The sequence below is a fragment of the Panicum virgatum genome, chromosome 3K (genome assembly GCF_016808335.1).
Source record: "Panicum virgatum strain AP13 chromosome 3K, P.virgatum_v5, whole genome shotgun sequence".
NCBI classification, from domain to species: Eukaryota; Viridiplantae; Streptophyta; class Magnoliopsida; order Poales; family Poaceae; genus Panicum; species Panicum virgatum.
Window position 1 is genome coordinate 27,012,699 of NC_053138.1, and position 70,467 is coordinate 27,083,165.

At 50.0% G+C, this 70,467-nt stretch overlaps 2 protein-coding genes, 2 long non-coding RNA genes and 2 pseudogenes across 8 annotated transcripts; 4 read left to right on the forward strand and 2 right to left on the reverse strand.

Annotated features, from left to right (window-relative positions):
• Nucleotides 1-13,758: 13,758 nt before the first annotated feature.
• LOC120698728 lies at nucleotides 13,759-16,640 on the forward strand (annotated as a pseudogene).
• A 5,647-nt stretch (nucleotides 16,641-22,287) lies between these two features.
• LOC120698729 lies at nucleotides 22,288-27,101 on the forward strand. Of its 5 annotated transcripts, none has more exons than XR_005684998.1 (5): nucleotides 22,288-23,603; nucleotides 23,891-23,943; nucleotides 24,450-24,564; nucleotides 24,652-25,098; nucleotides 26,769-27,101. It is a non-coding gene; the product is annotated as an uncharacterized LOC120698729 (long non-coding RNA). The 5 variants fall into 5 exon arrangements; XR_005684997.1 differs by having other exon boundaries at nucleotides 22,288-22,587; nucleotides 23,490-23,603; nucleotides 24,450-25,098; XR_005685000.1 differs by having other exon boundaries at nucleotides 22,288-23,607; nucleotides 24,450-25,098.
• Nucleotides 25,575-27,436, reverse strand: LOC120698730. Its single transcript, XR_005685001.1, has 2 exons — nucleotides 27,017-27,436; nucleotides 25,575-26,924 (listed from the first exon to the last, which is right to left on the reverse strand). It is a non-coding gene; the product is annotated as an uncharacterized LOC120698730 (long non-coding RNA).
• Nucleotides 27,437-29,485: 2,049 nt separating this feature from the next.
• Nucleotides 29,486-36,347, forward strand: LOC120698731 (LEC14B protein-like). Its single transcript, XM_039982443.1, has 10 exons — nucleotides 29,486-29,782; nucleotides 30,505-30,920; nucleotides 31,076-31,195; nucleotides 31,890-31,967; nucleotides 32,665-32,841; nucleotides 33,126-33,203; nucleotides 34,297-34,469; nucleotides 35,242-35,397; nucleotides 35,535-35,595; nucleotides 35,835-36,347. Exons 2-10 carry the CDS (start codon nucleotides 30,537-30,539, stop codon nucleotides 35,991-35,993), a joined length of 1,386 nt encoding a protein of 461 aa, XP_039838377.1. The 5' UTR covers nucleotides 29,486-29,782; nucleotides 30,505-30,536; the 3' UTR covers nucleotides 35,994-36,347.
• Nucleotides 36,348-46,707: 10,360 nt separating this feature from the next.
• On the forward strand, nucleotides 46,708-47,325 carry LOC120700786 (circumsporozoite protein-like). The gene has a single exon (XM_039985011.1). The coding sequence runs from the start codon at nucleotides 46,708-46,710 to the stop codon at nucleotides 47,323-47,325; it is 618 nt and encodes a 205-aa protein (XP_039840945.1).
• Nucleotides 47,326-51,473: 4,148 nt separating this feature from the next.
• On the reverse strand, nucleotides 51,474-60,190 carry LOC120701365 (annotated as a pseudogene).
• Between the last annotated feature and the right edge of the window lie 10,277 nt (nucleotides 60,191-70,467).

A 70,467-nucleotide genomic window follows, 5' to 3' on the forward strand; every position in this document is an offset into this window, starting at 1 on the left:
GCCATCTGAAAACAAAGATAGGGTGAAGATCTTGCACGATTATTTGAGGTACACAAAAGGGGTAGATGATTTTTATTTATGGCATCATGGTGGGGTACAACTTCGTGGGTACATGATTATTATTAAAGGTTCTAGCTTGGAGACAACTCCTATCATGGAGACTCTTCCTCGATCCTAAGAGGGCGCTTCTTCAGTGGGAGATACTGATCCATCATGTCATCCTCGGTCTGAGTTCCTTTATCCCAGTGGGTTTCTTCAGGTTCTTTTTCTTCAGTTTGAGTTCCAACATCCCAATGGGTTTCCATGGGTTCTTCTTCTTCGTCTTCCTCTATCCATCCACCTATTCCCCAATGAGCCTCGTACCTCTGCATCCGAGCTTGGAGAGCGGCTAGCGAATCCTCGGCGCATGTGGCTCTTGCCCGCTGTTCTTCCAGTTCTTCCTCTTTTTCATCCATTTGGACTTGGAGGGCGGCTAGGGAATACTCGGCATGTACGGTCCTCGACCGTTGTTCATCCAGCTCCTGGGTTGCCTTTTCTGCTCTGTGGACTTGCTGCTTCAGTTGTGCTGCTTGCTCGCGATAGAGCTCATCCAGGCCGGTGAGATAGATGGATAGGTGAGAGACCGTGTCTTCCAGGTCTTCTTCTTCTCTTCCAAGTCCTCTCATCCTGGCAATCCATGTGCGTCTTCTTCCTTCAGTCGGCGGGAAAAATCCCATAGGAGTCCGCTGGAGGTGATGTCTGTAGATCATTCGGAGCCGTCGCAGGGCCTTACGGGCGGCTTTCCGATAGGTATCCGGGAAACGGAATCCAGTGGTGGAGATGAACCAAGGGTCCACATCAAGATAGCGGGTGCTCCTTGCTATGAAGATCATCAGGTCACACCGAAGAGTGCCCTTGGAGTCGTACTCTCGGTAAAGAAACTCTGGCAGATCCACAACTCCAATGCGTTCCAGGCTGAGTATCAACAACTTAGGAAGGCCGGGCTCTGCGAAACAGATTCCGCCGATCCATCCATCGTCAGCCATCTGGAACAGGGCCAGAACCAAAGGTAAGTGTTTGTGTGAGGAAAGGATTAAGGATAGAAAAGTCCTGAGGTGATTGGTCCTGAAAACGGGTTTCGCTCCTAGGGTCACGTCCTACGGCCAACCTACGGCTCTGATACCACCTGAAGCGTCCCCTTATAAGAGAAGACTTAAATGTGATACAAAACACCAGTCCCAGGAGGCTGATGCCACATTTATTACATCAGATGGTTCAAAACCGTACAAACCTTGGAGGACACTCGATACAGATGATAATAATAATTAATCAGGCTACGACATAACACCAGACCGCGAACCACATAGGGTCTACTACGGGCTCAGAGTACTGCGACAGCGGAGGCATCTCAACAGGGCCGGTTCCACAGGCAAGGTTGGGTGTAGAACGATAACCCTACTCGGCGTCGTCTGGTACGAAGTCCGGGTCTTCTTCTGTAAAAAGTAAGAGTGGGGTGAGTACAAACGTACTCAGCAAGTCCAACCACACCCACGGAGAGGGTTATAACAGAATAATATGCATAGGTAAATCAAGGATAAGGTTACGGTTTAATTTGCAGAAAAACGACATTTTATGCAGGGGTTTATTTTACGAAAAACCTTTTAGAAATCAGTTTTTGCAGTAACACAGAGTTCAGGTTTTAAAACTGCTACCGGACTCCCCGTCCGTCGTAGCACACGGCACAACTGCCGGAACCAATTCCAAAACAACTCACACCAGCCCATCCCAAAGAAACACTAGTTATGTGACCACACCATAACTCGCCCAATACCATGGGCACGGACTATTCGAATAGATTCTTAACTCTGCAGAGGTGTGCAACTTTACCCACAAGTAGGATACCACAACTCGAACACCGTCGTGTCGGTGTAGATCCCAACATAGCCATTACCCACCATAGCTAAGCCTGACTAGCCATTACGGGATGCACCAAGGGGTCATTGACCATTCACTTAGGTATAACCGGGCATAAGCCACTCGGGGCTTATCCCTTTTCCTTAGTTACCCGTTGCTCTCAGCTCTCCTGATGGCTACCACACCAACTAGTGGGATTTATGCTACGCCGTTGCCCATTCAACGGTCGAGTGGTTTGCACGATAGTGGAGTTAGGTGAGATGACACACCAACTCGGTCCTTAGACACGACAAGATGGATATCTCCCTTCTTTGCCCTGCCACACAGGCATAAGCACACCAGTCGGCAATTCACACAGAAATGCCGTCCATCCCGTCCATACTCATCTTTCGAAAATCCACGTTTTATCCCTTCCCACACGCACACATTTTCTTTATCAAATAAATTATGTTATGAGTAAAGTCCTAAGCGTTCTAATATCGATTAACGTCCAAGCAAAATCAGACATTAATCTAGGTGGTCAAGGAATGGTCATCACAAATCAAGGGGTGGCTATCCAACCGTGTTTGCATGCAAGTAAAACGTATGCAACTTTTTAAAACAGGCCATTGGGTTGCGTTTATAGAAAACTAGGACAGAAACATGCATCAAAGGATGGGATTGAACTTGCCGTCTTCGTAGCCTTCGGGGAGGTCTTGTCCTTCGGGCTCGGGGTCGCGGAACGGGTCCTCGTTCACCTGCTCACAGCACTGCTCGTCAACGGGTTATCCTTCGTTCACTCCGTGGTCTACAGCGCACACAACAGGCACACAATCAAAACACAGAAAATAAAGATTTGTCGTCGAGCTCGAAACGGGAACACATGAAATATAGAGCATAGAGTATTATTTTTGAATGGTTTCTGAATGGTATGGCCAAAATTGAGTTAAGAGAGGCGTGGTAAAATTTTAGGTTAATCCGGGGTCATTTGGCGCATGAAATGATAGGTCTAAAAAGTGTTTAGGGTCTAAGCAGGGGTCCATGGACCCAATTGTAAATAAAATTAAGTAGGCAGGGGCTTGGTTTATATTTTAGAAATTATCTGGGTTATTCAAAAAGAGTTAGGGGCTTATTTATAAATATTTTCATGAGGCGGGGGTCTTATCTCATAAAATAAAGGACAGGGTTTCATTTGCAAAAAGTGGAGGGCTTCTTTTCTGAATCAAGGGAAAGGGAGGGGGTTTTGGGCTAAAAAGCCCTTTCTTCCTCCTCTCTCCACGGGAAAACAGGGGAGGAGGAGGTGCTCGCCGGCGGCGGCCGATTCGGCCGCTCTGGGCCATGGCGGCGGCCGGGGTAAGGGGGAAAAGGAGCAGGGAGGCGGGGCGGCTTGATTCCCCCACCTGGCTCGTCTTGGGTTGGAGCGAGGAGGCGGGTCTTCAGGGGCGGGCGGCGGCGGCCACCGGGGTCCGGCGGGGCGACGCTGCAGCAAGGGAGAGGGGGCCGTAGGGGTCAGTGAGGTCGGGGCGGGGGGTGCGGAGTTCGGAGGCGCCCCCTTGGCCCTTTAAATAGGCGGCTAAGGCGGCGAGGTAGAAGCAGGGCAGCGGCGGCGTCAACGGAGGCACTGTGCAAGAGTCGCCGGTGTCGTACGTGCACAGGCGACGGCGCGCGCGGCGAGGCGGGATGGGACGCTTCGGCAGGCGGCGACCGCGCGCAGGCGACGCTGTTCCGGGGTCGCCGGCGCCGTGCGGCGTCAACGGCTGTCGGCCGGTGCGCGCGGGCGGGTAGGGCGAGCGGGACCGGCGACGTGGCGTGTGCGGGCGTGCTGGTCGCGGCTCGGCCGCGTGCGCGTGGTGTGGGCGCGCGCACGGGCTGGGCAGGCGGGCGCACGGCCGAGCGGAGCAGAGGGGTGCTCAGGCGACGGCGTGGTACGGCCGCGCGGCTGGCGTCGCAGCGTGCTCGGCTCAGCGCGCCGTGGCGTGGCTAGCGTGCGCACGCACGCGTGCGTGCGGCGCGTGCACACGGCGGCGGCGAGCTGCTGTTGTTGCTGTGCGGGTGGGCGAGGGGGAACCCGGGGCGCGCGCGGAGGGGAGGGAGGACCGAGCGGGCGGCGCTCGGGAGCGGGGCAGAGCAGAGAGGGAGGAGGGGCCGAGCGCGCGGGGCAGGAGAAGAGAGAGAGAGAGGGAAGGAGAGAAAAAGAAAATGGGAAAAAGAAAAAAGAAAAAGGAGGGGAGAGAAATAAAGAGAGAAAAAGGGAGAGAGGGACGGGCGCGTCGGCGCCGATCGCGGCCGCGGTCGGCCACGCGTGGCGTCCGGGCGCGCGCGAGCGCGATGCGCGGGTCGGGGGGGAAAACAGGGATGGGACAGCGAGAGATTTGGATGTCGGCTCGATTCCTCGGGGGTATCAGGAAATCAGGCGGGAGATGATTCAAGAAGGGGATTGAGCTCAACGACGAAACAAAATTTTTAGCGCATGATTTATTTTAGTAAATTTTCGGGATGTTACAGGTCCGGACCCCCTTGCTGCTGGGAGAGGGGTCTGGACTCCTAGGGACCTGCTCTGTAGAGGGGGTGCTTGTTTCCTGGGGTGGTCCGGAGTCCTGTGTAGCCGTTTAGCCGGTTCCGTACCCAAAGCCTACACGCTCCACCACCTTATAACGTGTGCTCTAGTACCCGGAGCTGGGTAATTAGGGGCCCGGACCTCGTTCTAGCTCAAGGATTGGCTTCCTAAGTCCTACGCGGCAGGTCCGGCTCCATATCTCAAAGGATCGAGTACGACAGAATGGCCTCACCAACTGCTAGGGAGGGATCCAGAACATCGGAGCCAGGTCCGGTAAAGTCGTGTTTGCTTCCTGGAGTGGTCCGGGGTCCGTAGCCTAAGTCTACACACTCCACCACTCTGTAACAAGAATTAAGCTGCCTGGACCTGCGTATCCGGAGCCCCGGACCTCGTACTAGCTTGGGGGCCGGTCCAGAATAAGTCCCGCGGGCTTGCTACTAAGCTTTGACTTTGAGTGGTATATAGGTTAGGCCTTGACTGGTGGTAGCTAGTCTCAAACCATTGAGTCTACCTACCATGGGGTCCCGGCATCTGCTTCAAGGCTTCATGTAGATCGAGGTCCAGTCGCAATGGTAGACAGACTCAAAACAACTGAGCCTGTCTCCCAGGGGGTCCGGAGCGTTCGCTTTGAGCCAGACACCAATGATCGATTCTGCATGCATCAAACAGCTAATTTGGAGTATCATTACTACCATCCCTGCGAGTTTGATTTTCCTCTCTGTAGTTTTTTCTGCTATACAGGGAATAAGTCGCTCGTTTGACTTGCAATCTATGCTACACCTATGCCCAAGGACACTTGCTCAACCTCATACGGGGGTCCGGAGCGTCTTCTCGGCTCGGATGACAGATAGGTTCTAACAACTGAACCTATCTACCAGGGCGCCGGGGTGCTGCATACCGCAAACCAGAGCAACTGACAAACAGCTAAGTTGAAATTTTCTTCTATTAAAATTTCAACAAGTACAAAGTTTTTACATAACACAAAAAACAAAAGTTTGCCTGCTGTGATGGTCCAGCTCAGGATTCTGCAGGCTCCCGCTTGAAATAAGCAGCTACGAAGTCGACGATATCCCGCACGCTTTCCCGAGCGGAGGCCTCCGTTTCCGCCACTGGACCATCGACGACGGGGGCTAGCGAGATGGCAGGGTCGTGGCTCCGGAGGCAGGTCAAAATGTACTCTGCCACCATCCGGCACAGCTCGCGGCCCTCGGCTTCAAGGTGGCCAGCAAGTATCGGCTCCAGGCGCCGGAGTCTATCTGAAGCAGAGTTCAGCACTGGGAGGGCGTCAGCAATTGAAGAAAAGTTCATTGGTACTGCGATGGGAGTGATTTGCTGACGCACCACAGGAGCAGAGAGTTCGACGATCGTGTTCGTGTGGCTTGAGAGTGATAGTCACATGGTGAAGGAGTTCGAGTAGCCGCTCGGGCTTGCAGCGGTCTGCGGTTTTTGGCGTGGCACAGCATTGGCGACGACGGTGTAGTTCGCGGCGGCTTCTTTCGCTTCCTCTCCCAGTTTGTGGTGGTGTAGTGTTTTGTTGGTTGCGTTATTTGCGTGTGTTGTTTGTGTGGTGGTGTTGTTCGCTTCGAAGCATTATTTACAAATGATTCTTCTTCTTATATGATATGGCAGTGCTTCTGTCTTTTATTTCAAAAAAAAAATATTTGACTGCACTATCCACATGGGTTTTACGCTGACTCTATGTAAAGAAAGGTAAAGGACCTAAGCACCTTCAGCCATTAGATCCAAAATACTACTGAAACATGCTTCCTCGTCAGCCATTTGACGGCCCTGTTTAGTTCGTGAAAATGTTTGGATTTTGATACTATAGCATTTTCGTTGTTATTTGATAATTAATTTTCAATCATTGACTAATTAGGCTTAAAAGATTCATCTTTTACTAATCAGTTAGACTATATAATTAGTTATTTTTTTCAACTGCATTTAATGCTCCATGTATGTGTCTAAATATTCGATGTGACGAGTACGGTAGAAAATTTGTTGAGAACTAAACAGGACCGAAGAAAACTTTCTACAAATGTTAGCATTCTAGTGGTGTTAGAATCTAGCTCTTTTAGAATCCGACTTTTAAATTATCTAGATTAAATTTTAAGACAATTTTCCTCTCTAACTGCGTGTGGCCGCGCGGCCCGCCGAGCCGCCGCATCCACTATTCTTTTTCTCGCTGCCGGCCGCCGGCCGTGCCGGCGAGCTTAAACGGCGTCCTCTGATTAATTAATTAAGCAGCATGATGCAGAACTTCGTTCACCTAATGGAAAAATGGGTTTTTCATCCAACCAAGGATCAGTACCACCTAATGAAAAAAAGCCTGATTAATGTAACTTCAGGCTTGATTGATTAATTAATGGCTTGATTTCTATCAGCACCAGCTGTTGCTAATCTAAGTCCCAACAGTTCCAACCAATGCTGTTTTCTTCTGATAGAAATGTGTGTGTCCCCACACCAATATGATGCATTTGTTGGAGGGGCAAAAGAATATTGCCTACTTATCCCGGATAGAAGAACTCCTGGAAGGCATATATGAACGTCTCAGTGTATATATATATATATATATATATATATATATATATATATATATATATGGCGAAAGGACCTGTAGCCTAATAGTTACAGCAAGAGGCTCGGCACCGTCTCAAGTCCTAAATTCGACTCCTCGTGAGAGCGAATGTTCTAGGTTTTAACGGGTGTTGTGTGCTTTTAGTGGTAGGCGTCGTTCCCGTCGACAACGAGACGTCTGTGATGACTTCGTCAATTTTGAGGATTTGCCGGCCGTCTCACTCTTCGAAGATGCTCGTTGAGATAGAGTTTGCGTAGGTGTGTTTATAAGTGTGAGTGCGCGCATGTTAAATATAGTTATAGATGCGGTGTATTTCCTTATTAAAATAATCACTATGTCTTGGTTGGTCATTACTCAAGGGCACAAAACTATTGCAATAATTGCGGTACATGCACATGCCCGGGGTGACACTCACCTAGCACCTGTATACAATTCACCTTCAAATGGAAGACTATGGCCCTTGCATGCATCTGACCTTTTCTTTTTTCTTTCTTTCCGGCGACAGAGTTGGACGATCGAGGAAAAAAACTTGGACCAGAAACAGTTGATCGTTTTAAAGATCGAGTGGGTGCCAATGTGATTGCTTATCATTTGGATTGACAACATTTGTATGGTCCCCAGATTGGTCCATGACTATGGTTTCTTTTCATGATCAGGCCGGGCCGGGCCAATCAGGACTACCCCAACCCACACATTAGGGCCAATGAAGTCCAACCAGGTAAGGTCAGGTAAAAAAGAGAAAAAAACGTAAGGTCAGGTCAGGCTAGCTAATTGTGTGCTGCACCAGGGCAAATGTTAGGAGTTGTTTGGACTACTGGCAGTCAAATCATCGCAAAAAGTCCAATAACTATTTTTTTGTTCTGGAATAAAATTTTTTTGTTCCCGAACATATTTTTTGTTTTGCTAGAAAAATTAAAAAATTGTTTCGAAACAAAATAAATTTCACTATGAGCTAGTTTTTTGGGCTAGTTTAGACCCAACAACATAAAATTTGTAGTAGGTGATAGGTGTGCTGGGTCACCCGGTGACCCCGGCAGCGCCCCTGCACCAGGCCGCACATGAAGAAAGCTGTTTGACACGGATGGGTCCTGTTGTGAGGGAGAAAAAAAATCTGTATATAACAAGCTGCGTCTTCTGAGCCATAAATTGACGTAACCTACAAATGAGCTTGAAAGGGTGCCATAGCATGATCGAGCACGATCATTCCTGAATTATAATGTGGCACTAACATTAAGAGTACCCTCTAGCAGGGATACCCACTCCTCCTACAGCAAGTCAGGACTCGCGTAGTCGTCCGTAACTACGCCATAAAGGGCGGAACAACCGGGCCCCTTGAGTCAGGCTCTTACCTCACCGGGTCAACTGCCCCGGACCCGCTCCCCGCTCAGGGACGGGTCCGGTGACGCCACGTGTCCCTGAGGAGGGGAAGCTCCGCGCCAGCGGCCGAGGGCCCGGACCCCCATAGGGGTCCGCGACCTCACCGCGTCCGTCCGGACCTCCCAAGCGCGTAGAACCAACATACCGCCGGGGCGGGGTCCGGAGGCGCCACGTGTCCCGCAGGCGCAGGCGTGGGCGCTGGAAGACTCGGCCACACACCGCATTCAATGCGGGTGGTTGAGGCGTGCTCTGTCGCTGCGGCACGCGGGGCAGCCTTTGTCAGGCCTCACTGTAGACCGTATAATACCGAGGTACACAGTGCAGCCGCATGCGCCGCATCCGCGCAGAGCCCGTCTGCCACATTAAATGGATACGACGGCACGACACCTTTTCATCATACCGCATACGCCGCAAGCTACACGGCCCGTTCGGCTATGCTGCAGGCAACGCCGCAAGCTACACCCTGACGCCGTTTCGACAAGACAGGGCATGGCTATGCCGGACGAAAGATCACGCCGTCAGGGTGTAGCCGGCCCGAACCACTCTACAGTGGACGTAGGATATTACGCTCCGGCGGCCCGAACCACTCTAAACCTGCTGTGTTCATCGCGTTCTTCCACCGAGATTGGGCTAATCCTATCTAACCCCCGAGTACTCACCCTCTAGGATTAGCCGGGTGCACTACGCCACCCGACTGTGAATTTGCACACCACAACAAACATCAACTATCGGCATCTTCTTCTTCTTCTTGCACTGAAAGGAACATCATGCGTGCTACTTCTTTTCCAAGGAATACAATGATGTATTTGGACAGGGAGATCTCCAGTGTGATATGCACATCGTAAGCGGTCCTTGTAGATCCTAACTTCACCGTAACATTAATTATTGCATATCGCTTGTGTCAAAAAAAAATTATGCATATCGCTTGGGCAGCCCTATTTTCTTTTTGGCCGGGTGGAGCTGGCGTGGTGGCCCAAAAATTAGCCCATGACCAGCCCAGATAAATTAGACTAAAGCATTGCCCATGAGCAGGTCTAAACCGTACCTACAAACTTGCTTAAACTGGAAAGATTTTGAACTAAATATCTAGTGATGCGATCTATCTCCTCCATATAGCACCCCACTTGTCAGGCCAAAAATTTGACGAAAGAAGGTGTAGACTCACAAAATTGGTAGAACGAAAATATTTCCACCCAAAAACTAAATTTTTTTTCATCAAAGCCTTCTACATACCCACTCCTTGTACCAACGCGTAATACTTTCCTTTTATACCCGCAGCTTTTGATCACGAGCGTTTGTTTTTTTGGCAAAAATTTGGGTGCCTTGATGTTGTTTCCTAAGGCATTCCAAATTTCCAATTAATATGGCCATCATCTCCTAAATAGCCGGCCGACCGTGTCTTGCGTCCTCATAGCTTGCTAGGTATCTTCTAGCGCCCCGAAGGAGGATGGAGTACACGGAGGCGGGGCGGCAGCCGGCTGCCGTGGAGATGTCCGCCGGGAGGGAACGGTGCCGGTCCAGTTTTTCGGAGGTGTTTATAGAAATAGAGTTTGTGTACGTGTGTTCATAGGAGTGAGTGTGTGTTGTGAGCGTCTGCGTTGTACTATACTAAAAAAATATAGCAAATATCTCCGGTTAAGTTTTAATAAGTTGAAAATATTTTTTTGCAATATAGTACAAATGTTGACGCTGACGTGCACACACTCACATATATGAATACACGTACGCAATCTTACCCGACTCTATGAACACGTATGAGAGAGAATAAGTCGATTGATGAAGTCACCACGAGTATTTTGGATATACTCCGTATTATCTACCATTAAAAGAATAGCGGCTGCGCAGCACAACACACGGTAATCCGGAGGGCCGGGGTTAGTTTTGGCTCCGGAAAGGAAAATACAGGCCGCCGCCTCTCGTGCTGCGTGCGAAACATGGGGCGGTGGGACCGAATAATGACCTTATCCGGTTTGGGTAAACTCGGTTCGGAGGCGGATGGAAACTTTTTTTTTAATACTCCCTCCGGTCATCAATAGATGACGTTCCGACAAGATTTTTTAGTTTAATTTAGTTCAAAGTTCTAGTTTGAAACGACATATATTTGAATATAGAGGGAGTATATCCTCATTTGGCTTTCGTAATTGAGAACATATCTAATGCAAACCACAATTTCGTGAAAACCTGTGTAAACAACGGCAAAAAAGTCGTCTAAATTCAACAAAAAAATCACACATGTAAATGATATGATGATACACAGTCTTGTAAAATATCTTGTCCAAACTCAACTTCGTTTGTGAGATATAAAAATAACAAATTTCTAACAAATCATCTGGACAACTTCCTGGCTTGAAATTTGTTCTTTTTATATCTCACACACGTAGTCGAGTTTGGACAAGATGTTTTACAAGATTATGTATCATCATATCATCTGGATGTATGATTTTTTTTGAATTTAGACGACTTTTTTATCGTGGTTTACACGAGTTTTCATGAAATTATGGTTTGCACTAGATATGTTCCCCTCGTAATTACACGTAAATAGTAATGTGATCCACGAAGCATCTAGAGGGAAGGGTGGCCGTGCCCAATTCCCGATTAGCGGCTGCCCCCGCTCATTGATCACACGGTAACGTGTGGAGCATCTGACGATGTCATCGGGCGGTAAAAAATATCGAATCGTGCCAATTGTGTCGATCAGATGTTAAATCTAGAATTGGGGTTTGAGGCGGCGATCCACCATAGTCCGGAATGGTTTAGCGGGAAGCCGGTGCTGACGAGCTCGCCCCGATTGATGATGGTGTGTAGTGGCCGCAACGTTAGCTTAGGGGTGGAGGATCACAGATGCCACTATGCCAGGGACGACCACCCTGGTGGTTGTGTGCTAGTGCGACGTTACAAGGAAGAGGTTTTTTTTTTGGGAACAAGAAAGGAAGAGGTTGCGGTGACGGGAAAAGGGATCGAGAAAGGGTAGGGTGAGGATTGGATGGAGCACAACAATGGCACGTTTTCATGTCGATCTTTTTAGGGGGCTTTGACTTTCACGTCAATTTTGAACTTTTATGAAGATGAACTCACATATGCAAGCAGATGCCACTGCTATGGGCCTATTTGAAAAGTTTTTTTTACGGGTTTTAGGTTCATATGTTTTGAATAAATTGAAATACTATAAAAAACTAGATCTGCAGGGTATAAGATAGCTCCGGACATTGTGCTTAAGAAGAAGAACTTCTCACACAGGTCGAGACAACCTCCAAACTCCTGCCCCGCCCATACACAGCGGCACTGCAGCTCATGTGAGACTAACCAGACTTAGACTTTCGCGTGGAGCGGGTGAGAGAACTTTTTTCCACGCACACATAACTGCGCACCTCTAGCTGAAAGTCCGCCCCGCGAGGGTTCGAACCCTGGCTGACAGGGTGCAAGCGCACAACTTCGACCATACGTTCGCTCGAAATACTAGTGTGAAGCCGTTTTACATATAGATGTCCATGTAGCCCGTAGCCCGTTAGCCCGCCCGAAGCACGGCCAATTTGGCCCGGCCCGGTCCAAACCGTGCCCGGGCTGGCCCGGCCCGCTCCCCGTGCCCGGGCTTGGGCCGTCACCCCAGCCCGTGGGCTGGCACGGCCCGGCACGGAATTAGCAGGCCGGCCCGGTAGCGGCCCGCTAACTCCCAAGGCCTACCGAAGTATTAAACATACAGCCCAGCCCACAGCCAGTCAACCCTAGCGCCCCCATCCCCCGACACCGTCCGACTCCTCTATCCCCCGACTCGACTCCCTGCCGCCTCCTCGCGCAGTGCTCCTCCCCTCCGCGGCTCCGGCGCTCCGCCCTCGCGCAGCAGGCCCCGCCCCACCCGACTCCTCGACTCCGTCGTCCGCCCCGCCACCTCCTCTGCTCGGCTGACTCCGCCCCGCCGCCTCCTCCGCTCCGCCGACTCCTCGACTCCGCCGCCTCCTCGGCTCCAGCCCACCGGCCGGCGGCGGCGGGCTTCCTCGGCTCCGACCCGCTGGCCGGCGGCGGCGGGCTTCCTCAACTCCTCGACGCCGCCCCTTGCGCAACCCTAGCCGGCTCGGCTAGCCCCTAGATCTAGCGCCGCTTCGTGGGCTGCCGTCGCCGTGGCCGCGCCTCTCCGCGGCCACCGCCGTCGCCTCGCCGGTCCCGCGCCTCCTCTCCGCCGCCGTCGCCGCCTCGCCGTTCCCGCGCCTCGCCGGTCCACCGCGCCGCCTCCCGCGGCCGAGCACCGGCGCCCCCATCGTGGGCCGCGGGGGGCCCGAGCCCGAGAAGCAGGTCGGGCTTTGCGGGCTGGCCCGGCACGAAACAGGCCCACGGGCCCGTGCCTGGGCCGTCAGCGGAGTCCGTGGGCTGACCCGGCACGGCCTGCTAATGAATAGGGCCGGGCCTGGCACGGCCCGGAGATGACCGGGCCAGGGCGGGCCCGGGCGCGGGCCGGGCCGGGCGGCCCGAATGGACATCTATAGTTTTACATGCCTAGGTAAAAATTAATTAGAAAGATGAAGCCACTGCCGTGTTCCGCTTCACCGGTGAAGCTGTTTGGGAAGAGTCCTCGTTATCAGCCCTTAAGCCTCATAATTTGCTGAATTTGACCAAGAGATTACCCGTACCAACTAACGCAGGCTGCAGGCAGTTCCCACAACAAAAAGATCGCGTCCCGGAGCCAAAGACGGTACTACCACCGTCTCAAAATAAATATATCTAAAGAGTTTAAAATTTGTCTCATAAAAATATTAATTTTAACCCATCTAGCACAAAAGACAAGACAGTTTTCGAAATACTACTCATCACAAAAGATAAAAAATATTTTAATAATTTTATTTACACATAATATTAATTTGCGTACTTAGTTTTAAAATTATATTTATTTTAGTACGGAGGGAGTACACTGCGAGAAAGATGAAGGCCGCGTTTAGTTCGTGAAAAGTTGGGTGAAAAGTCACCGTAGCACGTTTCGTTGTTATTTGACAAATAATGTCCAATCATGAATTAATTAGACTTAAAAGATTCATCTCGTGCGAATCAGTTAGACTATGTAATTAGTTATTTTTTTAACTATATTTAATGCTTCATGTATGTGTCGAAAGATTTGATGTGACCGGTACTGTAGGAAAAATTTTGGGAACTAAACGGGGCCGAAAGGAAGCGGAAAAGAATACAAGATGGCAGCAAGCGGCAAGCGCGACGAGACGGCTCTGCCCTGCTGTGCTCTGTCTTTGCGCGGAGAGGGACGCGCGCGCCACCGGGAGATCGAAACGTGTCCGCCGCAACCCCCACACGCGCTGTACTGCCTCCTGTCCTCTCTCTCCCTCGTGGCGGCTCCGCCCACGCGGCCACGCGCGCGCACGCAGACTTCAGCCCTGCCCCTACCCCCCTACTCTACCGCTGCTGCGGCCGGTGGTGTGGTCTACTGTACTGGAGCACCCCTCCAGCCCTCCTTCCCTCTCTCTCTATGGGCTCATGATGGCGGTGGGATGGGGGGAGAGAGTATCCACCAGCCACTGGTGCGAGCCACTGTCCCCTCCTCGTCTCTCTCTCCTGTCCTGCGCTATGGATAAGAGGGAGGGGAGAGAGAAAGAGGGACGGTACAGTACTGCTGCGCCGGGCGTGGTCCAGAGGCTGGCCTCTGCCTGTGCCGCCGGTGTGGGCCCAACCTCCCAGGGGCCCACGAGCCGAGCCGACTCGAGAGAGAGCTCGTCGTCGGCTCGGCTCGGCTCGGCTCATCAGCGAATGGATTTGAGGTGGCTGTGGATTTTTTTTTGTGAGGTATCTCAAATGGGCTAGGTTTTTTTTTGAGGGGTTGGAAATGGGCTAGGTGACCCAAACAAACAGTGGACCATTGCAACCATGAATTCGATCAGGCCCATCAATTTATTTGCTAAAGGATTCCTTTGCGAAAACACCGGTCCAGCCGCGCACCGGCCCACCGCCTCGAATCAAGACAAAACAATCCCGGAGCCAACCTCGCCGCCGCCGCCTCCTCGCCGACGGCCGACCCGTGCCGCCCCCTCGGCATGTGCGCCCCGCTCCCGCCACCGCCGCCCGCCCGCCCCGCGCGGTACGACTTCCTCAGCTCCAAGCCGCCGCCCAACTATGTATGTTGCCTGTTTGGGCCGCGGCGCCACCGGCTTCACCACCCGCTCCGGCATCGGGCCGGCCCGCGCGGCGCCCTACCTGACCGACCGCTCCGCCGCCGCCGCCGCCGTCCCAGCAGCCGGCCGCGGCCGCGGGAAGGAGCACGGCGAGGACGACGGCGGCGACGAGGAGAAGGGGTACGACGAGAACCGAGGGCAACTGCGCCGGGCTCTTCTCCAACTCCGACTAAGACGTGGCTACAATGACAGCGTGGCTGTGAGTGTGAGGGAGTGTCCCGAGAACGAGGATGTTTGGCTAGTCCAGATGAGGCAAAGGCTGTCATTGCGCGGGGTCTGATGTCAAATTCCAAATGCTGTGAAGCTTTGGTTTGCAGGCAGCAAAATTAGAGACTAGTGAAGAGCAGGGTGTGTTGAGGAAAGGGTTGGAGCATATTCCTGATTCACTTCGGCTGTGGAAGGCTGTAGTTGAGCTTCCAAATGAGGGGTGTTTCTTCACAGGGCTGTATAGTGTTGCCCGCGGCATGTTGAGCTTTGGATTGCCCTTGCGAGGCTGGAGACCTATGAACAAGCAAGGTAGGAACTTAAAAAGGCGAGGGAGAAGCTTCCGGAGGAGCCTGCTATTTGGATTACAGCTGCGAAGCTCAAGGAGGCTAATGGGAACACACACTCAGTTAGCGGGGTCATTGAGAGAGAGCTATCAGATCTCTACAGAGAGAAGGAATGGATATTGATAGGGACTAGGGAGGCGTGGCTTAAGTAAGAAGAAGCTTCGGAGCATGCTGGATTTGTGTTGACTTGTCAGGCTATTGTGAAGAACACCATTGGCATTGGTGTTGATGATGAGGATCGGAAGCGTACCTGGGTTGCTCATGCTGAGGAATGCAAGAAGCACGGTTTGATTGAAATAGCGTGTGCCATCTATCACATGCGCTTACTGTATTCCTTACTAAGAAGAGTATCTGGATCAAAGCAGCTCAGCTTGAGAAGAGCCACGGAACTAGGGAGTCACTTTGTGCGCTCCTCAAGAAGGCTATTAACTACAATCCACGAGCTGAAGTGTTGTGTCTCATGGCTGCAAAGGAGAAATGGCTGGCTGGGAATGTTCCTGATGGTCGGGCCATTCGTCAGGAAGCTTATGCTGCTATACCCAATTCAGAAGAGATCTGGCTGGCAGCATTCAAGCTTGAGTTTGAGAACAATGAGACAGATAGAGCAAGAATGCTTTTGGCCAAGGCCAGGGAAAGAGGAGGCATCGAGAGGGTTTGGATGAAATCTGCAATTGTTGAGGGGGAACTGGGAAATGTTATTGAGGAAAGGAGGCTGCTAGAGGAAGGTCTGAAGCTTTTCCCTTCATTCTTCAAATTGTGGTTAATGCTTGGACAGATGGAGGATAGGACTGGTCATGAAGCGAAGGCCAAGGAAGTTTATGAGAATGGCCTGAAGCACTGCCCAAGTTGCATCCCTCTTTGGCACTCTCTCTATCCAGCCTTAAGGAGAAGATTAGTGGCTTGAGTAAATCGCTTGCTGTCCTCACAACAGCAAGAAAGAAGAACCCAGCTACACCTGGACTCTGGCTTGCAGCAATTCAAGCTGAATTGAGGCATGGGAACAAAAAGGAAGCTGATGCTCTACTTGCCAAAGCATTACAAGAATGTCCAACAAGTGGTATTCTTTGGACTGCATCTATTGAGATGGTGCCATGCCCCCAACGTGAAGGAAAAAGTTTGGATGCTATTAAGTGATGTGATCATGATCCACATGTCCTTGCAACTGTGGCCAAAATTTTCTGGCATTACAGGAAGGTTGATAATGAAGGGAATAAGTCTCTGTACTTGTGGTCTTTGTGGGGCTGTGTGGGGCTGCAGCATGTGGGGCTGCAGCATCTCATTTTTCTGCAGCATGCACTAGCACCATTGCTGCCCTAGAGGACAGCATCTTGGACTGCTTTAGTATCTAGATAGGACAGCAGTTAGTCCTTTCATTTGGCATCTTAGACTAGGAGTAGTCCTTTCATTTGGCATCTTAGACTAGGAGTAGAATATGCCTCAGTGTTGGCTGCCCTGCAGCTGTGTATAAATGTGTTGCCTCCCCTCTCGTTGGATGGCATGACATTGTGAGTGTGAATGAAGAAAAACCCAGAAAACTTCCCCAACTTGAGTGTCATTCTCTCAGCTCAATGAGAGTGAAAATTGAGCTGCTAACATCGAAAATTGAGCTGCTAACATCTGGTATCCGAGCCGTACTTTCCTGTAGGTTAGACATTTCCTGCACTTCTCCCTCCCAAGCAGCAGCTAGCACAGCAGCACCTAGCGCAGCAGCAGCGGCAGTTAGCGCAGCAGCACCTGCTGCACCCTCTACTCCACCTTCCTCACCCGAGCAGACGAGCGGCAGCTCGTCTGAGGCTGCGTCTTCTCCACGCAGCAGCCCCCTGGAGGCGCGCCATGTCCGACGCACCGTCTCAGCGCTCGGTCGCCTCGAGCGCACGGCGTCAGCGAGATGCCGAGCTCGCCGCGGCAGAGGAGCGCAGGCGAGCGACGGCACAAGCCGCTGCAGCAGCGGCGAGGGCGGCCAGGCTGGCTGCAGCGGAGCTGGCGGCGGCCAGGGCGGAGGTGGAAGCAGAGGCGGCGGAGGATGCAGCGCGTGCGGCGGAGGTCGAGGTTGAGACCTTGCGCGGCAGCCTCAGCGGCTCCATCGCCGGCGACGCCACCGCCGACGAGGACCTTGAGGAGTTGGAGAGGGAGAGAGCGCGGGAGCGGACCGCGCGGTGGGCAGCAGTCCACCCCGGCGGCGGCGGCCTGGACGGCGGCGCGCCCGGCGGCGGTCCAGGGGCCCGCGCGCCCGGCGGCGGCCTAGATGGCGGCGCGCCCGGCGGCGCGCCCGGCGGCGGCCCAGGGGGCGGCGCGCCCGGCGACGGCCCAGGGGGCCGCGCGCCCGGCGGCGGAGGCGGCGCCCCTGGCGGCGGCCGCGCCCTTGGCGGCGGCGCGCAGGGCGGTGGCGGAGCTCCTGGCTGGGGTGCGCGCGGCGGCGCCCCTGGCTACCACGGCCTCCAGGCGGTGGTCAGGGACGTCGGTCCCGGTGGTGGGTGGCCCACCCTCACCAAGACCAACTACGTCGAGTGGGCCGCAGTCATGGAGGTGAAGCTCCAGGTGCGGCATATGTGGGAGGCAGTCCAGTACGGCGACGTCGACTACGATGAGGATCGACAGGCGCTGGATGCTCTCATCGCAGCAGCCCCGCCCGAGATGCAGTTCACGCTTTCCAAGAAGCGAACTGCCAAGGAGGCCTGGGACTCCATCGCTGCGGCACGTATCGGCAGCGACCGCGCCCGCAAGACCACTCTCCAGGCACTTCGCAAGGAGTGGGAGAACCTGGCCTTCAAGCCAGGTGAGGATGTTGATGACTTCGCCCTCCGTCTCAACACTCTACTGCAGAAGGTGGTGCAGTTCGGCGACGACACCTACGACGAGGAGAGAGCCGTCGAGAAGCTCTTCCGCTGCGTCCCCGAGAGGTACAGGCAGATCGCTCGCTCGATCGAGTCTCTGCTAGACCTCTCCACCATGACGATCGAGGAGGCGATAGGTCGCCTCAAGGTCGTCGACAGCGACGAGCCACAGCCTCCCTCGGGAGGCATCTTCATCGGTGGGAAGCTCCATCTCACTCAGGAGCAGTGGGAGGCTCGGCGCGGTGACAGGAGGAGGGGGGAGCCCTCTTCCTCGACTGGTGGCCGCAAGCGCGGCAAGCCGCGAAAGGGGCGCGGAGGTGCCCAAGCCGGGGCACGAGGGCGCGCCGAGGGTGGCGCCCGCGGAGATGCTCAGGGCGGCGCCGCTGACAGGCCCAAGGCGGCACGAGACGACGCCTGTCACAACTGTGGCAGGCCCGGCCACTGGGCCAGGGACTGCCCGCAGCGGAGGCGTGGGGGCCAAGCCCACGTCGCGGAGGCCCAGCCGGATGACGAGCCGGCTCTGTTCCTACTCCACGGGGACATGGAGCCGCAGCCGGCGGCACCGCCTGTCACCGCTCTACTCCACCTCGACGAGCCGCGTGCCCGAGTTCTCCTCGGCAACGGCTCCGACGACGACAGGGTCGATGGCTGGTACCTCGACTCCGGCGCCACGCACCACATGACCGGGCGGCGGGAGTTCTTCTCCGACCTGGACGTCGATGTAGGTGGCTCCGTCAGGTTCGGGGACTCCTCCGCCGTGGAGATCAAGGGCGTGGGCTCCGTGATCTTCACCGCCAAGTCCGGAGAGCACCGGATGCTCACCGGAGTCTACTACATCCCGGCGCTGCGGAACTCCATCATCAGCCTTGGGCAGCTCGATGAGAGCGGCTCCCGCGTGGTGATCGACAGCGGGGTCCTCCGCATCTGGGACCACCGTCGCCAGCTTCTCGCCAGGGTGGTTCGAGGGAAGAACCGCCTCTACATCCTCCATGTCGGGGTGGCCCAGCCTCTTTGTCTTGCAGCTCGCAGGGACGACGAGGCATGGCAGTGGCACGAGCGCTTTGGGCACCTCCACTTTGAGGCCCTGAAGCGGCTCGGCGCCAAGGAGATGGTGCGAGGCCTCCCGTGCCTCGACCACGTGGAGCAGCTCTGCGACGTCTGCGTGCTGACGAAGCAGAGGCGGCACTCCTTCCCCCAGCAGGCGAGCTTCCGAGCCAAGGAGCGGCTCGAGCTCGTACACGGGGACTTGTGTGGCCCGGTGACACCGGTCACACCAGGAGGACGGCGCTACTTCCTGCTGCTCGTCGATGACCTCTCCCGCTTCATGTGGGTGATGATCCTCGGCAGCAAGGGAGAGGCTGCGGACGCCATCAGGCGTGCTCAGGCTGCTGCGGAGGCGGAGAGCGGCCGCAAGTTGCGCGTGCTGCGCACCGACAACGGCGGCGAGTTCACGGCGGCCGAGTTCGCGGCGTACTGCGCGGATGAGGGCATCCAGCGCCACTACTCCGCGCCGTACAGCCCGCAGCAGAACGGCGTCGTCGAGCGGCGCAACCAGACGGTTGTGGGGATGGCCCGGGCCCTCCTCAAGCAGAGGGGGATGCCGACTGTCTTCTGGGGAGAGGCGGTGGTGACGGCCGTCTACATCCTCAACCGCTCGCCCACCAAGGCACTCGACGGCATGACACCGTATGAGGCTTGGCATGGGCGCAAGCCGGCGGTCTCCCACCTGCGGGTCTTCGGCTGCCTCGCGTTCGCCAAGGAGCTTGGCCACATCGGCAAGCTCGACGACAGGAGCACTCCGGGAGTGTTCATCGGCTACGCGGCGGGTTCGAAGGCCTACCGCATTCTCGACCCGGAGACACAGCGTGTGCGCACGGCGCGCGACGTTGTGTTCGACGAAGGGCGAGGATGGGCGTGGGACAAGGCGGTGGACGACGGCTCGGCTCCGACGTACGACGACTTCACCGTCGAGTACGTCCACTTCGAGGGAGCTGGGGGAGTAGGCAGCTCTTCTTCGCCGAGCGTGCCTACCCCGATCCCCGAGCCTCCACCGACTCCGGCGCCCGCCACACCGGCGGCACCACGCCCTTCAGCTACGACTCCGGCTGCGCCGAGTTCCTCAGCTGTACCACCACAGCCGGCGACGCCGCACACTCCAGCACCGACAGCCACTCCTCCGGGCACGCCTACTCCAGCACCTGCTCACAGCCCGGTGGAGTTCGCTACTCCGCTCTCTCACGACGAGGAGCGCATCGACGCGTACCACGACGGTGAGCCGCTGCGGTACCGTACGATGGAGGACCTTCTCGGCGATCAGCCGGTGCCGGGACTGGTGCCTCACGACCTGGAGGCGCAGTTGCACCTCGCGTGCGACGATGGCGAGCCTCGGTCTTTTGCAGAGGCCGAGGGACACGCGGCATGGCGTGCCGCGATGCAGTCGGAGATGGACGCGGTTGAGAAGAACCGCACTTGGGAGCTTGCTGATCTCCCTCGCGGTCACCGCGCGATCACCCTTAAGTGGGTGTTCAAGCTGAAGAGGGATGAGGCCGGCACCGTCGTCAAGCACAAGGCTCGCCTGGTGGCACGAGGTTTCGTGCAGCAGGAGGGAGTCGACTTCGACGATGCCTTCGCTCCCGTGGCACGGATGGAGTCCGTGCGACTCCTCCTTGCGCTAGCTGCCCAGGAGGGCTGGCGTGTCCATCACATGGACGTCAAGTCGGCGTTTCTCAACGGCGACTTGAAGGAGGAGGTCTACGTGCACCAGCCGCCGGGGTTTGCGATCCCCGGCAAGGAGGGTAAGGTGCTACGTCTGCGCAAGGCCCTCTATGGCTTGCGGCAGGCCCCGAGGGCGTGGAACGCCAAGCTGGACTCCACGCTCAAGGGGATGGGCTTCGAGCAAAGCCCGCACGAGGCGGCCATCTACCGGCGGGGCAATGGCGGAAATGCCCTGCTGGTGGGTGTCTACGTCGACGACTTGGTGATCACCGGCACCAAGGATGCGGAGGTGGTGGCGTTCAAGGAGGAGATGAAGGCCACCTTCCAGATGAGCGACCTGGGGCCTCTCTCCTTCTACCTGGGGATCGAGGTGCACCAGGACGACTCCGGGATCACACTTCGACAGACCGCCTACGCCAAGCGCGTCGTCGAGCTCGCTGGGCTCACCGACTGCAACCCAGCTCTCACTCCGATGGAGGAGAGGCTGAAGCTGAGCCGTGACAGCACGGCGGAGGAGGTGGACGCTACTCAGTACCGGCGTCTTGTGGGGAGCCTCCGCTACCTCGCCCACACACGGCCGGACTTGGCGTTCTCCGTCGGCTACGTCAGTCGGTTCATGCAGCGACCGACGACGGAGCACCAGCAGGCCGTGAAGAGGATCATCCGCTATGTTGCGGGGACTCTCGACCACGGTCTCCACTACCCGAGGTGCCCTGGGGCGGCACACTTCGTTGGGTACAGCGACAGCGACCACGCCGGCGACATCGACACCAGCAAGAGTACGAGCGGGATCCTCTTCTTCCTCGGCGAGTGCCTCGTTAGCTGGCAGTCGGTCAAGCAGCAGGTGGTGGCCTTGTCCAGCTGCGAGGCCGAGTACATAGCGGCTTCCACCGCGTCGACTCAGGCGCTCTGGCTCGCTCGACTACTTGGTGATCTACTCGGCAGAGACACTGGAGCAGTGGAGCTCATGGTGGACAGCAAGTCCGCTCTGGCCTTGGCGAAGAACCCCGTTTTCCACGAACGGAGCAAGCACATCCGGGTCAGGTATCACTTCATCCGAGGCTGCTTGGAGGAAGGAACCATCAAGACGAGCTACATCAACACCAAGGATCAGCTTGCGGATCTGCTCACCAAGCCCCTTGGGAGGATCAAGTTCCTTGAGCTCTGCTCCAAGACCGGGATGGTCCAATCTTCCCACAAGACGATGCACAAGACTTAGGGGGAGAATGAAGGGAATAAGTCTCTGTACTTGTGGTCTTTGTGGGGCTGTGTGGGGCTGCAGCATGTGGGGCTGCAGCATCTCATTTTTCTGCAGCATGCACTAGCACCATTGCTGCCCTAGAGGACAGCATCTTGGACTGCTTTAGCATCTAGATAGGACAGCAGTTAGTCCTTTCATTTGGCATCTTAGACTAGGAGTAGTCCTTTCATTTGGCATCTTAGACTAGGAGTAGAATATGCCTCAGTGTTGGCTGCCCTGCAGCTGTGTATAAATGTGTTGCCTCCCCTCCCGTTGGATGGCATGGCATTGTGAGTGTGAATGAAGAAAACCCAGAAAACTTCCCCAACTTGAGTGTCATCCTCTCAGCTCAATGAGAGTGAAAATTGAGCTGCTAACATCGAAAATTGATCTGCTAACAGATAAAGCTAGGAATTGGTTCAGCACAGCTGTTACTCTTGCTCCTGATATTGGGGATTTTGGGGCATTGTTCTACAAATGTGAACTTCAGCATGGAAATGCAGACACTCAAAAGGATGTTCTGAAAAGATGCGTTTCAACAGAAACAAAACATGGTGAAAAATGGCAAGCAATAACCAAGGCTGTTGAAAACTCATATAAGCTTGTTGAGGCTCTTTTGAAGAAAGCTGTTGTGGTGCTTGATGCAGAAGAACGCGCGAATGCCACAGGTGCCTAGGCTCCTAGATCATTTATTTTTATAAGGTATTTGGCGAATTTGTTTTGTACTACTGTTATATTATCTTTTAGTATTTCAGTTGAGTTAATATTTTTTTTGCGGGTATCAGTTGAATTAATATGATTATCACTACCTGAGAGTTGCAAGTTGAATTATTATTTTTATTTGCATAATCAAGTACCTATATCATGCTCCGAATCTAGTTCCTTTGTATGCCAACTCTGAGGTGTTATCAGAACTCTCTTTAACTACAGTAGGCAGAACCTAGTGTTGCTTCTTTGCTTGCAACCAGCCTGCTGCAAAGTTTCTGCTGTAGTGATGCCGTTTTAGTCTACCATTTTTATGGATTACTGTTGCATTCCTGTTTGTCATGACACTAAGGTTGTACCTGTAGCAACTATAGACAACCTATGCAAATCAGGAAGGGTTATGGAAGTCCAGAATCTCTTGATAGTTCATGCAGGTGCAAGTGCAAAGCCTTACATTTTTTTTGTTGTATGACCCTAAAATAAATGGGTATTGCTTATCTGGTAAACTGGACGAAGCAATGAAACACCTCAATGTTTATTCTCTTTCATGGCTTGAAAACTGGTGTTAATAGTGTACTTGATTGCATGGACTCTATTGGCTTGCAAGTATCAACCAATGTTGTTACCTATAATACTTTGAGCAATGGTTATTGCAAACATGGTAGGATAGAGGATGCATTAACTCTGTTCAGAGAAATGTTGAGCAAGGGAAACTGATGCTATATTGCTATCACAGAAGGCGTAAGGACTTTACCTGAAGATGGTAGAAACTAAAAAGTATATAATGCATAGTCTTAACTGAAATGTGCTATCATCATGTACCTGAAGATGATTGAAAGTGCTATTGATCTGAAGAGCCTATATTGTGCTTTTTTATCTGGCCTGTCATATGTATGCAGTGTTTCAAAGGCTACAAGGCGATGTATGCAGTGTTTCAAAGGATACAAGGTGACCCAAAGCGAGCTGGGTCCGCCCGGATGCCTAGGCGTCCTAGGTGACGCCTTTGAAACACTGTATGTATGTGGTGGCGCCTCTCTTTGTAAATTTAGTGTTCCTGATGGTGCATGCTTGATCCTTGTGAAGTGTAGAGGATTTTCTTTTACAATGAATCACATTTATATCTGTCTCTGTAGCCTTTTTTTTTGTTAAAGAAATATAGTATTGTACTTTCCTCTTTCTGCCCTGGAGGACCAGAAGAAAAAATTAGTCAGGACGAGTACATAGACCCAAAAAATATGATAGCTGTCGTTGTTTTAGTTTGATAGATTTGCTTAAAGTTTACAAGATTTTACACTTGCAGGAGTTGCTCCATGCATGCCAGAAAGCAGGTCCAGAAAGAACCATACATCACAGGTTAGTTGATTCTGTCGATTTCTACTTCAATGTCTACTTAGCACAATAGTTGCATCTACTCCGTGCTTCAGTTTTTCATCTTCTAAGTGGTCTTCAATGTTGAGATGATACACTACGAACTCTCTACTGTCCTGAAAATAGTTCTTACATTGGCTGGGTGGCTGTGTTTCACCAAGATGCGATACACTGATATGAATATGGGTACAGCGATATGGCATTTGTCCAACAAGTATATACAAATGAATATTTAAATATCACTTAATTGCAAATAATCTCAAAACATATAAAAACACAAAACAAATTGAAGTTTGTTGGTACTTAGCAAGCTGCCAGTGCGGGGCACAACTGCTAACTTGCGCTAAGTACGTATCCATCACTAAGATAGAAGGTGAAAAGTGTGGAAAATAATAACAGAGAAATATAAGATGGCCTTCTGGCCCACTTAGCCTAAATAAGGACCTAAGCTTACCCTAATAGCTCCTCTGCTCCTGCACTGCACGCAAAAGCCGCCGCCGCTGTCTCCGCCACTATATCTCCAAGCTTCCTCCGATTCTCCAAGCTCTCTACGATTCTCCTTATCCCCATGACTATGTATGGATGGAAAGCAATGTACCTACAGAGGTATCGGCAAGCATCAGAAGCCACATCGCTTATTAAATTATTATTTTAATATTGCAATTTCCTGATACTTGACGATACATGTTTCAGGCTGTATCACACCGTATCAGATTTGGGTACAGCAGCCTACATGAAGCATTTGTGATACATGACTGGGTGGTACAAATGGGATTTAAAAAAAAAAGCTATTTTCAGTGATACTAGTGTTGACCGTAAGAATTTATGGTTCCATGGCACCTATGATACTGCATAGTTAAATTATTAGTGGAACATCAGTGAATAGTGTACCCAGAGCTCAGTTATTACTTCTCAATTTAGCTTGATAAGATGTGTCTTTGTTCCTGAGTGGAATGGGGTATCTTCTTATTAGTTGAGTTGCAGCAAAACCTAGACAGAGTGCTGAAGCTACTATCAAGCCTGTTGAGAACTCACATCACATCAGCCAGTTGAGGCCACTCAAAATAGAGCTGTAGTGGCTTTTGATAGAGAAGAAAAATCGCAGATGCCTCAGCACCTTGATCAGACTGTCTTGATAAGGTATTTGGTGCTTTACTATTCTGATCACGAGAAATATGGTGTGTTCTGCTTGTTCCGTAACTTTTTATTGCCTCGTGTTGAGATGCATTTTCTTTCAGTGTCTTACAGTACTGTTCAGTTAGAAGTTCTAATTTTGAAGAAGTATCTGACCATTAACATTTGAGCTGCAATTAGGTGGTTTGAGACAACCAAAGTTGTTTTTATTCTTTTATGCCTAGCATGCTTTTAAGTAGCTATATCTTGTTGCATGTCAAAGCGGTATCAATACTATATTTTAAGTAGCATGGACGGATCGTAATTTACTTGATGCAGAGGTCCCATATAAAGGCTTCACTTTGACAGTTTTGTTTTAGTTCTTAGGCTGATAGGTGGTTTGTCCTAGCTCACAGTCTAGTCACAGATTGATGTGGTTATTAACATTTTGATTACAGACCATCACTTGGTAATTTATAGGTTGAAGTCCATCGCTACTTGCATTTTTGTGCACGATGATACTGATAAATTTATAAATTTAGCGAAGGCCAATCATCAGAGAGCTGTTCTGTCCTTAGAGCATCTCCAACAGCTTCTTCAAATCCTATTAGCCAAATCCCATTTAGCTATCTATTTAGCTAGCCATTTAACTATACAAAAGGTGGAAAATCCAACAGTTTCTCTATCCATCCCCTCCTCCACTCCATCCCCTTCTCCTGCTGACCCACTGACGAGTGGGCCCCCGCTCCATCCGCCGCCCACCGCCGGCCGCCCCATCTCCCCCGCGCCGCCGCGTCCTCCCCCCGCGCCGAGCCCACCGCCGTATTCCGCCGCCCGCCACCGAAGCCGCCGCCCGCCGGCCGCGTCCTCCCCCCGGCCATGGGCTCCGCGAAGCCGCCACGTCCTCCCCCCCGGCCATGGGCTCCACGAGCTCCGCGACGCCGCGGCAGCCCAGGTCGACGCGCGACGGGAGCTTCGTCCTCGCTCGGCGGAGGGGCGCGCGACGGGAGCTTCGTCCTCCTCGGCGGAGGGGCGCGCGGCGGGGAGCTCCGTCCTCCTCGGCGCGCGGTGGCGGGGAGGGCACGGGAAGAGGAGGGGGAGGTGCGGGAAGAGGAGGGGGAGGCACGACGGGATGGCGAACCGGATGGCTTCTGTTTTTTTGGCTCGCGCGAAGGGTGGGATTGCGAACCGGATAGCGAAGGAGGGTGGATAGCTGCTCTGTTGGATTGAGATTTTCTCCTCCTTTTTCTATTTTTAGCCAACCAGATAGATTTAGATAAGCTGTTGGAGATGCTCTTACAAAATCCAAACAACTGTGACTATTGACTGCGCACCCCAGAGCTATTAATTCCTCAATGCCATTTTATGGTTCCTGTACTGAAAATTGTAACAGAAATGGTTGGCTAGTATGTGTCCTTCAACCCTTCAAGTACTGAAATTTGTAGAGAAACGATTGGCTGATTGGCTAGTATTTGTCCTTAAACTCTTCAAGTCCATTTGGAGAACAATGAAAGTTTGATGAAATGCCTCGAAGGATATCTATGTTCTCATTTATGCCTGCATCGGGACAAGTCATGTTAATGTCCCCCTGATGCATGGGCTTACTTTTTCCTGCACATGTTTGATGGATAATTTTGCTTTGGCCTGCGGGATTTTCCTCTGCTAAGAATCCGTTTTATTTTCCTGTCCGCTCACAGGTCTACATCTTGCGCACGCTGACATTGGAATAACTGAAGAAAGCAGCAAAGAGTTTTGCAGCGAAACTTTCTGTCGGGCGTCAGCACCAAACTGTTCTTTTTTGCATGTTGCCCAAGGCGAGTTGTTGATGTTGCAGCACTGCCCGTGCCAAAGATCTGATTCGGAGCCATTGCCAGAGACATGAGCTTAGGTTAGAAGCATGGGATTCAATAATGGTGTGTGTATGTAATGTAGATCTTCTGTTTACCACGATCCGCATTCTGTGCAATCCCAGATATTACCAAAAATTGTTGAAACTTTGTAATCGTGTATGCGCAGTTGCATTTTGTGCATTGTACTGTACGGGAATCGCGCCGTTCCCTGTAATCTGGGTCAATGCTGGCAAATCCAGCATCTGTTGCCAATGCTCTCTTCTCTTGGGTGTTTTCCTCAGCTACCGTATACCTGGCAAAAAGTTTCGTCGTCTTTGACAAAGTCATTCTTCTTCTCTGCGAAACGGGACAAAACCTTAGTATATAAGCAAGAATTGTAAATTTGTAATGTTGCTGATTTCACTCTCGCAAAAGGTGTTTAAAAATGATGACGAAGAAACACAATTTGGAACCATTCTTAAGTAAGCCTGTTGAACTTGCACAGATAGCTGATAACGTTCTCGTCCCCAAACCTGTTTTAATACTGGACGTGGGCCGCACGAGACACACGTGGGCACGCAGCCAGCCCAGTTTTTCTCGTGGGCCCGTTCCACCTCTTCCACGCGGCTTTTTTATTTTTATATTTTTTTAAAAACGTTTTTTACAGAAATATATTTTCAGTTTCACATTTTACAGTTTTGTACCCCTACCGCCCGGCAGGGGGGCGGCAGGGGCCTGCCGTCCGACAGGGGGCAGCAGGGACCTACATGTAAACAAATATAAATTGTTTTTGCGCGGAGGCCCCTGGTGGGAGCCTGCCGCCCCCCCCTGCCGGGGCTCCCCCCAAAATATAAAAGCTGACCAACCATTTGGGGCTGACCAATTTGATACAATGAACGAAATTTAAATTGAACGTTAAACAAGATACCACATAAGATATTACATTGAAGGTTTCATTCATTACAACCAAATTCTTTAGAAATACGTACTACCAACTAATTAAACAAGACATTTAGGCCAACTAATTCTTTCCAATGCTGATAGATTTACTCCATAGGAATCACGAGTAATTCTATAGAAGTCATCGTAATGAACTTGAAACGCCACCTTGCTCGACATATCTGGCCATCCAAAGACTTTATTTTAATTAATCCAATATATAGAAAGGGGTGCGGCAGGCTCCCACCAGGGGTCTCCGCGCAAAAATAATTTATATTTGTTTACATGTAGGTCCCTGCCGCCCTCCTGCCAGGCGGCAGACCCCCTGCCGGGTGGTAGGGGTACAAAACTGTAAAATATGAAACCGAAAATATATTTCTATAAAAAATGTTTTTAAAAAATATAAAAATAAAAAAAACGCCCCTTCCACCGTGTTTGGCGGAAATCCTATTCATCTTCCACTAGATTTGTAGTCTACATATCTTCCAGTGTTAGACATTTCTGCTACGATTATAATTACATCCGAGATAGCGCCGCACGTGGGCGCCAGGCATATAACTACACACAGCAGCATGCGCTTGGAGCAGGAGGGCAATGATGGGATATCCACATGTCACGATCCAAAGAGAGAGAGGATGTGAAGTTTAACAGATTCCCAAACTTCAATCGACGTTTTCTTTTCAACCATAGATCAAATTAAACATCTGTTTGAACCATAATATCCATTGGAATTAATCCAATAAAATGAGATCCAATATGCTATTTTTATTTTTTTAATCGAACAATTCAACATTTTAATATACTAGTTCAATAATTTAATATATAATTATAACATTTGCAACATACTGTGTCAACATTTTTCTAAGAAATGTTGAATTAATTTTTCTAAAGTGTCAAATTATTTTATCTAAAATGTTGAATCGGCTTGACAATATTATTGAATCCATTAAAAGAGTTAAGTAAAAGGACAAAGTACTAGACTAGTTTAGCTTCTGTGCTCGATGATAATACCATTACTGTTTGTTGGCTGCTACTTTTACCGTTGCAATGCTTTCTCTCTCCTCTCTCATCGTTCTGTTGTTCTGGATACATAGGCAAGAGGACTGAGTTGGGCTGGGCCGTGCGGGCAGGTAACCGATCTGGGCTGTGCGAAAAGTCGATTAACTATGTTCCGGACCACACGTTCAACAATTTAATATATAATTATAACATTTGCAACATACTGTGTCAACATTTTTCTAAGAAATGTTGAATTAATTTTTCTAAAGTGTCAAATTATTTTATCTAAAATGTTGAATCGGCTTGACAATATTGTTGAATCCATTAAAAGAGTTAAGTAAAAGGACAAAGTACTAGACTAGTTTAGCTTCTGTGCTCGATGATAATACCATTACTGTTTGTTGGCTGCTGCTTTACCGTTGCAATGCTTTCTCTCTCCTCTCTCATCGTTCTGTCGTTCTGGATACATAGGCAAGTGTAACCGAGTTGGGCTGGGCCGTGCGGGCAGGTAACCGATCTGGGCTGTGCGAAGAGTCGATTAACTATGTTCCGGACCACACATATAGGACCCCCCCGTGTTTGGTGTTGGCGGTTGGGCACCGATGGCTGTCAGCTCGCGGGACCCACTTGCGAGAGAGACACAGGAAATGTCTAATATCCAGCAATTTTCTCACTCCAGGGGTGAGGGAGAGCCGGCGCGGCGCAAGCAGGGCGGCAGAATCGCCGACCACGTTGGGCTCCGAACCCGCTCCAGTTCCGCCGCCGCAATCGGCCTCGCTTCATCGGGGGGAAGCCGGAAGCCTCACAGCAGCCGAGAGGGTACGCGAGAAGCCAGGCCCCGCCTTCCGCACGAACTCTTCCCTCGCCCTCCTCTTCTGGAGCTGGATTGCCGTGGGGTGGGGGCGGGAATTCAGCGGAACTTCCGCTGGTTTCTTCACTTGTTGGTAAGCAAAGCAAGCTCTCCTCGACGCATTGTTCTCTGGCTGTTCGTTTTGTCCCAGGGGACAGTCCCTATGTCGTGGCTGCGAGCAATCAAATCCAAAGTTTACTTCTCCTGTTAGACGCCGAATTATGTGCGGTTTGGTGCCTTGGGATTTCGGATAATTCAAGCTATAAGAAAATCCAGATCGCAAGGTCAACTTTGCTTGTTTTTACAGAAAAAAAAAGGATTCTCTCCAACCCCACGCGAAGTACACTGCTGCATATGTTATGATTTTTTTTGAGTAAGGGAGTATAATACCTTAAGATTCCTGATTTCCGATAGTGGTAAAATTGATAAATTTACTGCACCTTTTAGCGTTGACTATTTGAGTTGTATGTTATTGCTGAGCTATGAATAAAGTTTTAGAGGCTAATTAATTATCTGTAGTAAATCATTACTCCTTCATATCTGTATATGAAGCTGCAATTATTGTTCCTTCATATTTGTATATGAAGTTGCAATGCTTTGATACATCACAACATTGTGGGTTGTATTTAGAGCAGGGCTTTGAGTTGGTCTTGTTAATTCTAGTTACTTGAAGCACATTCCATTACCATGGCCAACAAAAGGTGGTCCATGTGATATCTGAACCTTTATGCAATCACGAAGATATAATATGTCAACCTTGAAATCCTCAAATTTTCTTAAGCAAGTCTTTGAGTCTATATTGGTGGTCATGTGCAGAGAAAATCGTCAAATGACATAAGCTGGAAAGAATGGGTTACGGCATGAGTAGGCTAGAAGATGAATACTATGAGCCTGAAGGGCAGGATACTGATGGATCTAGTTCAGTTCAAGTGAATGATGATTTCTCAAAATTACATAATGATATTTTCCATATGACCCGAATGAGATCAGGACTTAGTGAAAGCATTTATAAGTCCATAGGTACCAACAGAGGCATAATATCAATGGCCAAGTTGTTATCTGGAAGGGAAGTTGATTGTTCTGGAAAGGGGATGTTCTCTTCAGGTGACCGTGCATTTGTTCGAGGTCGCTATGTTCCAATGAATGGTCCTGAATTCTTGGATATGATGGATTCTCGTGCTTATGTTTCACAGTTTTCTGCCGATGGTACTCTTTTTGTTGCTGGTTTTCAGGTATGCTATGCTCAACCAAAAATAGTAAAGTTTTTACAAAGTTCAAGTTGGCAAATTTCCTGCAGTTTGTTTAGTTTTCCCCCGTCACCATTTTATGCACTTTTTAAGGGAGAAATTATACATACACAGCATATAACATTTCTTTTCATTTCCAGGGAAGTCGCATAAGAATATATGATGTTGATAGAGGCTGGATCGTACACAAGGACATTCATGCTAGAAGTCTGAGATGGACAATCAGTGATGTATCCTTATCACCCGATCAACGGTACCTTGTAAGCTTCTTCTGGCTTTTAACTAGTTTAGCTTGCCATCCTTATTCAACATGACTTTGTACCATTTTGGTTTTCATATAACTCCATTATGCAACTTTTCATCTGTCATTGTTACAGCTAAACTCTTTCATTATTTTTTGTATTGAGAAGAAACATTTCATATGCAACTATGCTCAACAGATTAAAAAATAATCCAAAATGCATCCAGCATCACTGTATTAGATGTGGATACATGTTTGCAAAGGGTTTTTTTTTTTGCATCATGTATTACTGTATTAGATGTGGGTACATGTTTTCAACAGGTCCCCCCCCCTCCCTTTTTACCTTATTTCTTTTTATGGGAGAGGGTAGGGGTTTAGGCAGCATCCAGGTTCTTAAAACACGATGAAGTTGGGAAAGGATGTTTAATGTGGACTTATCCAAGAGATGAGTATCCATAAATGAGTTTTTCTGCCAACTCATGTGGATCTTACCTGTGTCAAGCTACCAACATTAAATGTATGGAGGTTGTTTTAAACATTGATACGGGGAGAATTTAGACTTATTAAATCCTTACATATTTCATCTGTTGGTACTAGCGTGACTTGGAGGTTTGCGAATGCATGCTAGCTCTTTTTGTCTGCATATTATTTATATATATTGCCTTCATCAGTCTATGTGGCTAAATAATTGTTTTTGATCTTTAAATCTGCAGGTCTACTCTAGTCTGGCACCTATTATCCATATTGTCAATGTTGGGAATGCGGCAAGAGAATCCTATGCTAATGTCACTGTGAGTTATTATTAGGTTCTTTCAATGCTGCACTCAGGTGCCCGAACTTTTCAAGTTTTTGTAGGGTACAAAAAGTGAGATATATTTGGGTTCTCTTTGGACTTTCACATGCCTAAGAAACATATTCCTTTCATACAATATTTATGTTAATCATCAATAACTGCATTTCATATTTACTTCCATTGTGAATAAATAAATAGACAAGTGCCAAACCTATCGTAGTGAAGGAACCTCTAGGGATTTTTAGACTTGTTTCTTACTAAAATAGTAGCCATCTCAATTTCTCATTAACTTTTTATTTCAATTCGATCCACGAACTGGAAGGTGCTAAATATTAGAAGACAATATTTGATCCATCAACATACAAATTTGTTGACGAGCTCAATTTAAGTGGTAGAGCTTATATAGATGTCTTTGGAGATGGTATTCACTTTGTTTTGCATTGAATTATTCTGGGTGCTTGAAAGCAGCCACAATACCTTTTGCCGTACCTTTTGTCACTTAATATTGGAATCTGGTGCTGAAATTCACCTTTTTTAGATAATGGGAAAGTTTCCAGTCTATGCTGTTGTTAGAATTCGGCAATTCGCCTACCTCTTTGTATTTTCAAAAACGTACAATGATAAACATAATATATTTTTCACTGTTTAAGTCTAAAAATAATTACAATTGAGAACAATTTTACGTCTTTCCGCAGGACATTCATGATGGATTGGATTTTTCACAGCATGAAGATGTTCAATATGCCTTTGGAATATTTTCTGTGAAGTTTTCCTCTGATGGCCGGGAACTTGTTGCTGGCAGCAATGATGAATCAATATATGTCTACGACCTTCACGCAAACAAATTGACATTGCGTTTACCTGCTCATACAGTATGACAAATTGCTTACTTTCTTGGCTTACACATGCCAATAATTCCTCTTATGCCATTTGTTGGATGCTGTTGGTGGAATTTTTTTTAAAAGAATGCTAACTTCTATATGGATATTTTATGATGCACCCCACAGAGGGGAGTAATATGTGTCATGTTACAGCTACAGAAACCTCACTTATTTGCTCTACACCTGTGGATTGTTACCATGTTGATAGTGTTTCTATACTGCATATTTTATCTGTTGGTTTATAGACTGATGTTATTCATTTTTCATCTTTTCAGTCTGATGTCAATACAGTAGCATTTGCTGATGAAAGTGGCCATCTCATATATTCTGGAAGTGATGACACATTATGCAAGGTAGGGTACTCCGTACTCATCTAAATTATTTAAACTAATATTCATTAACATATAAGATCAAATTATTTCTCAGATTTCTTCATCATACCCGAACATACCCATTTCTAAGGCATCTTTAATGGCACTCTATTTGCTTTCTAAGGAAAAGTCAATTTTACTTGCCTTGAGTCATTTAGTTGTCTGGATAGTCCCTTAGGACTATCCACCAGAACAAATATGGCTGTGGGTTGCCACGGTCGAAGGCCCCATACGGGTCGCGGCTGATTTTTTTTTCTATGATGGGTTTTCTTCAACACGGATTTTGTTGTGTTTTCACATTGTTATTGTATTCGAGTCCGTTTAGGTTACAATATAATGTTGTTCAATTCTCATTATATATGCTTCGGGTCAACCTGTCAGTGATGCTATTGGACCAAATCAAAATTTCAGGTGGAAACATTGCGTGATTTTGAAATAGGTAAAGATATACATGTGTTACGAGTTGAAATTTTGTGGGATGATAGATGGCATCATGCCCTATGTTACAAAATATTTTCACGACTATAAGTATAGGTTTGTCTCAAAAAAAGAAAGATTATCAATATAGGTTCAAAAACACTTGAAACTGCTTTAACCCTCAGCATAGGAAAGTGTTTGCTAATAGGGAAAAAAAGAACTATTTTGTAACATATTGCATGATGTTATCTACCATCACCAAAATTTAACATGCAACTTTTTCAAGGAGAGAAAAAAAAAAGACTAATGTCAACAGGCTGAAGTATCCTTGTTTTAGCAGTTCTGTGGCTAATGTGAGCCAAAAAAAAAAGTTTAGGGATTATATGGACCATAACCTTGATTCAGAATAGTTCGGAGGCTCTAATTCTTAATGATCAAATTAAACTATTATCTGAATTTAGTTCAGGATAACTGATTCAGATGACGAAATCAGCACATCAAACCTGAAATGTTTCTTTTGTGCCAGTGATTGTATTTTCACCCTTCTGGGTTTTTCCCCAGCCTGTTTCAGCCCTGGGAACATATTAAGAAAATGTTTGATGTTTTAAATTCTGCTCATTTCATCAGTGCTATGGCATCTGATCTCTGTAGTCTGCAGGTATGGGACAGACGTTGTTTGTCCACAGGACAAGCTGCTGGGGTTTTGACTGGACATTTGCATGGAATAACGCATATTGATAGTCGTGGAGATGGCCGGAGTTTCATATCCAATGGAAAAGACCAAGCAATCAAATTGTGGGACATTAGGAAAATGATGTCCAATGCTGATAGGTACTCTCAGCAATTCGAAACACAAGTCCATCCCATTCTCACTCTTCTACCAATATAAATTCATATACAACATAAAAGGAATGTTCTTGCCTTTTTTTCTGCTTTGCTCCTCTCTTCATGTTAAACTAGAACATTGCGCGGCGTTGCCGCGCAGAAATATGCCCTCCAGTTCAGGTTTATTTTAAGAAATTGAACTGCAAAAAGTCCGGGGGGATTTTCGTAAAATTGGTAGACTACGGGGGTTATTTGGTAAATTTGGCGTCGACGGAGTACCGGTCGATTACTGAAAAGTTCAAGGGGTTTTTCATAAAATTGATGGACTTCATAATCATTTTAACAAAGTCCAGGGTTTTTTTTACAAAATTCACGGAGTACGGCACGATTACTAAAAGTTTAGGGTTTTTTTTAAAGTAAGGCTCCACAAAGTCCGAGGGGTTTTCCGTTAAATTGATGGACTCCGTGTTCATTTTAATAAAGCTCGGGGTTTTTTTTGCAAAATTTACGTCCCTATCTATTTCTGTCTGTCGGATCGCGATCCGACGGCCGATGTTTTCCGGCCTACGTGGCCCATCTCCCTGGCCAGGACCGCGACGCGGTTTTAGTATTAAAAGATATGTGGAATGAGAGGGAGTATGTGTTGAGACACTGGTCTCAAATGTGTCTGATGTACATGAGGATCATGTGTTGTTGGGGCCCAACACCAGGTCCTCAACAATGGCCAGTTTGCCGACTCTATTCTTACAGTGTGATACTAGTCTATTCTTCCGTGCAGTTGTGCAGATGGAGCCCCGAGTTGGGACTACAGATATTCAAGGTATCCAAAGCATCATAAACAATTAAAGCATCCGCACGACCAGTCATTAGCTACATACCGGGGTCACTCAGTCCTCCGCACATTGATCCGTTGCTACTTTTCTCCTGCCTATAGGTAACCCTCTTCCCTTTATTGATATGACTCCCTGCTATACAAACAACCAATATGATTTCCTTTAGTTGTTATTTATCCATTTATACGGTGTATCAAGGTGCTGACATCGTTGATGTATAATGTTTCTGTTTCTACAGCACCGGGCAAAAGTACATATATACAGGATCATATGATTCGAACGTTTACATCTATGATGTGGTATGTCTGATCTTGACACACACTTGGTTTATATTATTATAGAAGTTGATCTCTCTGTGTCAATGTCTGTTCGACGAAATCATACCATTTTTACTGCAGTGGATAAAGAACTTTCTTATACCCATTGGGAAAACACGTGCATGATCTGACCAAAAAACAGAGCAAAAGTTGCTGTTAATTGATAAACAATGCCAACTCTTTGCGTATTTGGTATTCAATTTCGTCTCTTCATGTTTCAGGTTAGCGGATCGCAAGTTGCGAAACTGAACGGGCATCAAATGGCAATTCGCGACTGTAGCTGGCACCCAATTGAGCCCGCGCTTGTGAGCTCATCCTGGGACGGCCGGGTGGCTAAATGGACCAGTGCCCGTGACGAAGAGGCTTACGATGTGGATTAGCCGAGTGTGCAGTGATCGGTAATGCTCGTGGTCTGCAGAAACATACGCAATCTTAAACGGAAAAACTAAGCATAGCTCCTCAAGCAACCGAAAGGTCATGTGTTGTAAATTGTAAATTCTGAACAGAAACCACCTTGGAGTATAACACTAGTATTGTGCATATGAAATACTAGTTTCATACTCTGAATAAAACCTTCCTACCCTTCGGACGGAAATTGTGTTGTCATGGTTGTCGATGTAACGCAGAAATTGTACGATGTCCTCTTTATTATCGATGCTCCGCTGTTGTTTTCGTTAGATGAGTACGTGAAGGTTATCCATTTTGTAAATGAAAATCTTTGGTTCCATTCTGGACCTAAATGAAGTCTATTTACAAATTTTTTTCACAGATAAGTGTAATTTTACGCGACGAATCTAATAACGGTAATTAATGATTCGCTACAGTAATACTACAATAACTATTTTCTAATCGTGTAGTCAAAGATCTCATTAGATTAGACTTTATTAAATTCGTCTCGCGGAGTAGTACATGACTATAGAGTTAGTTTTACAAATTATTTTTATTTAATACCAATAATTAATAATCAAAATTTCCTAATACAGCTAGTAGCTAGTAGTGGAGAACCAAACAGGGCTTGATCAGCCGTTATTGTTGTGCTTTTGCAAAATGCATGTTCTGGGCGAAGCAAGCGCCAACACTGAAGAAATCGCATCCCACTTCCGAGTTTTTTTTCCAGATCCACGGAACACACAGATCTTGCAACATGAACAGAGATTCCACCACCTAGCCGCTACAACACAACGCCGGATCCGGCGACACCGGCTACTTCTTGCCGGCGTTCTTGCCCGCGCCCTTGGCGTCGCCGCCTCCCGCGGCCTGCGCCGCCTTCCTGGCCGCCTTCTCCTGCAGCGCCTTGGCGTCCCGCTCCCGCCGCTGCTCCGGCGTGAGCCCGTCGTCGCGCCCCTTGGCCACCGGCCGCCGCGCCTGCGCCCTCTGCCGGTCCCGCTCCCGCTGGTCGCCGCGTGCAGCCGCCCCGCGCTCAGGTCAAGGACAACAGCAACATCATCCAAAGCACACACGCCGATACAGAATAGACAGGGCAAAGAAAAGAAAGAATCTACGAAGATCTACTACTCCTAGCAAAGAATAGTGATTGCCCTCGCAAGAATGGATTGAAGAACAGAACAAAATAATAAAATAAAAGGAGATGATTATGTGCGATGAAGGATATGAGTCATCGTGCTGACTTCTTTAAGTTGTACTGTAGTGAGATGAGAGAGTCAGAGAGAGGAGGGAGGAAGCGTCTAGAAGGAGGGGAGATCGTGAGGTCGAGACGGGGCGGGCCGTGGTGGGGGTGGGGTGGGGATTTATGCAGCGTGACCGAACGGGAACGTCTTGTTTCCGGTAGCGTCTCCGGGTTCCGGAACCTTCTGCGCGGGGCAAAAAGGTCAAATTAGGTGTACACGCGCCGCGCGCCGCGCGCCGCGCCGACCGGCCGATTCTCTGCTGCGTGCGTGCGCTCTACGCGACTGAGCTGGAGTTCTGGGGCGGGCAGGTCAATCAGGAGGTGTGAGCGCCTAGCGTGGAAATGCCAAGAAACCGGAATACGATCTTTGTGGTCACGCAACCATTTTTTATTGTTGGTGATAAGGTGATGCTTGGTCAAAATCTTTCCCTAGCTCCCAACGATGGTGCCCTCGATCGGACGGTCGTTCTCATTCCATCTCAAAGTTTGGATCCAAACACTGAAAGAGAATTTGATAATCTACGTGTAAACTTAGATAATGCTATGAAGTCACGATTAGAGAAGTGAGGATATGTACCGGTCGGAAACCCCTCTTTAGTAACGATTGTTCGGTCCGATACTAAATAGTCACGGACTAGTACTAAATGACTTTGCGCCAAAAAATAAAGAAAATAATGGCGAACCCTCGGGAGGTCCGCACACTTGCATGTTTCCCGCGTAAATGCTCCTGCGTGGTCACGAAGATTCAAACTCATGACTTCCGGTCTCGCACATAGTTTCTTTACCATCCCATCTACGCATCCCATCTAACTGCGTGGAATATGCTCTTCTTTTGAAGTAACCCCTAGATGACCATTAGTATTCAAGACGTCGACCGATATTAAATGTCATCCTTTAGTACCAATCAGTGCCGTTAGGTATTAAATGCCCATGCCATTTTAGTACCGGTAAATACCAATCGGTACTAAAAAGGATGGTGTTATAATCCAGTACTAAAATGACTCTGGTGACTTTCAAATTTAAATCCAGTACTAAAATAGCTTCGTGTCAATACCGAATCAAAAGTTAACTGGTACTAACACGCACGATGAAAGCTTATTTTTTTTTCTTGTAGTGAGTAGTGCTAGATACTTGATACGATGGTTTTGGAGAAATTTCCCTATACGTCATTACGAAAATTATCTCTCATATCCTTTTAGTGTGTTTATGACACGTGGGATTCTACAGTCACCGGCATACGGGGGATTTAGGTTTTATACTCTTAGAGAATTTTCTGTATTTTATTAGTGTACTATAGTCGATTGGCGAAATTATGAATGTTTCACACATGAAAAATGTTACATTCAAGAAAAAGGTCTATTAGTTAAATTTTGTGAATGTTTTGCTCAAGAAAAAAAAATATGGTGCTGATAAGTTTATGAAAGTTCCATTAGAGAAAAAAAAACTTGTTCTGCAAAAATATGTCTACGGTCAAATCTGTAAATGTTTCAAGTCCAATCTCTGATTTTCAATTGTCAATTACTTATATCATTGAATAATTGCGTTGATTATTGAAAAGGTGGATCCATTAATTTAGTTGTTTTCTCTTTTGTATACGTGTGCACCAGTAGAACGAAAAGTTTCATTGTTCAAGCATGGTTCTCTTATTTTGCCTACCTTCAAACTGAGGGCATAGTTTGTCGAAACTTGTCTCTGTACACAGTACACCACTTCTCACAAGAAAAAAAAGAGAGAGAGAAAGAGAGAGTAAGAGCATCTGTTTTCTCTATTTCCCTTAACAAGGGTCCGTTGTCTTAGTTGTCCATTAATTTAGTTGTTCTCAATATGTTTCATTAATCCAAATGGTAGAGGTTAGAAAATCAGCACATTTCATTCTCCTCCCCATTGCTCTGCCCCGATGAAACCAGCAATTTGTTGTGTGAATCAATGTGCCAAAATCCACTAAAAAAGAAAAAACAATGTGCCAAAATGGTCGGTGGTGCATGGTTGGCCCATTATGGCATCAACCGTGACATTTCGCTTGACGGGCCTTGAATACGATGGACAGCCCAATGTGTCCCGCTACACCCCGCCTCAAGCCAGTCTTCAGCTCATCAGGATTCAGGCCATGACGGGAAAAATGAAAAGAATCCTAGTTTTGAGACAGAGGCAATGTCTGGGCGAGGGAAACGTGGGAGAAGGAAGAACAGGAAGAGACAAGAAAAAAGATTATGCTCCCGTGTTTTTATGAGATGCCATGAATCATGAAAGACTTTGACCAATAATTGTCGAATGAATGTAACATACATGGGATACAAACTCATATTCCTCTGTAAGTATTTTTCAAAACAAATCTAACATAATCTTTAGGGAAAAAATCAATGTACACCTTTGAACTATCATAAAAATCAGATTTTGAACCTTTAACTATAAAATCGGATAACGTATACCATCCAACAATGAAAACCAAACATATATAACCCTTTGGGTGGTCACAAAGATGATTTTGTATTTTTTTAAAAGGTATTTTTGTTTGAACTAAAAAATTAAAAATAATTTATTTTAAATTAGAAAAGTATAATCGAGTATTAAAATTTTTCTAGCAATGTAACCTATTTGTTGGCGCTCTATTTGAATCTTATTTGTTAAAAGGTAATCGGCATAACTGCCAGCAAACACATACTAGGAATATGAAAAAATAGATCTGAATAAAATAGATAGGTTACATATTTAAAAAAATACTAGCACTTGTTTTGTATTTTTATTTATGATAAATTACTTATGAGTTTTTTAGTTATACTTGTCGGGTACCATAATTATGGGGCACCCTAACCCAGGGCTAAAAAAACCCTCAACGCGCGTAAAACAAGATTAGTCACCTGGGCCGATTCCTTTTTTGAAGCAGCGCCAGCGTCTAAGCTTGGATGCCCAATGCCTCTTTGGATGCGGGAAGCCCAAGTACACACTCGGCCCACAACCCAACACCACAGTACGGCCCTGCCGAGGCCTCGCCAGCCGTGGAACAATCTCCGCCTCGCTCGAGGGCTTCCTGCTGAGGCCCCTTGAAGCGCAGGCAATCTCCGTCTCGTTCGAGGCTCCCTCAGCCGAGGACCCCGCGGGGGTCCTCGGCACGGGGGAAACTCCACCTCGCTCGAGACCACCCTCGGCAGACTGAGGCAGCGGCCCAACCACCCGACGGGACGGGGCGCCTTTACTCGCCAACCACTCCACGGCATGGGGCGGGAGTCAAATGGTGTCAGGCTGCGTCAGCTGGCGTAGGCCACCATGCCACACAGCGGACGTGACCGACGTCACCTCAACCTGTGCCCACCACTGTACCGCTATTCCCGGTGCGAGGCAGGTCTGCGGCGCCCTGTGCGGACTCGCCTGACACACCGCCCACCGCTGTGCCGCCTACCCCTTGTACTTTTCTCCCCTGCAGGACCCTCGGCGGGCATGGGCAATGACCCTCAGACACAGTACGGCCCTTGACCGGGGCAAGACCAGAGTCTTCCGCGCCCTTGACGCCCCACCTCATCCGACGCAAGGCCCTGCGCACTCCGCAGTCACCGCCACGCCGTCGACTGGCGCCACAGGACATGGACACGCCCCGGGAGCAGTCAAAGGACTCGCGAGGACGACGACCATGCCCAACATCATGCTCCGCAGCACTCGGCGACAGGAACGACCACTGTTCCCCCCCCAGATTAGGCGGGAGAAAGGTGGCCCCGTAGACGTCTTACACGTGTAACTCTCCCCTCCTTGGTCTATAAAAGGAGGAGGCAGACCCCCTAGCACAAGACACAGGAGGACGGATGCACGAACACTCGTGCGCTCACCACTCCTGATATTGGCACTTGCCTCAATCAAACCCTAGCACACCCAGGGACATGGGAGCCTCTCTCCCCCTCCCGCACAAGCTTGTACCCGCTACTACGAGCACCCTGGTGCAAGTAACACATCACATCCTCCTCTGCTGGACGTACGACCCCTCAACCGGAACCAGGATAAATCTGGTGTCATTGTGTTTCTCTTGCATCAACCATCTGATGGCTGGGACACGCAGCACATTTACTAGTTGGAATCGGACTGCGAGGTCCAGACACCGACAATACTTGAATATTTTTAATTTTTATAAAATGAAAAGCCACCTTTAAAACCATTCACGAGGCCAAATTTGTCTGATTTCAACGGTTGGATGGTCCTTATTATCTGATTTTATAGTTGAAAATTGAAAATCATACCCCTCTCAATATCCATTTTCTACTATCCATCTACTCCGGGCCCATCAATTTATTTTTCTGACTCCCTCCTCGCCGGATATGAAATGGCGGTTCTTGGATTGCTATCCAAACGGCAGTGGTGTCGGCGTCCTGACCCGGTGGTTCGGACCCAACTAGTGATGATGCTGCGTGTTCCTCGTCCCAGATGTTGATGCAAGAGGCAACACAGTCACGAACGGGTTTATCCTAGTTCCGGCCGTGGGGCCGTACGTCCAGCAAAGGGGTGTGCGAGAGCACTGTACTGTCTTGCACCGGGGGTGCCTGTAGTAGGGGGTACAAGCGAGGTGAGAGATGGAGGGAAGCTCCCAGGTCTCTGCTAGAGGAGGAGTTGATTGAGGCGAGTGCCAATATCGGGGCTCAGAAGAGCGTATATGTTCTGTGGGTAGTGCTGAGTGTTTTGTTCTACCGGATGGGCCGACCTCCCAAGATAAAGCCCACCTCCTCCTTTTATAGTCACAAGGAGGGGCGGTGTACATACACAGGAGATCGTGGAAGTCGTCGTCTTCTCCCCGAATCGCGGGAGTGCAGTGGTCGAGCACTGTAGAAAAGTACATTGTGGGGTATGGCATCTGGCGTGGCAGTCGTCCTAGGCATCGTCCTTGGTCCTGCGGAGATCGCGCCTGCGTCCTTGTAGCTCCAGCAGGCGGCGTGGTCGTTGCTGTAGGGGGTACCGTCCTCCAGGCGCGACGTGGTGACATTTCGAGGGTCCTGCAGGCCAGGGTCTCATCCTGGTCAAGGCCAGAGCCGCTTCCGAGGGTCGTGCCCATGCTGCTTAAGGGCTCCGCGGAGGGGGAAGTTTGAAGGAGGTATGGGGAGTTGGCAGTGCAGTGGCTGGAGCAGTGCCGAGCACGTCTTGCACTGCGTCGCAAGTTCCCACAGTGTCGCCACAGCGTCCGGAATGGTGGAGCAGTGATCGGAGTTGGCGGACGGGTGAGCGGAAGGGCCATTTGTCCTTCCAGTCGAGGGGTGGCCTCGAGCGAGGCGGAGTTGATCCAATCTCTCGAGGGTAGGCTCACTACCCTCGAGCAAGGCGGAGACGCGGGGCGCGGTCGAGGGTCTCGGCGGGGAGCCCTCGAGCGAGGCGGAGATCGCCCCGCGGGTTCGAGGGGGGTGCGGATGGGCCGCACAGTGTACGTTGGCCGCATATTGGGCTTCTTTGAGTCATTTCCTTTCTTCCAGATTAGAAGGAGGCTGTAGGCCTTTGTGGGCCCGGTTGCCTAACATGTGTTTGCGTTTTTAGGACAATTTTAGTCCCATGATTAGGGTGCCCCTTATCATGGTATCCGACAGTAGCCCCCAATCCTTTGGTCGAGTCAGGGGATTCGGCCAAAGGGTATTTGGCGATTTTCTCCAGGATGTGATCGATCGGCGTCGCGTTCCCGTCGAACGCATCCGGGCGCTTGCCTGGTGGACATGACAACTCATCGGTCGGGGTAGTGCGCCTGTAAAAAAAGTACTCCGAGGTGCGAGCCCCTTCTTGTCTGTTTTTGGTGACGAGACGCGTCAGCGTGCTGAGTAGGCCAGGGTCATAATGGCGCCCGCTGCTCTGCAGCCGGTGCTAATGCCGCGCTGTCTCGCGTTCAGGGTCTCAGCCCTGCTTTCCCTAGTTGCCTTGCGACGCGCCATTTGAGGGCAGTCGGCCAGCGCCGATGCTGCGCTGCTCAGCGTCCAGGGGCTCGGCTTTGCCCTGTCTGGTCACATCTCAACACGGTAACCGAGGGTATCTTTCGCTCGTGGGGTGCCGCACCATCACGGGCGGTCTAAGCCTTCCTCATGCAACAGGCTTAAGGCTTGGCGCCCGACGCAACTATAAATTGGGGTCGTGGGACTCATTTTCCTCTCCAACTTCCCTGCTCTTACTTCTAGCTTCGCCTAAGTCTCGTAATGTGTCCCTTTGCCTTTCACGGCCATCCCCCGGACGGGGTGGCCTGGCTTCTTTAGGCATTGATGCTAGAAGAATGGTTGCGAGCTGCGGGGGAAAGCTGGAGAGGGCATGCTCACCGTCCCTCGGCTTCAGTGGGATTAGCAGAAGAACATTGGGCCTGTGGGGTCCTGCTTCTGCGATGTCTCTCAGCCTGAAGGGGCGTTGAGACGCCTGACCATGGCGTCGGTGCTAGGTTCGGTGGCCGTTCTTCGCATCGTCCCTCTTGGCGACAATGTCGCTCTCGGGGAGGTGGTGTAGGGGGTGCTGTCCGCCAGCTTGCCCCCCGTAAGGTCTTCGGTGGAGGAGACGCTAGAAGAAAGCTTGCGAGAAGGGCATCTCGCCGGACCCGTGTGGTCTAGGGGCTGCTCCTCGCAATCCCGAGCAGCCTGGTCATAATGTCGGCCAAGGACTTGGTGCTCTTCATCGGCGCTCGCTCCTCCCCAAGACAGGGAAAATTGCCACGCAGGTGGCAATGCGTTTGTACCTTTCGACGGCTTCGAGCTGGTAACCCTTTGTAATCTTTGTTTACAAAGAGCAATGAAGTCTCCTTCTTCTTCGTGGAGAGGATGACCGAGGGTGTAAAGGTGAGCATCAGCCCTGCAGAGGCTTAACCCTTCATGGGTATGACTCGGGTACTGACCGTGGCAGTCTTAGTTTGCCCGGTGGGGGCACAACGGTGCTCCGGGGAGCATTGTTAGAGGAGTCTGATCCAGGGTCGGGGTTTGTCGCTGGAGAAGCAGTGAGGTGGCCACACCGAGTTGCCTATGCAGATCATAGTCGCCTCGAGCACCATGGTGCCGCCGCTGGGCATGTCGACGTCGTGCTGTTGAGGGCATTCGAGCTGGCCTGTAGAGGATTTTGATCCTTGAATGTGTCAAGTTTCCTCCATGGGGGCGCGTCAGCGCACCCGCGGGTGTAGCCCCCGAGGCCTTGGAGGAGTGTTAGCACTCGTCCAAGGGCTATAGACGTCGCCTTGCGTGGTTGCTTTATCGGGGAGGTTGCTCAGCTTCCTTTTCAGCCGGCATCGGCGTTCCTTTCGGCCAGCCTCGGCATTTTTCATGCTGGCGCAGCAACTCGGGGTCCTGTCTAACCATCTTGTGGGCGCGCGTTAAGAGTGGGGTTTTGGCTAAACACGTGGAGCTTCACAATCGACGGTTGTCGATCCACTCGAGGGTGCGGCCTGAACCGCGGTGTGCGAGGAGCCCCCGAACCCTGGCCTGCGTGAAGGCGTTCAGGGGACCCTCGACTTTTGTTAGGACCCTCGTCGTCCTTCCGCTGGGAGGAGGGGTGAAGCACACCATGCTACCCATGCCCGGGCCGTGAGCCATGGTCGCCTCATTGAGCTGTTAGCGGGTGGTTTAAGTGGATGTCCGTGCCCTATTCGATAAGGGTCGGCTCGTGGTTCGTGGACACGTCACATAAAGCACTCGCAAAGGTTCGCTAGGCGGGGCTCGGACCCATTCGATAGGGTCCGAGGGCTCGATGCTCTCCCTCGATGGGATCCCCCTGCTAGGCACCCTCAACCGACCTTGAACACTGTGTAGGATGTCTCGAACTTTGTGTTCGAGTGTAGTTTATACAGAACATCCATGCAGTCCCTGACTCTAGTGATCTGGGGCGCCTGTCGAACCCTCGACGGGCCAGACTTCGAACCCTTGATCAGTAAGGCCTCAAAATTGATTTCCTTCGACGGTAAGGAATCCCCGGGGGGAATATTTCATAACGGTTCGCTAAAACGGCACGGAGTCGCCGGTTGTGTGCACGAGTCTCCCGCTAATCGTAGGCGACGTGGCCCAGTACGCGCAGGCTGCCTCGGGTAGGCGGAGCGGCGTGGGCGGCGGCTGACGTATGGAACAGTACTACAGTTGCGCCACGCCCGTTGGTTACCGCGCCGTAATTATTGCCAAATGCGCGCGTGGGGGACTCCACGGTCATGGGGCTCAGCCGTCGGCGATAGCAAAACCTACCACATTCAATGCGGTGGATTTGGACCACGGCGGCGAATCCGCCCGTCTTGATGGATAAAAGCGAGGAAGGGGGGTTTGTTTGGGCTCACCTGGCCACTTCGCCATTGTCTCCCCTGCCTTCTCCGCCTCCCCTGCATCCTGAGCCCAGAGCCGAGAGTGAGAGGAGGAAGGAGGAGAGAGTGAGAGCGCACCTTAGCCATCATAGAGCTTGCCTCCTCGCGTTCCCCCGGCAATTCGAAGCGATGTCTGATGTCCAGGAGCCGTTGCCGTGGGGGAGGTCCACCGCCACCGTGGCGGTCTTGGAGCAGCTAATCGCCGACAGGCTGCTGCTGGTGAACATCAACTCGGAGCGTCCGGCGTGGATTCCCCCACGGCCGGAGAAGACCGAGCCGAATCCTCCCGACGGCTACATCGTGAGCCTCGTGTGGCTCCACGAGCGGGGATTCGGCGTCCCCGTCGGCAGATTCATGCGGGCGCTGTGCGAATACTAAGGAGTGGAGCTGCACAATTTCAACCGCAATTCCATCTCGCAGATGGCGGTCTTTGTCGCTGTCTGCGAGGGGTATTTGGGAATCGAGGCGCACTGGGATCCATGGATCCATTTGTTCCGCGGCGAGCACTACATCGAGAACGTGCGGGGCCAGCCGAAGAGGTTCGCCCGCGCCGGCGGTCTGATGCTCCACTTGTGCCCAACCTGGAAGAATTTGTACATCCCCAACACGATGACGACGAACAACGCCAGGTGGACCCGAGGGTGGTTTTACCTGTGCAACTTCGGCAACCGGCTCCCGGCGTTCACCAACAAGGTGCTCCGGGAGAGGCAGGAGAAGTGGGACTGGGGGGTATCGCCCCCACCACATCAGGCCAGGCTCGAGGTGCTCACCAACTCGTTGCGGCATCTGGCGAGGAAGGGGTTGACGGCGGCGGCCGTCATCGTGAACTTTCATCGGCAGAGGGTGATTCCTCTCACAGAGAGGAGCCTGTCGATTTTTGACCTCACCCCCGAGGCCCCGGGCGTGGGCTTGAGGACGTCGTACGTGTTTCTCCCCGTGACGTCGCTGCTCGGAGGGCGAAGAATGCGGTGGCGGAGTTCCCCGACAACCCAGACGATCTCTGGGGGATCAAGATGCGCCCCGAGACGGGGTACCTTTCTGTGGTGAGTTCAAGTTTCAATTCATTGTCGATTTGTGCTACTCCTCTCCTTACTCCTTGATTCTGACTTGATTGCATTTTCCAGGAGTGAGCCGCAGGGGCTACACCTCGAAGCCCCCGGTCCTGGAGGAACGCGAAGTCAACCTCTTGCACGGAGAGGCGATGAAGAAGCAGAAGGACGCGGCGGAGGCAGCCGCCGCCAGAAAGAGGAAGAGAAAGGAACAGCACGAGAAGGAGTGCAAGATTGCATGCGCGGAGGGAAAGCCGCGGCCCGCCACGCCCGAGTCCACCGAGGAGGAGGAGGACGACTCCTCGGACGCCGAGCTCAACTTCTCGGACGACGACGAGGTGGCGATAGGCGCGGGTTCCCCGCCGGTCTATCGAGGGGCTGGCGATGAGGATGTGCTAGTGACGCTGGGTGAGGCGAGGCTCACATCAGGGTCGTTGGTGGATCCGCCTCTCGCAGGGGTGGGGCGGAGGCCGCCCGCGTCGACAGCGGGCGGGAGGTCGTCCGCGCCCGCGACGGGGCAGAGGTCGCCCACGCCGGGGGCGAGGAACAGATTGCCCGCGCCAGCGACGAGTGAGAGGACACCCGTGCTTGTGGTGTCGACGGGCGGCGGAGGGTCCGTGGCGAGTGCGGAGACGCCCGCGCAGACGGCTTCAAGGCGCCAGGCCGACCCGAGGGTGGCGCCCTCAGGCCAGTCATCGAGAGGCGTCAGCGTGCCGTGGGCCCGGAGGAGCGGCTCGTGCAAGCGCAGCATGAGCGCCCGGTCAGAGTAAGCGATCTTGATTTTATCCTTCGCATTCATTTAATCAACCCCCCAATCCTGCTAACTTCAGCGTTTCCTCCCTGATCACCCAGTTCCGGGGCCATCGGCAGGGATGCAGCCCAGCTTGCGCCGACCAAGGCCCTCAAGACCGGGGCGCGCGCAACGCCGCACACGGCGCCGCAGCCCCTGCCCGTAGTGGACATAGTGGCGGAGGCCGCGAAGCTCCAAGAGGCGATGGCCCGAGTGGCTCAGAAGGCCCAACAAGCTCGAGCGCCGGAGAGTGGGGGCGACGCTGCCCTGAGCGGCGTTGTAACAGCTGCTCAGGCTGACACCGAGGGGGAGGTCGGCTGGGGCAGCGCAAATGACGCCACCCGGACGGACGTCTAAATCGAGGCCGGTCGGGGCGACGTAGATAGCGCCACCCAGCCGATTGCAGGAGAAGGAGCTGGTGGGGGCGTGCAGGAGTGCCACGCCAGCCAAAGAGAGGCGGAGACCCCCGCCCCCGAACCCCGAGGGCTGGGGTCGAAGGTGTCATGGAGGAGTCGGCGCCAAGGGCACCTGCAGTGGAGGAAACCTGCATCCCGGAGAATGCAAGGGCCGGGGACGAGGGTGTCGTTGCAGCGGTGACAGCGCAAACGGCGCCGAAGAACATGGTGCCGGTGGTGCAGCTGCTGGAGAGCAGCGACGAGCTCGGGGACTCGAGGGACATCGACCTTGCTGCTGCTGCCAGCGCCGCCGACTGGATTACCGAGTTCGTGTCGGCCTCCAAGGTGATGCTCAGCGCGGGGACGTCCGAGGGGCCCCGTCACGGGGCGATCATCCAGTCCGGGGTCCCCTTGGAGTTTCTCCGCAACGAGCAGGAGGAGGAAGCCGTCTGGAAGGCACAGTTTGAGGCCGGCTCTCAGATTCTGGACCACCTCGACCGCGCCTTGGATCTCCATAGGACGACGGATTTCCAGATCAGCAACGTAAGCGCGTTTCCCCTGGGAATTGCTCGTGTTCGGTTTTGTTTTCGTGTTCTTTACTCACGCTCTTCCACTTGCAGCGGCTGCGGGACATCTCGCGCAAAAAGAGCGCCGAGCTGACCCGGCTGTACTCCCAAATGCGCTGGCTTGGGCAGTACAACGCCGATTTGGTGCTCCGGAATATCGATGCCAACACCTAGTTGACCAGTCTGGGAGTGGGCCAGCGCATGCTAGAGGAGGAGCTGGCGCGTTGGAGCAGAAGACTCAGGAGGCCGAGACGCAGACTGCCGAGCTGCAGCGTGTTAGGACGGCGCTCGAGCAGAAGGAGGCCGAGCTCCAGCGCAAGGAGGACGAGCTCCAAGGCAAGGAAGCCGAGCTCCAGCGCGAGAAGACGACCGTTGCAACGCTCACCGGGACCCTCGAGGAGAAGGGCAAAGCCCTCGAGGAGAAGGAGGTGGTCATGCGAAACGCGGAGGCCGCCCTCAAGGAGAAGGAGGACTCCTTGTCCTCGCTCGAGGAGGCCGCCCGAGTCCAGCAGGAGGAGGCACAGAAGAATATCGCGTGTGAGTGTTCGAAATTTCGCTATTGTTTGATTCTAATTTATCGCAGCTTATCTTGGTTCCTCTGATCAGAGCTGAGGTAGAAAGTGGCGGACGAGACTGCGGCGAAGGAGGCCGTCAACACCGCACTCATGGCGGCGTAGGCTGAATACGCTGAGCTGGAGCGGACCGCTGTGAGCGTGTGCCAGGAGCTCGAGGGGGACGGCGCCGTGTTTGGTAGCTCGGTGATCAGCCGCCTGCGAGCGCTAGGTGGCCGGATCGCCGAGCACGCCAAGAGCACCTTCCACCTCGGTGTCCTACGAGCCCTTGCCGTGGCCACAACGCACTACATCATGGACCTCCAGAGGGTATCGTCGGGGTACGTGGTCCCAAACGACGCCAACCCGGACACTGCGTAGCTGCTGTACTGTCTTGCATTGTACTGTGCGAGAGCATTGTACTGTCTTGCACCGGGGGTGACTGTAGTAGGGGGTACAAGCGAGGCGAGAGATGGAGGGAAGCTCCCAGGTCTCTGCTAGAGGAGGAGTTGATTGAGGCGAGTGCAAATATCGGGGCTCAGAAGAGTGTATGTGTTCTGTGGGTAGTGCAGAGTGTGGTGTTCTATCGGATGGGCCGACCTCCCAAGATAAAGCCCGCCTCCTCCTTTTATAGTCACAAGAAGGGGTGGTGTACATACACAGGAGATCGTGGAAGTCGTCGTCTTCTCCTCGAATCACGCGGGTGCAGTGGTCGAGCTCTGTAGAAAAGTACACTGTGGGGTATGGCGTCTGGCGTGGCAGTCGTCCTGGGCGTCGTCCTTGGTCTTGCGGAGATCGCGCCGGCGTCCTTGTGGCTCGAGCAGACGGCGTGGTCGTTGCTGTAGGGGGTACCGTCCTCTAGGCGCGGCGTGGCAACGTTCCGAGGGTCCTGCAGGCCAGGGTCTCGTCTTGGTCAAGGCCAGAGCCGCTTCCGAGGGTCGTGCCCATGCCGCTCGAGGGCTCCGCGGAGGGGGATGTTTGAAGGAGGTATGGGAAGTTGGCAGTGCAGCGGCAGGAGCAGTACCGAGCACGTCATGCATTGCGTCGCAGGTTCCCACAGGGTCGCCACAGCGTCCGGAATGGTGGAGCAGTATCCGGAGTTGGCGGACGGGTGAGCGGAAGGGTCGTTTGTCCTTCCTGTCGATGGGTGGCCTCGAGCGAGGCGGAGTCGATCCGCCCTCTCGAGGGTAGGCTCGCTACACTCGAGCAGGGCGGAGACGCGGGGCGCGGTCGAGGGTCTCGGCGGGGAGCCCTCGAGCGAGGCGGAGATCGCCCCGGGGTTCGAGGGGGGTGCGGATGGGCCGCACTGTATACGTGGGCCGCGTATTAGGCTTCTTTGAGTCATTTCCTTTCTTCCAGATTGGAAGGAGACTGTAGTCTTTTGTGGGCCCGGTTGGCTACATGTGTTTGCATTTTTAGGGCAATTTTAGTCCCATGATTAGAGTGCCCCTTATCATGGTACCCGACAAGTGGGCACTTGAGATATGCTTCAGTGAGCTGTTAATAAATAGTCCCTTTAATATATTTGTGATTTCCCATTTGAGAGAGGCCGTGGCAAGAGAAAACTAAACGTTTTACTACAGATGCGATAGTGAGATGAAATTCATAACTTTGTCTACATTAGTTATTCAAATATTTAATTTCAATTTAATTATTCAGCATTTTTGCGACATGCAACCACAAGCCCTTTGAATGCGAACAGGCATAAAGTAAGTGCAAGAGTAGTTTTAGCATATTAATTAACAAAAGTAGACAATCTGAAAGCTGAAAAAAAGGACATTAAGGCGCAGCACGAGTTCTTCAACGATCCCTTCATTTTTGGTGAATTCATTTGGTTCTGCTTCGCTTGTGACCTCTTAGAGCAACTCCAGCAGGCTTTTATTTGGGTGACTAAACTCACATTTTAGTCATTTTGTTCAAATTTTCATCTCCAGCAGGGTCTCTATTTGGGTGATTAAAATGAGGAGTGACTAAATTTCCTCTCCCAACCCCTCAATTTGGTCACCCTCTACTTAGGCTACCAAAAGTAGGCAACGTATGCTATGGAAACCAGCCTGCTGTGAAAACCCGTGCAAACCACGATAAAAAAGTCGTCTAAATTTACCAAAAAAATTACACATGCAGATGATATGATGACACACGATCTTGTAAAATATCTTGTCCAAACTCGACTTCGTTTGTGAGATATAAAAATAACAAATTTCTAACAAATCATCTGACAGCTTTCTGGGTTGAAATTTGTTATTTTTATATCTTACAAACGAAGTCGAGTTTGGACAAAATATTTTACAAGGTTGTGTATCATCATATTATCAGCATGTGTGATTTTTTTGATGAATTTAGACGACCTTTTTGCCGTGGTTTGCACGAGTTTTCACAGTAGGCTGGTTTCCATAGCATACGTTGCCCCAAAAGTAAGGTTCACCATTTTTTAGTCTATTTAGTCGGTGCTGTTGGAGTAAAAACTACATTTTGAGTGACTAAATTTAGAAAGTGGGCCAAATTTAGTCATTCTACTGTAGTTGCTCTTAGCATCACATTTGACCCGAAGCCTTCAGCAAATTGCTGCACAGAACAAGTTTACTGTTCAAGCTCTTATTCAAAACTAGGCTGAAACGAGTACAAGCCTCCCTTCATGCAATTCTCAGAGACACAAACATGGAAGGTTCAGATCTTATGAACAAGAATCTGAGCACCGTACTGGGGTCGGAGGTTGAGCATTAGCAGTGGCGCATGAACATAGGATGGCGAGAGAACAAACGCAAACCGCTGAAGGATCATTGCAAGCGCCACCTTTGCCTCAATCATGGCAAGATTCTTACCAACGCAGTGTTGGAGTAATGGGCTTGGCCCATTTATTCTAAAGCAATAAAAGAATTTAAAGCTCACTATTAATGCTAGGGAATCAATGTTTAATTCCGTACCGGGAATTGAGGAGGATCTCAACCGACTTAAAAGGTGGACTTCTTGTACACCACTTGTGAAGCCGGTAAGAGGAGGACGGTGAACCACACGCGCGCGCGCTCGCTCGCCTCGCCGGGCCGGGCCGGGCCGGGCCGAGGCCGAGGCCGAGGCGCGGCGCGGCCGGCCGGGCGGGCGGTGCGGCGTGGCGCGGTATTTTGCCGTTGACAGCAATTAATCGTGCGATTAAACGTGCAATTAAATCTGTAATTAATGGCCATAACCGCATCACCTAAATGACTCTGATGGTGTCCAGGTTCAACGAACCTGAGCACCTGAGTCACTATATAAGGAGTGCCATGCCCCTCATCCATCCTACACCAGAGCACTGAGGCAACTCGGCTCCTCTCTTCTCCCTCTCCAGTTGAGTCACTATATAAGGAGTGCCATGCCCCTCATCCATCCTACACCAGAGCACTGAGGCAACTCGGCTCCTCTCTTCTCCCTCTCCAGTTGCAACAACTGAGTTCCCCAACGCTAATCTCTGCGCGCACAGAATTAGCGTGAGCCTTGAGATCCTGCACGGGATAGGCGGGCAATCAGGTTTTTCGCGCAGAGATTAGCGTGAGCAGGCCTCCGAAACCTTGCTCGCCTTGAGATCCTGCACGGGATAGGCGGGCAATCAGGTTTTTGCTGCTCAAAAATACTAAGGCTTTGCCCGATTGTACGACTACTTCCTGGTGGACGAGCCGAACAACTACGTCGACTACATTCTGGTGGCCGAACGACTACGTCGACTACATCTTGGTGACCGTTCGTGGGACTGCACTGCGAACATCTTCCTGCACCGATTTAGTTCGACTACTTCGACTGAGGCCAACCGAGTAGATGTCTACTCCAGTTGGTAACAGCGCAGCCAATGCCTCCGGCAACGGCCCCGCTTTAGGGTACTCCCTAAAACTTTGGTTATTTATATTGTTTATGCTTATATGTGTGATAAGTATAAACATGTTCACATGTTTTATTTTACTCCTTAAAGTCATAGAAATATTGCTAGTTTATACATCTAATTTTGGAATTAAAATATACCGAAAATTGCCTAGATTTCTAACATTCCAAAAACCTGACGATGTTAATAGGCTTTCGGTATCTAGCTTTGCTGCATCAATCAAACCATCACCTTTTGATGGTTCAAATTACAAACGTTGGCAAGAGCGGCTTATACTGTGGTTAACACTATCGAGAGTGATCCATGTGAAAGAGGGTAAGCCTGAACAATTCTCTCCAGAGGAAGGGAGTGCGTTCGATGAGGCTGATATCCTCTTTCGAGGCTTGATCATTAGTGTTCTCGGTGATAATCTGGTGGATTCTTATATCCGGCTGCCAACTGGCAAAGTTTTGTGGGATGCTCTTGAGGCTCAATATGGAGTATCTGACGCCGGGAGTGAGTTGTATATCATGGAGCAGTTCCTTGAGTACAGGATGGTCGAAGACCGTTCTGTAGTGGAACAGGCTCATGAAATACATACTCTGGCAAAAGATCTCAAAAATTGCAGCAAAGAGTCCCCATGTGTGTTACCCAATAAGTTTGTGGCTGGAGGTATAATCTCTAAGCTGCCACCTTCTTGGAGGGACTTTGCTACTTCTCTAAAACATAAGAGACAGGAGTTCACAATAGATGGACTCATAGGGACTCTTGATGTTGAGGAGAAGGCGAGAGCAAAGGACATACGTGGGAAAGGAGTTGTTGGTGCTTCAAGTGCCAATCTTGTTCAGAAGAACAACTCCAACAAGAACAAGAAAAAGCCACCGCAGAACCAACCAAAGACTAAGAAGACAACCACTTTTAAGAAGAAGAAGAAGACGGGAGCTTGCTATGTGTGCGCTAGTACGGATCACTTTGCTGCAAAGTGTCCGAACCGCAAAGGCAACAACTCCGCCAACATGGTTATTAGCGAGCCTGGAGGAACTTCGGGGTACGGTAATTTATTAACTACTGTTCTTTCAGTCTTTGGTTCACCCGAGTGGTGGGTTGATACTGGTGCTAATATTCATGTTTGTGCTGATGCTTCTTTGTTCTCTTCTTACCAGACCGGCGGGACTTCCTCCTTGCTGATGGGGAACGGATCACATGCGCGTGTTCTTGGTGTTGGTACGGTAAATCTGAAGTTTACTTCGGGGAAGACCGTGCAGCTGAAGAACGTGCAGCATGTCCCCACCATCAAGAAGAATTTAGTCAGCGGCTCTCTACTGTGTAGAGATGGTTTCAAATTAGTCTTTGAGTCCAATAAATGTATCTTGTCTAAGTTTGGTACTTTTGTTGGAAAAGGTTATGAAAGCGGAGGTTTGTTCCGTCTTTCTTTGTCAGATGTTTGTAATAAAATTGCATACAATGTTATTAACGTTGATGAAACAAATGTTTGGCATTCGAGGCTTTGTCACGTTAATTTTGGTTGTATGATGCGCTTAGCTAATTTGAGCTTAATTCCAAAGTTCACTTTTGTCAAAAATTCTAAGTGTCATGTATGTGTTGAATCAAAACAAACTCGTAAGCCTCATAAGACCGCGGAGGCAAGGAGCTTGGCACCCTTAGAATTAATTCATTCCGATTTGTGCGAAATGAATGGAGTGTTGACAAAAGGTGGTAAAAAATATTTCATGACTTTGATTGATGATAGTACTAGATTTTGTTACATCTATTTGTTGAAGTCAAAAGATGAAGCTTTACACTACTTTAAAATCTATAAAGCTGAAGTAGAAAACCAACTTGAGAGAAAGATCAAAAGAGTTAGGTCAGATCGTGGTGGTGAGTATTTCTCAAATTTATTCACTTTATTCTGCGAGGAACATGGTATTATTCATGAGAGGACGCCTCCCTATTCACCTCATTCAAATGGGGTTGCCGAAAGAAAGAACCGCACTCTAACGGATTTGGTTAACGCCATGTTAGATACAGCGGGACTTTCCAAGGAATGGTGGGGTGAGGCTATATTGACTGCATGTCATGTCCTAAACCGTGTTCCTACAAAGAATAAAGAGATAACTCCTTTCGAGGAATGGGAGAAGAAAAGGCCAACACTGTCATACTTACGTACATGGGGTTGTTTGGCAAAAGTAAGTGTGCCAATAACCAAGAAACGTAAGCTTGGACCTAAAACTGTGGATTGTATCTTTCTAGGTTATGCTATTCACAGCGTTGGATATAGATTTTTAATAGTGAAATCTGGAGTACCTGACATGCATGTTGGTACTATAATGGAGTCCAGAGATGCTACATTTTTTGAAAACATTTTTCCCATGAGAGATGAAACAAGTTCATCTAGGCAAGAGTTCATCAAGGATGATGGCTCTGCTGAGCCGATAGAACACAATGAACATACACTTGTAGAAAATTCTGAGGAGGATAACAATGATGCTCCGAGAAAGAGCAAGAGACAAAGGACTGTAAAGTCTTTTGGTGATGATTTCATTGTATACCTCATAGATGATACACCCAGAACCATTGAAGAGGCATATTCATCTCCTGATGCTGACTATTGGAAGGAAGCAGTAAGGAGTGAGATGGATTCTATTATGTCTAATGGAACCTGGGAGGTCGTTGAACGTCCTTATGGATGTAAACCGGTTGGATGCAAGTGGGTGTTCAAGAAAAAGCTTAGGCCAGATGGTACTATTGAAAAGTACAAGGCTAGGCTTGTGGCCAAGGGTTATACACAAAAAGAAGGAGAAAATTTCTTTGACACTTATTCACCAGTTGCCCGATTGACCACAATTCGAGTGTTACTTTCCTTGGCAGCCTCTTATGGTCTTCTCGTTCATCAGATGGACGTTAAGACGGCTTTCCTCAATGGAGAGTTAGAAGAGGAGATCTATATGGATCAGCCGGATGGGTTTGTATCAAAGGGTCAAGAAGGAATGGTTTGTAAGTTGTTAAAATCTTTATATGGTCTCAAGCAAGCGCCTAAGCAGTGGCATGAAAAGTTTGATAGAACTTTGACCTCTGCCGGCTTTGTTGTGAACGAAGCTGACAGATGTGTGTACTATCGCTATGGTGGGGCTGAAGGAGTGATTTTGTGCTTGTATGTGGATGACATACTGATCTTTGGCACTAGCCTTAATGTGATTAAGGAAGTCAAAGAGTTTTTATCTCAAAATTTTGAGATGAAGGATCTGGGAGAAGCTGATGTTATCCTTAATATAAAGCTGGTAAAAGAGATCAATGGTGGGGTGATTCTTACACAGTCTCACTATGTGGAGAAGGTGTTAAGTCGCTTTGGTTATAGCGACTATAAACCTGTCTCAACACCATATGATGCCAGTTTAATTCTTAGAAAGAACAAAAGGATAATGCGAGATCAGCTGAGATATTCTCAGATCATTGGTTCATTAATGTATTTAGCGAGCGCTACAAGACCTGATATCTCGTTTGCTGTAAGCAAACTGAGCCGGTTTGTTTCAAACCCGGGAGATGATCATTGGAAGGGTCTTGAAAGAGTAATGCGCTATCTGAAGGGGACAATGAACTATGGAATTCACTACACCGGGTACCCAAGGGTACTAGAAGGGTATAGTGATTCAAATTGGATTTCTGATGCTGATGAGATAAAGGCCACAAGTGGTTATGTGTTTACACTTGGTGGTGGAGCTGTTTCCTGGAAGTCTTGCAAGCAGACCATCTTAACGAGGTCAACTATGGAAGCAGAACTCACAGCATTAGATACCGCCACTGTTGAGGCTGAGTGGCTTCGTGAGCTCCTTATGGACTTGCCGATAGTTGAAAAACCGTTACCGGCAATCCTAATGAACTGTGACAATCAAACGGTAATTGTCAAGGTGAATAGTTCAAAGGATAACATGAAGTCATCTAGACATGTGAAAAGGCGGTTGAAATCTGTCAGAAAATTGAGAAACTCCGGAGTTATAGCCCTGGACTATGTTCAGACGGCTAAAAATCTGGCAGATCAGTTTACAAAGGGTCTTTCACGAAATGTGATAGACAATGCATCTATGGAATTGGGCTTGAGACCCACGTGAGTCATTCTATAGTGGAAACCTGTCCTATGTGATCGGAGATCCCGTGAATTAGGATGGTGAAACAAAACTAAAGTCTGACTGTGAGAAGAGAACCTTTGTGAAAAGGGCTCATTCCGTGTATAAGGTGCATTTCTCTTCTAATCTGTATGGCAGGTTGGTCTATACCTTAATGTGTGCCAGGTGGTTTCTTTTAAACAAATGAGTTGTTTTCTTGAAACAAAAGATGTTGTCCTACAGAACATCTGAAAGGAACACACCTATATGAGTTTGACCACTGGTCATGGTCTATGAGAATTGGGTATTCTCTAGAAACTCATGAAGGGCCTGGAGTATGACTTATAAACTCCAAACCGCGGGGATGCTTTTGCAGCCTAGTACCAGTGTAGGGCTCTGGTCAAACTTGTTTGCACAAAACTGGCAATTCAAGGCATAGTCCATTGCACAGTTGTGAATAAGTGTAGCCTTTGTCCTAGATGGAAGTTCAACTTAACAGTCTCTGTCGAATACTGGTATATCAAAGAGAGAATGAGGGTATTTCTAGTGTGGCTTGAATTTCTTGGTGGGGATTGTTGGAGTAATGGGCTTGGCCCATTTATTCTAAAGCAATAAAAGAATTTAAAGCCCACTATTAATGCTAGGGAATCAATGTTTAATTCCGTACCGGGAATTGAGGAGGATCTCAACCGACTTAAAAGGTGGACTTCTTGTACACCACTTGTGAAGCCGGTAAGAGGAGGACGGTGAACCACACGCGCGCGCGCGCTCGCTCGCCTCGCCGAGCCGGGCCGGGCCGGGCCGGGCCGGGCCGTGGCCGTGGCCGTGGCCGTGGCCGAGGCCGAGGCCGAGGCCGAGGCCGAGGCGAGGCGCGGCGCGGCGCGGCGCGGCGCGGCGTGGCGCGGTGTGATGTGATGGCTATTTTACCGTTGACAGCAATTAATCGTGCGATTAAACGTGCAATTAAATCTGTAATTAATGGCCATAACCGCATCACCTAAATGACTCTGATGGTGTCCAGGTTCAACGAACCTGAGCACCTGAGTCACTATATAAGGAGTGCCATGCCCCTCATCCATCCTACACCAGAGCACTGAGGCAACTCGGCTCCTCTCTTCTCCCTCTCCAGTTGCAACAACTGAGTTCCCCAACGCTAATCTCTACGCGCACAGAATTAGCGTGAGCAGGCCTCCGAAACCTTGCTCGCCTTGAGATCCTGCACGGGATAGGCGGGCAATCAGGTTTTTGCTGCTCAAAAATACTAAGGCTTTGCCCGATTGTACGACTACTTCCTGGTGGACGAGCCGAACAACTACGTCGACTACATTCTGGTGGCCGAACGACTACGTCGACTACATCTTGGTGACCGTTCGTGGGACTGCACTGCGAACATCTTCCTGCACCGATTTAGTTCGACTACTTCGACTGAGGCCAACCGAGTAGATGTCTACTCCAGTTGGTAACAGCGCAGCCAATGCCTCCGGCAACGGCCCCGCTTTAGGGTACTCCCTAAAACTTTGGTTATTTATATTGTTTATGATTATATGTGTGATAAGTATAAACATGTTCACATGTTTTATTTTACTCCTTAAAGTCATAGAAATATTGCTAGTTTATACATCTAATTTTGGAATTAAAATATACCGAAAATTGCCTAGATTTCTAACACGCAGATCGAAGGACCAAGACTGAAGGGGAAGTACGCGCCGAGGTGATAGCTCCCACCGTCAGCAAACCTTGATGGATTAAACTCGTCAGCATCGGTGCCCCATACGTCCATGTCACGGTGAACGTCGATGATGGGGAACTCAAGCTGCGTGCCAGCAGGGATGTCAAGTTTACCCAGCCTGACATCCCTTGTAGCAGTCCTATTGACAACCACCGCTGAGGGATATAGCCGGAGTGTTTCCTTTAGCACCATGCCAACCTGAAAGATCTCATGCCAACATTGCAATTTGCAAAAAGCATTGTTACTCATTAGGATCAACCAAGGGGGTAACAAAAAGGACATGAACAGAGATGTTAGTATACAAGACTCACAATTTTGAGATTGCTCAGGTTTTCTGCGTTCGGCTGCTCAAGTTTCCCACACACCTGAAGAACTTCATCGCGGGCCCTGTCTTGCCACTCTTGATTCTGTGCAAGAAGAAGCGTAGCCCAAGTCAACAACTGAGCTGTTGTTTCCTTCCCGGCAAAGTAGAGTGCCTTGCACTCATCAATTATCTCTTCAACTCCCATTCTGAGTTCGCTCTCCGGTTTGCTGGCTGACAGCATTAGCCCAAGCAAATTTTTTGCATCCTCACACTTCCTTCCGTTGATCTCGATCAACTTGCGCAACGAACTGCGCAATTCCAAGTCCAGGCTCCACCGCCTCCTGTTCTTCTTTGTTGGCACAAACCTGTGAGAAAAGACTGTGATATGTTATGTTTGAAAACTAGTAAGCTTCAAAAAGGAAAGAGGCGAAACCTCACCTGAAGCCAGGAACATAAAGTGTCCTCATTGCAAGAGCAACAAGTTTCATCTGCTCTTCTTGCAACTGAAAAATCCGATTCCCCTCCTTATAGCTACTTCCAAATGCCACCCGGGAGATGACATCTGCACTCAAAGTGTGGAATCCTTCGTATACATCTACCTCGAACTCGGTGCGGCTTTCGCGAATTTCACCTTGGACCTCCCATCTATCCAGCATGGACGAGGTGCTGGCTGCTATCTCCGGTATCCAAGCCTGCACAAGGGTAAAGATTTCTTGAGATAGCGAAATCACCAATGCTCATGACGTCGAGGATTGCACTGTCAGTTCGTCCACCTTGACCCTCTCCTTGTAGAACGCCGGCGCGATCACACGGCGGTGGCGCGCCCACTTCTCCCCGGAGAGCCCTATCAGCCCCTGGCCGAAGAGCTGCCGCGCGAGCGGGTTGCCGCCGTCGGAGCCGGACTTTTCGAAGGCCCCGCTAGCGTCGGCCATCACCGCCTTCACGACCTCCGGGTCGGTGACCACCAGCCGCGGCCGCGGGCCTAACCAGTAGTCCAGTACACGAACGGGCGGCCGTAGCGCGCCGCCCACTCGTGGTAGTGCGGCACGACGCGGGCGGCGACGGCGGCGTGGCGGAAGGGGGCGACGAGGCCCGGCGCGGACCGTGCGGCGGCCTCCAGCATCGCGCGGAACTCGGGCGCGTTGCCTGAGAGCAGGCGGCGCGGGGGCCCCGCGATGCCCTGCCGCTGGAAGCGGCGCTGCAGGCCGAGCGGGACCCACATGAAGCAGTACAGCAGGCGGGCCGTCAGGATCGCGCACGGCGCCGCGGCAAGAAGCACCAAGAGGAGCGCCGCTGACATGGCTCGCTCGAGCTCGCTCTACTGCTGTGCTGTGCTCCTCGGCGGCCGGCCGCTAGGCCTTCCTGGGTTTGGCTCGCTCTCTACTGCTCCTCAGATGCAGGCATGCAGCCTGCGCTGCGCGTCGTGCTACCTCCTCGATCGATCTCATTTCCGGGGTCATTTGATTCTGCTCATGTGCGTCTCCAACTCGTTATTGCCTTAGCCTGGTTCTGGTTAGTTTAAAGCTGCATAGATATTAAACTGACGGTACTGTACGAATCAAGAAAGATATTAAACTGAAGGTTTAGTACAGTGGTACTTGTCCATCGAGATTCGAGTTCTCAACTCGTCACGGCACGGGTGCTCATATTTTCTAAAAAGTCAGCTCAATTTTTTTATTTAGATGAGCAGTCTAATACTAAATTAACGCTAGCGTGTACAAAAGTACATAAAAACAATGATGGAAAGTTCTTAGACTATTTTTTATTACGAAATATCATCATTACCTCTATTATTGCATAAAACAGAACATAAAAATTACCCGTGAAGGAAAAAAAAACACAAATCTCATTTATTAAGGTGTACAATGGATTAATTGAGCTAGCCTAGAGAATAAATTGAGCTGACAGTTTATTTAGGGTGTCGAACAATCAAAGTTGACTATTTGGAGTAATAGATTGACCTTTCCAAATTAAGACACTCCATCCATCTCAAAATAAGTGATCATTTAGAAAATTTCAAACATGTTAGTAATAGTAAGAAATAACTTTGTTACTCCTAATTACTTATAGCAGTTGCGTTGAAAATTGCATTGTTTATTTAGTTCTCTATATCAACAAATGTAAATGTATAGGATTTAGAAAAGTAGCATCTACTAAGTATTTGATTGGCTCCATGCTCTTCTCTCTATATTTTTAGAATTACATATTTCTTTAATTGATCTCACTAGAAGCTAAAACAATGTGGAACAAATTTGAATGCTAAATGATGATGTATTTTGAGACAGAGAGAATATATATTATGAATTTATATCTTGAGCTGATCCACTCGTAGAATTTAGCTGTTTTTTCTTCCAGTTGTTTCTGTTTCTTTGATAGTTGGAAGTTCTCCAAAACTATGAAAGGCTGGAGGGCTTTGTACCAACCATTCTAGTGTGGTTGGATTCTGTTCAACAGTCTAAGGACTTCCCGCACATCTTTTGTTCTTTCCACTACTTGTAGTGATTGCGACAACTACGAAGAAACGACAAATCCCAACTACGGATATATAAGAACCGAAACTGCTCAGAGCATTCCATCCGGCGTAAACATCTGGATAATCTGGAATGCGACGTGACATACCCGAAAGCCCTCGTCTAGTAACCCACATAAAAAGTAGCAATTGTCGTAACTATAGTTTAACTAGCTAACTTATGAACACTTCCTCGCAAAAAAAAGAACTTATGGACACAAGAATGATTAATTGGGCAACGTCAACTCTAATTGTAGGTTGGCTGGCTGTTAATGTGGCCCGATTTTTATACTATAAAAAGTTAATCGGATCCGTTGCGGCTCTATCCATGCATGATGGGCTTGTTTGGTTGGAGGTCTGAGCCAGGCATCAAGTACATTGGTGTCGTCTTAATGCGGTCTCATGCAGTGACACATAATCTTGAGACGACCTACTAGACAAACTTCTACAATGATTTGTCTTTTTAGTTGTGTCAGAGTTATACCACATCCCTTGATTTGTGAATGAAATAAAAAAATATTTTGAATTGCATGGCAACAACAACTCATACAATGGTGGGAAGTAGTCTCATACTCCTAAATTTTAGCCTATAAGACAGTTGTTTCACGAGGCAACCACCTCTTTCTCTCACTTTGCTCTCTCTCCTCCACATCACCAAAAATCATATGTGGCATTACATGAGACAACTTATGAGACGGATGACGTGTAGCAATGTACCTGCCCTGAGCCCCAAGCTGATGCAATGGACGGCCTGAAGATGCTGCCTGGCCCAACCAAACAGACATGTGGACGTGCGCATCCCTACCAGGGTTTAACTTACTGACCGGTCCGGCCAAACCGGCGGAGTCCGGTTCCGGTATACCGGTCCGGTTTGGCCGGAAACCAGTCGGAACCGGTCAAATTCAAATTTGAATTCAAAAGCCGCCGTGCAATCGGTTCGGACCGGCTTACCGGTAGGTTTGACCGGTTTACCGGTCGGTTTGACTGGTAACCGGCCAAATTCAATTTTTTTTTGGTTTAAATTCAAATGCCCGCAAAGTATACTAAATAAATGTTGGTGTAACATATTTTAGACTAAATGAACCCTCCAACCCTCTTTTGTACAACTTTTATATTGTATTTGTATACTTTTATATGCACATTTTTTTTGTTTAACTTCAAATCCCCGCAAACTAGAGTTCCGCTAGGCGACGCCTTAGGCGCGCCTAGGCGCGACTAGGCGCTAGTCGATGCCTGTCCGCCTGGCTTAGGGGGAAGGCGGAGGTCTAGGCGAGCGCGGCGCCTAGGCGACTCCAGGCGGCGCGGAGGCGGCGATTCGGCGCGCGGAGGCGCCCTAGGCGAGCGTGGAGGCGGTCGTCGCGGCCGGTCGCGCGAAAGTTTTCGCTCCCGCGGTGGGCGCGCGCGCAGACGCCTTCGAGCGCTGGAAAAGAAGCCCCGCGCGGGAAGAATAAGACGGGGAGGAGGCCGCGCGTGCGCGGAAAGGAAGCCGCGGGCTCGGACGGCTGCTCACCTGCCTGCGACCCTGCCTCGAAGCTCGAAGGTCGTCGTCACCACCGGTCGAGCTCGTCCACGCCTTCCTCATCCTCCGCCAGGAGCTCCTCCCCGCCTCACCGCCGGTGCATCCCTCCCGCCGCCGCCTGGAGCTCCTCCACGCCTCCCACACCCCTCCCCGACGGCTGCTCCTGCTCCCCTCCCTCCTCCCCCAGTGGTAGCCCCAAGTGGCAAGGTGAGTCCCCTCCCCCATCGGTTGCTCTGCTCCCCTCCCCTATTGCTGTGCTCCCCTCCTCTGCTTCTGTATATTGATGACTGTGACTGAATCTGAATGACTGTGTGACTGAATCTGAATGGTATTACTGTGTGTGTGTGATTTAAGTTGAAATTGTAGTTCAGCTGATTTAGTTGAGGCATGTAGCGTGCTGATTTAGTTCAGCTTGTACAGAACTGATTCTTTTTGTTTTTTATCACAGTGCACTGTCAAGTTTGACCATTAGATCAGATTATTCCCTAAACTATCTTGCTTTGCTGTTCTAGGAGTTTGTAAATGTAATTCTAAATGTGATTGCAATGTCAGCTTGATTTAGGATGTCGACAACAGAAAGTGATGCAGCAGCTGGTGCACATGCACCTGCAACTGAGACTGAAGGAGCTCATCTCCTGAAAAGGAATTCAGATGATGTGGGATGGCAATATGGGAGCTCATCTCATATGTTATTCAGTAAAATGGCAAAATGCCTAGCAAAACGCCTAGAAACGTCTAGGCTGGCCTAGGCTAGCCTAGGCGCTCTCTAGGCGATGACCGAACTTTGCCGCAAACTATACTAAATGAACAAATTTTTGAAAAAATTTGACACCATTAGATTCGTCGCATCTTGAAATATTTTTAGAAATTTTTTAGGAATTTTTTATTTTTTTTAAATTTAAATTTGAATTTTGAATTTGGATCGGTTTGGTACCGGCCCAAATCAGAACCGAGCCGGACCGGTTTGACCGGTAAAGCGGTAACCGATCAAACCGAACCGGTTTGGTGAACCCTGATCCCTACCAGCCATTCCGCGCGGATCTGCCCTCCCACGCCAGCCCACCATCCCAGTAAAAAAAGCTGCACTGGCCGCCCTGTCGAGCACGTGTCGTTCCACTCGTTGCCGCAGCCACCGCGACCTCTCGCGCTCGTCGGTTCTCGGGGCGCCATCCGGTCGGATGAAATGCTTGTGGCTCGTTAAGCTCGTAGATGGCTCGGTTCGGCTCGATACAATTTACAAACGAGCCGAGAGAACACTTTGGTTACTAATATAACGAGCGAGTTTGAGCTGGCTTAGCTGCTTACGAACTTAACGAGCTGCGCTCACTAGTAGGCCACCAGCCTAGACCGCAAAACCTCGAGTTGCGGCGCCTGGGCAGGCGTCGGCGCCAGGGGACGGACCGACGGACCCCTCCGGATCCCGGCTCCCGCCGCCCCGCCCCCTGCAGCCTCTCTCCATCCCTTCCGTGCGCTCCCCTCGGGCCTCGGGCCTCTGAATCCGTCCACGCTCTCCTCTCCTTCGGCTCTTCCCTGCTCTGAGCGTCAAGGGCGCACGGCTACGTGAGCCGCTGCCGAGCACACCGGCCCGCACGGCAACAGGCAAAGCTATTGCTTGCTTCCCGCGTCCCGTTCTTCTATCCGATCCAATCTGGATGCAAGCAAGCAGCAATTTTATAGTTTTCTTTTCTCCGCAAATCAGCACCAGCTTCTCCATCTTCCTTTCTTTGCTCCAATTCGTCGCAGTTTTCAACGGAGCAAGGCACCAGCAACGGGCGCCAAAGCTTGCTAGACATGGAACAGTAAGCCACCGGTGCCGGTCAACCTCTTCCAACCTCAAGCAACACTTGTGAATCCAATTTCTTCATTATGCTAGTTTTTTTTTACGTTTTTGCTTGATCTCGTTGCCTTTCTGATTTCTGTGGGATGTCTACAGCTCCTAGCTAGGTATTCATTGAATCTCATTAATTTTTTTTTAAAAATCAAGTATATATAATGTATGTGCATTGAAAAAATAATAAAAAATGACATCCAGCCCACCTCCCTTCTTAACCAACATAAACCTCTCCCCCACTTTTTTTTTTGCGAAAAGGGGAATTTTATTAAGAGTGCACAGTACATACCTGGAGGTTTACAAGACACACCCTGGAATAACTGAAAATTACAGCACAGGTCCCCTTGAACTTCTGGTCGCCGGCGTCGATCGCTGGAGACAGAGAAAATCCACCTTCTTCCGCCACGAACGACTCCAAACCTTGGATCTGCCGCAACAACCAACGCCTGGAACCACTTCCAGCACGTATCTTCAACAGTGAACAAACATCGGCCGTCAAATCGCGGAGGAAAGAAGAGGAAACGGAGTCCACCGCCGCTGAAGTCGTCGCCAGTGGCCGGACCATAGATCCAGCCGCAGGGATGGCTCTGACAACGCGGACAAGCAGCGCATCCCCAAGGATGCAAAAAGACTCCACCTTTTCGCAAAAAAGATGGATAGAATACCAACATAAACCTCTCCTCACTTTGATATGTTTATCATTTAGTGCGTCTATTATATATAAGTTAAATAATGTTAAATTATAAACAATTTATGTTATCGGTACTCAATTATGTGCTACTAATATGTACTTTTAGGCTGTTAAAAAAATTGCACTTGAAATTTACCCACTTCCCGAATCCTAGCCTCGCCCCTGGCTGCTGGTCAGCCACTGCCGCTGTGCCATCCCCAAGGCATGGTGATCGAGGTCGTCACCCCGGCCACTAGCCCCGCGCCGCCACTTGGGGCCACTTGAGCTGCTCACCTGGCGGCCGCTTGCATCGGTTCCGCTCTTACCTCCGCAAACCACGCCTTACTTGTTCAACCTCTGCTACAAATGATGCCCTTTTTCTTAATCGAAGTGTTGTAGTTCTTAGATCGTGGATGGAGGCTGCCGAGAATAATTGAGGTCGCACGCGCAACCTTGACTAGACATGTCACGGAAGACCTACCACAGACCTCTCACCGCTGTCGCCGTTAGGGTTAGGGGGGAGCAGTGGCCAGCGAGTGGTGAGTAGGGGGTGGCGGTCGAGGTGGTGGCTTTTAGGGTTGTGAGTTGCCGGGGGGTGGTGGTGGCTTCCACGACCGGCGGCTATAGAGGGAAGGTTGGGGGCGGCGGCGGCCCAGTGGTGATGGCGGTTCGGTCGGCGGCGGAGATGAGGCGGTGCTCCCGAGCCTGGACCCCCAGTGGGCGGTGGGCGGCTGCGCGGCGGTGGGTGGACGAGTGTGACATCCCAAAAATTCACCAAATTAAATCACACGTTAAAATATTTCTTTTCAAAACTTTTTCATCGTTGAGCTCATTTAACCCTAACAAGAAAATTTTCGCCGTCCCAATCATCGTTCCATCTTTTCTTCTCTTTCCGTCGACCGTACCCCTCCCTCTTTTTCCTCACCGCCGTCCCATCCCGCGCCGCTCGGCTGCCTGTCGCCCACGCACGACCGCCCGTTGCGATCACACCGTGATTTTCACCATCTATCCCTCTTTCTTTCTCTCTCTCCTTTTCTTTTTCTTTTTCTTTTTCTTTTTCCTTTCTCCTTTTTCTTTTTCCTTTTTTGATTTTCTTTTCCTCCTTCCCCTCTCTTCCTTCTCTCTCTCCTCCCCCCCCGCACGCTGCAGAGCAGCTCGCCGCCGTGCCGACCCTGCTCCTCGCCCGCTCCCGGCCTGCCCACGCGCACGCGCACGCGCACGCCCCAGCACGCCGAGCCCCTCGCCGCCTCGACGCGTGGCCGCGCCGCCCGCCCCTGCCACCCAGCCTCGCCGAGCCGCCGTACCGCTCGCCTGCCTCGACGCGCACCGCGCGCCCCACATCGCCGCGTGCCCGGGAGACTCGCCGCGCGCACTCTGCTCCCCGCCCACGCGCGTCCCTGTGCGCCTCGGTGCGAAATGCCAGAGGCAGAGAAGTCCTTCGGCGCAAAATACCGAGGGTAAGGAAAGTCCTGTCGTGCGAAAAGCTGAAGGCAGAGAAGTCCTGTCATGAGAAAAGCCGAAGGCAGAGAAGTCGTTCGGTGCGAAATGCCGGAGGCAGAGAAGTCCTTCGGCGCAAAATGCTGAGGGAAAGGAAAGTCCTGTCGTGCAAAAAGCCGAAGGCAGAGAAGTCCTTTGGCGCGAAATGCCAAAGGCAGAGAAGTCCTTCGACACAAAATGCCGAGGGTAAGAAAAGTCATGTCGTGCGAAAAGCCGAAGGCAGAGAAGTCCTTCGGTGCGAAATGCCGAAGGCAGAGAAGTCCTTCGACGCAAAATGCCGAAAGCAAGGAAAGTCCTGTCGTGCGAAAAGCCGAAGGCAGAGAAGTCCTTCGGTGCGAAATGCCGAAGGCAGAGAAGTCCTTCGGCGCAAAATGCCGAGGGCAAGGAAAGTCCTGTCGTGCGAAAAGCCGAAGGCAGAGAAGTCATTCGATGCGAAATGCCGAGGGCAAGAGAAGTCCTTCGGTGCGAAATGTCAAGAGCAAGGAAAGTCCTGTCTTGCGAAAAGCCAAAGACAGAGAAGTCCTTCGGTGCGAAATGCCGAGGGCATTGTAATAAATGTGAAACAATATGACATGATTTTACAGGTGAATCAGCTTCGGGATGGGAAATCTTATCTGCGATTATATATTAGCGGCTTTTAATGAGGCAGATCCCTCGTGTAACTCCCTTGTGAAATATAAATAAGGCTCCCAGGAAAAATTATCTCATCAAAACAGGAATGCGCCGAAGCATCTATCCCTCTTCGTCGAGCAAAGAGGGGAGTCATGGGCCCGTAACAAGCGAATACGTTTGAAAGAAATAAGCATGAGTTGCACGTCTTGAATGGGCCCTGCTCCTCTTAGCTTCACTTCCAGTACGTTAAAGTCATCCACTACGCAAAGCCGAAGGCAGGGAGGCACTTGCGTGAAACTGAGAAGCTTAAGCATCTTCTTTCAAAATGGGCTTCGTCACTTCTATGTTGCCTCCACCACGAACCCCGGACAAGAGGGGCTATAGTGGGGCTATTTTTATATCTCACAAACGAAGTTGAGTTTGGATAGGATATTTTATAAGGTTGTGTATCATCATATCATCTATATGTGTGATTTTTTTGATGAATTTAAATAACTATTTTATCATAGTTTGCATAGGTTTTCACGAAGATTTAATTTTTACCAGATATGTTCTCTTTCAAGACACGGATGCTGGTTCAGCTGATCCAATTGATGGTCACGGAGCCACAACGGGATTGCCCGTGAGACAAGATCGGGATCCAGATTCATATCCCTCGACCACTAGTGGAAGACCCCAAAGGAAAAGGTTGGTTGGGAGCGGGAGAGCTGGCCATTTTCAGCCTCGTTTGGTTGTCACCGATTATAAGATCGGTTCACAATTAGTTGTGATTAATTGGCTGACAACTGATTAGAGAGCTGGCCATTTTCAGCCTCGTTTTGTTTTGGAGAAGGGTCGAGACTGTTAAGGGACGCTGGGGATATTTATTACCGCGGTGAAATCGGGCTGCGGCGCGCCATCGGTGGCTGCGGCGGCAAAAATGCCCACCAACACCCGCCACAGTTTTTGCGAAGGAAAATCGTGGCGGGGCGATTCTGTGGCGGTGGCGTACCTAAGTTGGATTTTGAACCAAACGCCTGCCAAAAATCACGTGGCAAACATAAGTTTAGGCATGGCAAACTGTGGCCACAAACTAAACACCCCCTTAATTCAGCGTAATTTAAAGGCGCGTGGATTATACTACAATTCATTGGCTGGCTTTAGATAATAAGATAGCATAAGATGCGAGATTGATAGGAGTGTAGACCAATCAAGTTGTCAATTCTCAAAGTTGTATGACTTAGGGTCCGTTTGGTTCAGCTGTGAAAGTGCTTTGGTTTTTAAAATAAGCCAAAAGCCAAACCAAAGGGAGTTGCTTCCTCCTAAGTGCTTCCACAAAAGCTGCTTTTGCATAGTTCATTCTCTACAGCCAGTCTCGGGCTGCTTTTAGCGGCTGTGGGGCGAACCTTTCATCGAAATTACCAGCAATGCCACCGCTTACGAGCGTACCGCTTCGTTCTTTCTTTCCCCCGACGCCTCTCTCGCTCCCTCCCACGACGCAGCATTGCCTCCGACGGCAGCGCACCCTTCGCCTCCTCCCTCGAGCTCGCGATGGCGCCCCTCACCAACATCGCCTTCTCCTTCCCGTTCCCTCTCTGACGATCCGGCGCGGACCTCCTCTGCACGCGCGAGCCGCCGCCTTTGTGAATCTCCACAGCGCGCAGGCCAGTGGGGGGCGAGCGCCGCCGTGGAGGGCGAGTGCCACCGTGGGGCTGAGCTCCGCCTCCTGCGCGGGCTAATGGGGGCCGAGCGCCGCCATGGGGCGAGATCTACCTCCTGCGTGGGCGCCGCTGCGAGCTTCGATGCGTGCCCTGGCCACGGGCTCCTTCGATGTGAGGCCGGTGTGGGGCCCGGCCGCAGGGCTCCGGCGCGTGCCGGCCGCCGCCAGCTCCTCCGCTGCGGGCGGGCCTCCGCCGTGGGGCTTTGGCGGGTGCGGGCCGGCGGTGGCGCGGGCCTCCGGCGCATGCTGCCCGCTGTGGGCAGGCCTCGCCGCGCGAGTGAGGAGAGAGGAGCGAACAGCGTGGGTGGAGGAAGAAGATGACAAATGGGGCCCACTCATCATTGAGAGAGAGAGAAAATTATGTGAGGAAGGATGTGGATGACACCTGAGTCCTCTTAACGGTCTTCTCAAAAAGCCACAGCTACCCAACCAAACGGCTTTTGGCTTTCTCGCAGCCCGCAGCTCACAGCAGCTTTTCTACATCCCACAGCCCACAGCAACTTTTTCAAAAGCCACAGCTCAACTAAACACACCCTTAGGTCCTGTTTGGATCCATCCAACTAATTAATTACTCCCTTCTTCCTTTTTCATAAGGTCCATACACATATCAAGATTCAAGATTTACTATCGTTAGCCAATAATTTGACTATTACTTTTTTATTTTATAACATAACTTGATTTGATATGATTGGATTCATAATTAAATATATTTTACCATGATTATAATTTATAATTATATAAGTGATATGATAAATGAATAGTTAAAGTGTATAGAGAAGACCATGCCATGTTATGATATACCTTATAAAAGTGGAAGGAGAGAGTAGCTGGTTAGCTTGAATTAGCTGAGCTAGACCAGCTAACTGGATAATTACTATTTGGCTCGTTAGAAGACTTTTAGCTGCGTATTAGCTTTAGCTAGTACCCCCAGATAAAATTAGCTACCTACTTTTTCGATTCTAAATTATAGGTCGTTTGATTTTTTTTAGCCTCGAGTTTGACCACTCGTCTTATTCAAAAAAATTATGAACATAGTCAAATTTAAATCATTCTTAAAGAACTTGTATTGATAAAGCAAGCCACAATAAAAGAAGTGACAGTTTGCATAAATTTTTAAATAAGATGAGTGATTAAACTTACCCCTAGATAAAATTAGCTACCTACTTCCTTCCTCCGTTCCAAATTATAGGTTGTTTGATTTTTTTTAGCCCCAAGTTTGACCATTCGTCTCATTCAAAAATTTATGCAAACATAGTTAAATTTAAATCATTCTTAAAAATCTTATATTGATAAAAACAAACCACATCAGAA

Coding starts and splice junctions, on each gene's coding strand:
- LOC120698731 (XM_039982443.1), top strand. CDS start 30,537: ATGGGTTACGGCATGAGTAGGCTAGAAGATGAATACTATGAGCCTGAA. Junction 32,842..33,125: donor TGCGTTTACCTGCTCATACA/GTATGACAAATT, acceptor TCATCTTTTCAG/TCTGATGTCAATACAGTAGC. Junction 34,470..35,241: donor ATGATGTCCAATGCTGATAG/GTACTCTCAGCA, acceptor TCTTCCGTGCAG/TTGTGCAGATGGAGCCCCGA.
- LOC120700786 (XM_039985011.1), top strand. CDS start 46,708: ATGAAGAAGCAGAAGGACGCGGCGGAGGCAGCCGCCGCCAGAAAGAGG.